General features: G+C 47.4%; 3 protein-coding genes across 3 annotated transcripts; all 3 read left to right on the top strand.

The window, feature by feature from the left end:
• Positions 1-4061: 4061 nt before the first annotated feature.
• LOC102906613 (retinol dehydrogenase 16-like) lies at positions 4062-10292 on the top strand. The gene is made up of 4 exons (XM_042263395.2): positions 4062-4876; positions 7731-7992; positions 9220-9383; positions 9840-10292. Exons 1-4 carry the CDS (start codon positions 4564-4566, stop codon positions 10055-10057), a joined length of 957 nt encoding a protein of 318 aa, XP_042119329.2. The 5' UTR covers positions 4062-4563; the 3' UTR covers positions 10058-10292.
• A 5918-nt stretch (positions 10293-16210) lies between these two features.
• Positions 16211-21757, top strand: LOC143266767 (retinol dehydrogenase 7-like). Its single transcript, XM_076554063.1, has 4 exons — positions 16211-17066; positions 19061-19316; positions 20653-20816; positions 21435-21757. The coding sequence occupies exons 1-4, from the start codon at positions 16754-16756 to the stop codon at positions 21650-21652; spliced, it is 951 nt and encodes a 316-aa protein (XP_076410178.1). The 5' UTR covers positions 16211-16753; the 3' UTR covers positions 21653-21757.
• Positions 21758-36609: 14852 nt separating this feature from the next.
• Sdr9c7 (short chain dehydrogenase/reductase family 9C member 7) lies at positions 36610-50824 on the top strand. Its single transcript, XM_006997323.4, has 4 exons — positions 36610-37331; positions 41039-41297; positions 41944-42107; positions 48570-50824. Exons 1-4 carry the CDS (start codon positions 36821-36823, stop codon positions 48785-48787), a joined length of 1152 nt encoding a protein of 383 aa, XP_006997385.2. The 5' UTR covers positions 36610-36820; the 3' UTR covers positions 48788-50824.
• The last annotated feature ends 19642 nt before the right edge of the window (positions 50825-70466 follow it).

The raw sequence follows: 70466 nt of genomic DNA, 5'->3' as shown, positions 1-70466 counted from the left end.
AAAGACCCCCGAAGGCAGTCTTCCCTCTGGAGAGACCCTCGCCCAGAGATCACACCGAGACCACAAGTCAGATGCAAACAGCAAGAGGCTTTATTCAGGAACACGGGTACCCGGGGCAACACAGCCCCTCAAGAGGCTCAAGAGACTGGCGCGCCCACGGGCTGGAGTGGAGGGTTTTTATAGGGTCTATAGGGTCGGGCAGCAGGAGCACGAGGAGGCCGGGTTCAAACTCAGGGCAGCTCATGGTTTACAGGGTTCTGATTGGACGATTCAAATGAGGCCGGGTTCAAACTCAGGGCAGCTCGTGGTTCCCCCCCCCCCAGCTTGACACGCCTGCTGTCTGGCTCCAAGTTGTTTTTCTGACCTTTAGTACCCTTTTCTGGGGCCAGGTGGCCAGCCGTAGACACCCCGCGCTTTTCAGACCTTACTCGAAATGGCGTTAGGCTAAGCTAGTATGCTGGGGTCTTTCACCACCATAATATATGGAGAGGGCCTAGGTCAGACCCACACAGACTCTCTGATTGTTGGTTCAGTCACTATGAGCTCTTATGAACCCAGATTAGTTTATTTCATGGGTTTTCTTGTGGTTTCCTTGATCCCTCTGGCTCTACAATCTTTCCTCCCCATTTTTTGCAGGATTCTTTGAGGTCAGCCTGAGGTTTGGCTGTTGGACTCTGCATCTGCTCCTATCAGTGGCTGGATGGAGCCTCTCTGATGATGATTGTATTATGCTCTGCCCCTGTCTACGATTACAGCAGAATATCATTAGGAATCATTTCACTCACTTGGTTTTTTGTTTGTTTGTTTATTTGTTTGTTTGTTTGTTTCCCCAGTCCTGTGTGGTTCTGTCCTAGCTAGCTCTTTGGGCTACTGAAAAGAAAAACTCAAAGGATTGCTCCTCTCAGATTATATGATAGTATACATAAGCAACCCCCAAAATTCTACTAGGGAACTCCTACCTGATAAACATCTTCAGGGAAGTGGCCAGATACAAGATTAACTCAAAAACAATAACAACAAACAAATAACAAAAACATCAGGCCTCCAATATACAAATGATAAATGAGCTTAGAAAAAAATCAGGGAAATGACACCCTTCACAATGGCCAGGGAAAATATAAAATACCTTAGGGTAACTCTAACCAAGCAAGAGAAAGACCTGTATGACAATCACTTTAAGCTTTTGAAGAAAGAAATTGGAGAAGATATCAGAAGATGGAAAGATCTCCCAAGCTCATGGATTGCTAGGGTTAACATAGTAAAAATGGCCATTTTACCAAGAGCAATCTACAGATTCAATGCAATCCTCATCAAAATTCCAACCTACTTCTTTTCATACCTGGAAAGAACAGTACTCAACTTCATACAGAAAAGCAAATAACAGCAACAACAAAACAAAACAAAAACCAACCCCCCGCCCCCCAACATCCCACAAGATAGCTAAAACAATCTATACAAAAAAGAACTTCTGGACATTCAGGCCCAGCGGCAGCCGGCAGAGACATACAGGCCCAGCGGCGGCCCACAGAGGCAGACAGACCCAGCGGCAGCTGACAGGGACATACAGGTCTGGCGGTGGACCGCAGAGAAGCTTTTGCAGGGCAAAAGACACAGTCAATAAGACAAAAAGAAAGCCAACAGAATGGGAAAAGATCTTCACCAACCCCACATCTGACAGAGGATTGATCTCCACAATATATAAAGAACTCAAGAAACTAGACATCAAAATACTGAACAGTTCGATTAAAAAATGGGCTAAAGAGCTAAACAGAGAATTCACAAAACAAGAACTACAAATGGCTGAAAGACATTTAAAGAAATGCTCAACATCCTTAATCATCAGAGAAATGCAAATCAAAACGACTCTGAGATACCACTTTACACCTGTCAGAATGGCTACGATCAAGAACACCAATGACAGCCAATGTTGGAGAGGATGTGGAGCAAAGGGAACACTCCTCCACTGTCGGTGGGAATGTAAACTTGTACAACCACTGTGGAAATCAGTATGGCAGTTTTTCAGAAAATTAGGAATCAAACTACCTCAAGACCCAGCCATCCCACTCTTGGGCATATACCCAAGGAATGCTGATTCATACCATAAAGATACATGCTCAGCTATGTTCATAGCAGCACTATTTGTAATAGCCAGAACCTGGAAACAACCTAGATGCCCGTCAATGGAAGAATGGATGAAAAAAATGTGGTACATATACACAATGGAGTACTACTCAGCAGAGAAAAACAATGAAAGCATGAAATTTGCAGGCAAATGGATGGAACTAGAAAAAAATCATCCTGAGTGAGGTAACCCAAACTCAGAAACACAGTCATGGTATGTACTCACTCATAAGTGGATTCTAGATATAAAATAAAGAACAATCAGACCACAACCCATAGAACCATAGAGGCTATATATATAGCATGGAGGTCCCTAGGACGACTGTGGCTTATAATAAATTTCGGTTTTACCCAATTATTGAAAAAAAAAAGCCAAAGGAATGGAAACACATGAACTATGAACCAAAGGCTGAGGGTCCCCCAGCTGGATCAGGCCCTCTGAATAGGTGAGCCAGTTGATTGGCTTGATCAGGTTGGGAGGCAACTAGGCAGTGGGACCAAGTCCTGTGCTCATTGCATGAGTTGGCTGTTTGAAACCTGGAGCTTATGCAGGGACACTTGGCTCAGTCTGGGAGGAAGGGACTGGACCTGCCTGGACTGAGTCTACCAGGTTGATCTCAGTCCTCGGGGGAGGATTTGGCCTGGAGGAGGTGGGAATGGGGGGTAGGCTGGGGGTAAGGGGAGGAGGGGGGATAATGGGGAACCCGTGGCTGATATGTAGAACTGAATGGTATTGTAAAATTAAAAAAAAAATAAACTTCTGGAGGTATCACCATCCCTGATTTCAAGCACTACTACAGAGATATAACCATAAAAACTGCATGCTGTTGGCATAAAAACAGATAGGCTGATCAGTGGAATTGAATCAAAGACCCAGCCATAAGTGCACACACTAATAGACACCTGGTTTTTTATAAAGAACCCAAAATATACAATGGGAAAAAGACAACTGTTAGACCCCAAAGTTTAGGCTCTCAAGTGGGCACCCCAAGAACCCAGACTCCGGTCCAGTTGATGTAACAGCAGGAGGTTTATTGTGGCTGTACAGTCGGGCAAACTCAGCTCCAGAGAGCAAGAGTCACGTCTATTGCAATCACATGGGTACTTTTAATGGAAAAACCCACAAAAGCAATAAGACTGTAATTCCCATACACTTTCATGGCCTGATCACAGGGTGATCACAGAGTGGGTACAGTCACGTCCACATGTACATTCTACCCAAAACCTCAAGGGGGGTATCAGGGCGGGAGTGGAGTTTACACAAAGGTCACAGTGGTCCTTCCTGGAACACTTGCAACTATCCCAGTCACAGTTGAGCGCATCTCTTAACAGAGATCTCGTTACGATCTCGTTACACTATTACATTGTGGCAGGGGTGGTTGAAAAATGGCTGAGTCAGGTTGCCCTTGGAACTGGTTTTCTTTTTAGTTCCTTATTCTCCTGGGGCTTGGGGGTGTAAGCCTGAAGGGTTAGGGTCTTTCACAACAACGACCTTCTACATAGTTTTCTTCAACCCCCACAGAACAGCCCATTACGTTCCCAGCTTGCAAGAGCCTTTCAGCTCAAACTCCAACATCCTTCCACAAGCCTCACAAACAGTGATGTGTGCAGGGCCATCAGAGTGAAGCCCCACCTCTGGTACCAAGTCTGATCCTAGTTTGCCTTCCTGCTGTGTGATGACACACTAAGGTGCTTGGAGAGAGGAAGGGTTTGTCTGGCTTTCATTACAGGACAGGAGCCCAGAGCAGGAACCTGGAGGAAATTGAAGCAGAGACCATGGAGGGATACAGCTTCCTGGATTGGTCTCCATGGGTGGTTCATCTGTCTTTCTCACACAACCCAGGACCACCTGCTCAGGGTGTCTCCACCCACAGAGGGTTGGCCCATCTCACATCAATTAAAAGTCAAGAAAAAGACCCACAGATGTGTGCACGTTGTGATGTAGGACTTGCTGACACAAGTGTGATCTTTGAGAGCAATAAGGCCGGTTTGATCCTTACACACTGGGCCAGAAAGTGGTGGAAGACATGGGTAAGGCAAACATGGTTTCATCTCTACTGGAAGGTGCCTGTTTTATTTTGACCTGGAATCAGAGAATTAGTTGAGCACAACTCTAGAGCCAGGAAGCAGATGCAAAGCTCCATACACTACTCTAGAGCTTGAGAGTAAGGCTTGTGGGAAATTATGGCATAAATTTTTGGCAGCAAAGAAAGAAAATGCCAAAGTCCATTATGTATCAGTTGAGCAAACAGGTGAAAGATCAGAGAAGTGAGGTATGAATAAAGATCAAACAGGCAGAGGACAGGGAACAAGGAGTGAACTCCCTGTTAGAAGCCTCTGTTCCTCCGTGTTTTCTGGAATCCTCAGTGTCTACTTTGTCCTCTGTGGATAGAGGCCAGGCTACTTTAGCACAGACTGTATGTGCCTGTCCTCTTCAAAGCCATGTGGCTCTACTTGGTGGTTCTCCTGGGCCTGTGGAAACTCCTGCGCTTGTTCAGGGAGAGGAAAGTGGTGAGCCATCTCCAAGACAAGCATGTCTTCATCACGGGCTGTGACTCCGGCTTTGGGAACCTGCTGGCCAGACAGCTGGACAGGAGAGGCATGAGGGTGCTGGCTGCATGTCTGACAGAAAATGGAGCTGAGGAGCTGAGGAGCAAGACATCAGACAGGCTGGAGACGGTGATCCTCGATGTCACCAAGACAGAGAGTGTTGTGGCAGCCACTCAATGGGTGAAGGAGCGTGTTGGCAACAGAGGTACCATTGAGATTCCTGTGTGTGTCTGTTGGTTTGTCTCTCTGTGTGAAGGGAATGCCTGTGTAGCCCTAAAAAGATTCCTCAAGAGGGTGGGGGTGGAATTGAAGTGACTACAGACTCTTCCCCTCTACAGCATGTCAGGACTTCCTCTTCCTCCTACATTTGGTCCTTCAAGTTCTCTTCTCTTGGTCAGCTGGTGTCCTGTGTCATTTCATGTCCACACTTCTGTCTGTCCTCTTCTGTCACTGTATGCAGAAAGGCTGCACTGTTGGCTGCTGAGTGCCAGGTTAGAGACAGTGAGGAGGTTGGGGCCCTAGCTCTGTGTGAAGCTGGCTGGGCATGGGTCAGATGCATCTCCACTCTCAGTACTGGACCCTGGTCTCAACTTCCACCTGGGATCCTTTATGGGGAGCCAAGGTGTTTGCCATGCTTAAGGGCAACACCCCACACTGGAGGAATGCCTTAGTTCAGTCAGATGTAGGAAGGGAATTCTCTCTCACACACTCACACACACCAGCCTCTGTTCTTTCTTCTCTCTCCCTTCCTCTCTCTCTCCACTGTTTGTGTTAGTATGAAAAGCTTAAGTTATTTAAAACATTGAAAATGTGGTTATTGTTCTAAATACTAGTGCATATCCAGCCACAGTTAACATACAATTTACTTTCCAGTGGATGAATACTAGTAACATTTTGATCTGAACCAAACAATATACATGTATTCTTTTCACTTTAAAAACAGTAAACAATTTTACCACTTGAAAAACATTTATTCAAATAATAATATTCAAAGAATTAAAGGAAATTGACCCTTAACCAAGCCCCACCCTTTTCACCATGCCTGGGAATTGGATATTGGAATAGTTGGTGCTGTGGTGTTTATTTGACGGGCAACGAATTTGTTTCTAGGTTTGGGCTATTACGAGTAGTGCTGCTATGAACATAGTTGAGCATGTATCTTTGTGGCCTTCAAACTAATCAGAAAGTGCCAGTTACTCCAGGTCATTTGTGCCTCTACTGTGCAGTAGATCTTACAGGCAGATCACAGGTATAGATCACAGAGTTTGTAGCTGGGTGATCCTGGTGATCACCTTTCCCTCTGGGAGTGCACAGAGTGTCTTCTGGCACCTTGATTGTGAATCAGTAGGGGTGAAGCTGTTAGTCGGACACCTGCTCAACCTCTCCCTGCTCGATGACATAAGTAACTATCATCTTCAGCAATGTGTCCTTACTATGAGCTTGTGAAGAACAATGAGTGGCCTTGGCAATAGCCTGTGATGGGGGTTGGGAGTGCGGCTCCATGGAGACCTTTTGACCAATGACTCAACGGGATGTAACCCATTACTGGCACTGGAGGTTATATTTGGTGGTATAAGACGTCAAAGATGGGGATTGTCTCCCCATCCTATGGTGACTCCATTTAAATTCCGCTCACATATGTGTGTATTTTAGGAAGCTTTTATAGAAGTAGATTTCTATGGCTTCTCAAAAGAAAAGACAAAAAAACTTGATAATAGAATATGAGTCTCCAGAGGGACAAGACATGCATTTGAGCCAAGGATCCATATGACTTACTGAACTTTTTTTTTTTGAATGAGCAAATGCCATGCTTAATGTCAATGAACCACTCTGCAATGCACTCTGCACAGAAATAGACACTGTGGATATGGTGTTTAGTTGTAAACCTTCCTGAGTGGGTACTTGGGGATCCAAGACATAAAGACCAAAGGGGATGAGGAAGGGGAGCCTGTACATGAGGTTCCAGAAAGGGCACCATTTTCTGGGGTTCGGGGTAGAGCCTCAGTGCTGTTGGTGGTCAGCAAGCATTGTCTCCTCCCTTTCCTGTCCCTGGGTTTTGCAAGCATCTGAGGAGAACTCCTCAATATTGATGCTAGACCTCGCAAGACCCACTTCATCAGAGCCATAAACATTGTACTGCTTTTGAAAATCTCCCCAATCAAGGCCACATTTGTTTGTTTCTCAACCTATTTTCACCTGGATATTAACTTTGTCTTTTCTTTCATTTCTACTTTGTATTTTCCCCTATTACCTCTCTCACTAATCCTTCCTCATAACTGTCTTCCTTTGCTATTTGAAAGACAAAGGCAGCAGTGTGTCTTAGTCAGTATTCTATTTCTGTGGAGGGACACCACGACCATGGCAGTTCTTATAAAGGAAAGAATTTCTTTGGGACTGGCTTACAGTTTAGAGGTTTAGTGCATTATGAGCATGGTGTGAAGCCTAGTGGCCCACAGGCAGACATGGTGCAGGAGAAGGAGCTGGGAGTTCCACATCCAGATCAGTACTGCATGTCTCCTTCCAGACAGCAGGAAGAGTGAGACTCTGGTCTGGCTTTGGCTTTTGAAATCCCATAGCCCAACCACCCCCAATGACACACTTCCTCTATCAAGGCCACACCCCCTAATCCCTCTCAAGAAGTGCTGTTTCCCAAAACCCAGACCTCCAAATCTATGAGCCTCAGGGTCACATTTATATTCAAACAAGTGAAAGAAAATAATATATCTTCAAGGATGGAAATAATTTGTAAAACACAATCATAGTTTCATGGTCTCCAGATAAACATGTCTTCACAACCCATTTTTATAACTAGCAAGAGAGAGTGACTGCTTCTTGCTTCCCAGGCAGGGATCTGGGCCATGAAGACCTAAAGGAGGGAGGTGTCCATGCTGTGAGCCTAGAGCCTCTGGGATGGGTCCCCAGCCCTGTGATGCCATGCTGGTCCTCATTGCATCTACTCTCCAGTACACATATGTCCAAGTGGTCTCACCTTGTTGAATGTGCATTTCACCCATAACTGTACCTGCGCTGTGTGACTCTCTTCTTCCCACTGTCCCCAGGACTCTGGGGTCTGGTCAACAATGCTGGCATATCCATCTCCTGGGGTCCCTGTGAGTGGCTGACCAAGCAGGACTATGCAAAGGTACTGGATGTGAACCTGTTGGGAATGATCGACGTGACCCTGAGCATGCTGCCCTTAGTGAGGAAGGCAAGGGGCCGTGTGGTCAACGTCTCCAGCATCATGGGCCGAGTGTCTTTCTCTGGTGGTGGTCCTTACACCATCTCCAAGTATGGTGTTGAGGCCTTCTCGGACTCCCTCAGGTATTGGACCGGGATGTGGTTACCTGAGGGAAGCGTTGGCATTTTTATGGGTTTTATTTGATCATGGCCTTTAGAATTCCATCATGGAGAGGACACTCTCTGGTTGGGGGCTGTCTCACATTCTCCTCATTCAATCATCCACTGGGAAGTACTTTTCCATGTCTCTAGCAGAGGGCAGGATAAGACCTGAGTGTAGTTCATCTTCTCCTGCCATGGAAGACAGAGGGCACTAAGGGATGTTACTGAGGTAGAATTGAGCCTTTGAGTATTTTGAGTGAAGAATTCAGACCCCTGAGCTCTATGATGATAAACATGTTTTTGAGTGGGGCTGAACATCTCATTCAAATTGAGATAGATATCAGGCCCCTGTAGAGTCCACAACCAACACATTCCACCAAACAGAAATGTTTTGACCTGAACTAAAGACTATGGCAACTTAGAGAGTGAGAAAGGAGACTAAGAAGACTGTGCCCTTCCCTTGGAGTGGCCATGGCTGCGTCAGCTGTGTGGACCATGGTAGTCCTCAGATTTGTCAGGGTCCTGTAGTAGGATTGGGCTGCAGCAGAGTAAAGGTTGAACATAGAAACCTGGAACATGTATGTGTCAGTGGATCCTCCCTGGGGAAAGGAAGATCAGATAGAAGGAGGATGGTCACCAGGTGGGTTGAGGTAGACTTGTGGAGAAACTGAGGACACTGGAGAGGAGGTATTTCATATTGTCAGCAGTAAAACCCTTCAAAGGGATTGAAACACTGGAGTGATTCGGGGCAGGTACATCCCTGCTGGAGGGAACAGAGAGGCTGTGAATGTGGGGAAGTGGCAGCAGGGTCTTGCTCTCTGAAGACACCTGCAGGAACAAAGTGAGAGATGTCCTAAGTGCTTCCTGGGACAGTGGGGTGGACTGAGACTTAGGAGTGGGGTGGAGGTGACTCGGGCAAGATGGTGACCCTTTGCATCTGCAGAACATGGAGAGAGGTCTTAATGGTGTCATGGAACAGAAGGCCTAGTTTTAGGTCAGGGAGCTACACACACCAAACTCTTAGTGTGACATTCCAAAGCACAGAGGCAATGCCCTCATCACAGTTTCATCCTCATTTGTTGCACAATCCAAATGCACAACTGTGACCTCTCCTCACCACAGGCTCGTGTTGGCATGTCACTCTACACTTATGGTGAATTCTTTCACAGAAAAATCATCTGAAGTTCTTGATGCCTGTCTGTCTTGCAGGAGGGAGCTCTCGTGTTTTGGGGTGAAAGTGGCTATTATAGAGCCTGGTTCCTTCAAGACTGCTATGAGCAGTAGTGACAGATTATTGTCAAATATAAAGATGGTGTGGGACCAGGCCAGCTCAGAGATCAAAGAGATCTATGGCGAGGACTTCCTGGCATCATGTAAGTGAGCTGTGAAGACCCAACAGAGTCTAGTCCTGAATCCTTAGTCTCCTGTTCATTTTGCCAGTACTAACCTATTGCTCTCATTCTTCAAAGAAATTAGACCCATTTTCTTGTGGTAGGTGTGTATATTGTCAGAAAAATCTTGACTTTGAGAACATGGTACTCTGTTCCATTGGAGCCTCTCATCATCATGAAGCTGTGAGTGAGGTCAGGGACAGGAGGAGGAGGAAGAATTAGACAGCCCTTTCCATGAGCTGACTGACAAACCAGTGGTGAATGTGCACAGTTCTTCCTTGAAGCTGGCTTCTGATCCCCCTGAGGACCTGGGACAGGATAGTGTTGGCATGGCTTCTGATGTGAGATCACGGGGTCTAGAGAAACTTTCCTCTATGTTGGTCTAGAGCAGAAGGGGTGGAGGTCAACACCAGCTGAATCACTTCTCATTCTGCACAGATCTCTCAATGCTAAAGTCATTGGACCAAAAGTGTAATGAGGACCTCTCCTTGGTGACGGACTGCATGGAGCACGCGCTGACTTCCTGTCACCCTCGCACTCGGTACTCAGCTGGTTGGGATGCCAAACTCTTCTACCTCCCCATGAGCTACCTGCCTACCTTTCTTGTGGATGCCATGGTCTACTGGATCTCCGTGAAGCCTGACAAAGCTCTGTGAAGCCTACATCTGTTTCTGTAGCTGGCGGTATGTGAGTGTAGTGTGAGGGAACAGATCCTCAGGAGAAGGAAGATTCCTGGGATCAGGACAAACTTGTCATTGGGAAGAACGTCCATAGGGGCCTGACTGTCCTTCAGTCTGTATGAATACAGTGGACATAGAGCCACAGGGGAAACTACTATGTTTAAACAAAGGTCGACATTATGGGTGAAAATACAAACTGATCTTCCATGTCTCAGCGTCATCCATTTTACTTACCTTATTTTTAAGGATTTGTTTCTTATTTATCTGTATGCATGTGTGTGTAATCCCTGAGTGTGGGAGTATTGGTGAAATTATTAAGGCCACTCCACGTAGTTAGAAGGAAGATTTATTTAGTGGGTAACTTACAAATGAAGGGATAGGTAGATTGCGGGGTCTGGGGAAGGTGTATGCAGTCCAGCAGTGTTCCCTGGAGCTGTGTTCAGTCAACCTCCACCGTCCAGAGTCCAGGGACAGAGAGGGAGCTGGCCAATCCTGATCTTGGGTCTCCAGGGTCCTCCCTTGTCCCTGCCTTGTAGGCATGACAATTGTCAAAGCCTCAATGGGGGTTGGAACTTCCAGATTAAAGCTGGAATGGCTACCCACTACACAGGAGTACCTCTCAGGTGCACCATGTAGCATGAGTTGGTTGAAGAAAGGCACTCCAAGATGAAATTTTAAGGCCTATGTAGCAGCAGGAAGGTCTAGGCTCTCTGATGGACTAAACCTTAAACAGCTGTACAAAGACATATTTAATGATAGTTACATAAAGTATTACCCTATACCAAGGTCTCTAATATAATTTACATGTCTTACTAAGGGAGAGCATCACATGCCCCCTTGACTCTAGTCCTTTATTATGTATCATTTGCAATACACAATAATACAAGAGCCTCAGGTGTGCCTGAGGAGTCTTGTGATCAAAGCCATGGGATGGCTGCAATGCCCCTTCAGCAAAAAATTCTACAAACATAGAAAAAAAAACACTTTTTTCACAAGGGTTCTTCAAGGTTAAAGTACTTCTAGAAAACAGCTGTTCATTCTAATGTCTACCCCAGATACAGTGACTCTGCTAAATTCCTACAAGTGCCCATGGAGTCCATATTATTGTATCCCCTGCAACAGGAGTTACAGGCAGTCAGTTACAGGCAATGCCTAACTGTGGACTGGGAACAAAATTTGGTTCCTCTAGATGAGAAGTTAGTGGTCTTCCAGCTGTCCCTGTGTCTAAACCGTTCATATTTGTAGTTAATCTTTAGGTCATTTGAATCTGGAACTCACCATGTCACACAGGTACATCATGACCTTCTGAATGACTCCCTTTGCTACAGCACATCTGGCTTAGGTCTGAGACCCAAAGGGGCTTTGAGGGTCAGTGAGGGAATGAAGAAAGGACAGACACACAGACACATTTACAGAAAACTGGCTTACAGTGTCCTGCATGTGCTCTGATGGAGCCTCAGCTACTTCCTCTGCACCCTGCCTCCTCAGCATGTCTGTTATGAACAGCAAGAAGAAGGGGCTAGCTATTCTCTGCAAGAGGACTGAAAGTCTCAGGCTGGAACCTCCAGGAAGATGCAGTTGCTTGTTATTGCTCACACTGATCCATCATCCATAAACACCTGAATGCGGACCTGAGGAAGAAACTTTGCTAATTCTGAACCTGACCCATAAATGGAAAGGCTTTGCCAATTTGCCTTGGGTCTGAGGTCTTCATCCCTGTCATGGAGGTGCCCAGGTCAACAGTACACACTCACTCAGGACCCACTCATGGCTTCCTCTCCTCTGAATTGCTTCAGCATCTCCAGTGCTGGGATTATGAAGGTGTGCCACCAAGCCATGCTGTTATTTTATATTTCATCAACACATACAAACACTATTATTACACATGATAATAAAATAGCATGTAAATGTTCAAACAATTCATCACAAAACTTACAGCATCAGAACAGTGAAAGAACAGGGTGTCCAAGATGTAAAGGAGCTAAGAGTCTCCCAGTGCTCCTGTATAGTTCATTCAGGTCAGCTCATGATCTACTTGCAAAGAGAACAAGACAGTGCATGGTGGGCCACACCTGCAATGTTAGCATTCTGCAAAGTTGAACCAGGAAGATGATTGTGAGTGGAAGACCAGCTTGATTCTAAAGTCTCCTTGATTTGCTCCCTTTGTACACCCCCATGAACACAGACACACACACAGACACACACACAGACACACACACACACACACACACACACACACACGCACACACGCACACGCACACGCACACGCACACATTTTAGAAAAATCAGTAGCATTTCTCAACTTTGTAGACTGTGAAGAACCTGATCAGGATGGTTGGACCCATCTCAGAAACTCTCCAGAGCACAGACAAGCATGAGAGAACAAGTTTCTGTCCCTCACGCTGGGCTCCATAGGGGAAGGGCCAGCACCAAGGATCCATGGCCTGTAAACAGGAGCATCATGTGCTTGAACACTGTGTAATTAGAAGGAAGTACCCACAATGTGGTCCAAGTCCAAGTTCCGCACCCTGGGAGGAGCCCACTTTCCTCCTCCTTCCAGATTTCTTTGTTGAGTGAAGACTGGAGTCTACTCAGGGGACCTGTGAGGGACCCTTCAGATCCTACCAAAAGCCATCTCGTTTATTCCCGTTGCTGAGAAACACACTATATATACCCCAAATTCATGTCTTACTCATTCCCTTTAGGAGGACTAACTTTATAAACCTCTAAATCATTTCTCCAACCCTAGATCCTCAGCCATTAGAACATGATATTCCTTCATTCCTGAGTTAAGTTATGAACAAGGGCTGCATGTGGGCAGGACTGGAAAAGGCTTCCACAGTGGGCCTGTTCCCACCCTTTGCATCACTGATTCTAGACTCCATCCCTCCCCTCCCTGCATGCAGAAGAAAGAGTGGGGTGGGTGGGGATGCCTGGCCTTCACTGGAGAAGTACTTCTCACCTGGCTGAGCTACACTCCCCTGGAGTCTTGATCCCAGTAGTTGGTTCAGCTCAGATTCTGCCTCAGCACTGCAGCCCAGAGATCAGACAGCTGGAGTGTTGAGACACTCACAAGTTCAGCCCTGGAATGGGACAAGGAGCCCCCTACCCAGGACACTGAAGAGGACCACTGGACACTGTCAGTTGGTCTGTGCAGGAATCTCAGTGGAGGGATGGATGGACTGGGGGAAGCTCCACAGGACAGGGAGGTGTCTCTGAGGATTTCTCTTCAGCCCTGTGACTCCAGGTGAGGGAGTCACACCCAGATTCCTATTCTCACTGACTTTATCTGGAAATCCAGGGACTGGTCTGGATCCTGCTGTGTTCTAGAAGCCCTTGTCAACAACAGGAGTGTGTGCTGCTGTCAGGGTGAGTAAGAAGGGTCAGCAGGTGTGGGGAGTGGGTTTTAACATGAATGGATGGGGCTAGGGAATTCACAGTTGAAGGGACATGTGTTCACTGGGGGAAAATGCACCTTCAGGCTCCCTTTGTTAAGGAAGTCCCAGTGTTCACTTTTTTTTTTCATTTCAAACTTTGTTGTATGGTTATATAAATATTAGAAGTTATTAGACAACTAAGTCAGCAGAATATAAAGACCAGAGAATCTGTAGGCAAGGTACTTTCATAACTGACCAAGGAGTGAACTCAATTAATAGGAAAACAATTTTTTTAATTGTATAAATCTACACATAAAATAAAACTGATCCTTTTAGCCATATTTAAATCAGGGCCCTATGGTTTTGAGGTACCCTTGGCTACTCAGAACTTTTAGGGTCCCTTGGTCCCTATTGCTCTGATTAGCAACTATTTCTGAAGCAGTAGAAAGATAAGATGCTGGAATAGGGATAGGGTGTGTTGAAGTTATTTTTCTACTGCTGCAATAAAACTCCATGAACAAGATAAATGACAAAAGGAAGCACCTAATTGGGTTTGGGTTCCAACGGGTCAATGGTGGCAGAGCAAAGGCTTGGAGGCAGGGAGCTGGAGCAACATGGGAGCTCACATCCCAAGGAAGCAGGGAACAGAGCTGAGGGAGTCTTTTGTAACCTCAAAGCCAGCTCCTGGTGACCCACCTCTTCCAACAAGACCACTCCCCACAATTATTCCCAAACATTCTTCAGTCCCAGGATCTAGCATTCAAATGTCTGTGTTTATTGAGGAGCAGGGTGAGGTGGGGGCGGGGCAGGAGCAGGTGAGGATGAGAAACAAGAGTGGGAGCAGCTACTTACCCACCTTGAAAGAAGAGTAACCCAGCTCCAGGTCCCAGTTCACTCCTGCTGATGAGCAAAGCTGTCCTTAGGTAGAGCTATAGTCTGTCCCACCGTCCTCCCCTCTCTGGTTGGGGCAGACACACACTTGAGCTCTTGTGTATAGGCTACCTGCTTCTATGGCATGACTTACCCTTTAGAGAATTGATGCCTGAAGGCATTTGGAAGCTGCTCGGAGCCATGAAACTTTGTCTTCCTCTCTCTCCCAACTCTTCTAGCTCCCTGCTCTTCTTGGTTCGTCTCCTGTGAGACATGGCGTCCTCTGCTTTGCTGTAGAGTCTTCAAGGGGCAGTTCCATGGGATCCAGACTCTAGCCCTGCATTAGGACCCTTGTGGGGAAACTCCTTAGTACACATGTAACACACGCTGGGCAGCGCCTATGGGGTGTGTTCTCTTACAGACCTCTGTGTCTGGATTAGTTTCAGGGAAACCTGTTGACTTTGTGGTCCTTGTTCCCATGAGATGTCACTGTTTTCAGACCCTTGGTGACTGAGGGGCCTTGATTCTATGTGTATGGCCACACAAGGAAGGCCTAAAACATGGAGGAGATAGGGCAAAATGATGGGCTCCCCCTGCTTTCTATAACTAGTGAGTCCTAGGGACTGAGGCTCAGACATGAGATGCTATGAGACCTCACAAAGAAAGGCAGACAGATGAAGTTTGTGTAGAGTATACACTGCTTTCAGGCACTTCTTGACATCAATCTGACCCTTGAAAGCGACAAGATTATTTTTGATTTATGCAAGTTGAGTTAAAAATTGGAGAAAATCATAAATAAGGAGGAATGTGTCTGTATTTTTGCTTGAAGGTACCTGGTGTATTTTGAGCTGGAATCCGAGATTCAGTCAGGCATTGTCCCTAGAGCCAGGGACCAGATGCAAAGCTCCAAGCATCTCTAGATATTTTGTGTAAGTAAAGTTTGGTGGGAAATTACACAAGAAATCCTGGTTCAGGTTAGTCTGGGTCGTTCATGGTGGTTACAACTCAAGATAACTACACGTATGTCCAGTTGAATCCATACAACCAGAGAAAGATGTCTATCCTCAGCAGTCTTCTTTTGCTGTGCTGAAACACCATGGCTGAACGCAACATGGGGAGGAAAGAGTTTATTTCACCTTCCTGTTGGCAGGCTGCATAAAGGGAGGCCAGGGCAGGAACCCCAGGCAGGAAACTAGAGCCATGAACTGTAGCAGAAAGCAGGGTTTGCTCCTCTTGGCTAACTCAGCCCACATTTTTATACTGCCCAGGACCACCTGCCCAGGGGTGACCCTGCCCATAGGGGATTGGACCTTCCTTTCTCAATTAACAATCAAGAAGATGCCACCCCAGACTTGCTTTATGGGCAATCCCACGGGAGCATTTTGTCAGTTGAGGGTCTTCGATTCTGGCTTATGTCCCTTGACAAAATAAAAACAAAGAAACGGGGGCTGGAGAGACGGCTTAGAGGTTGAGAGCACTGGCTGCCCTTCCAGAGGTCCTGAGTTCAATTCCCAGCACCCACATGGTGGCTCACAACCATCTGCAATGAGATCTGGCGCCCTCTTTTGGCCTGCAGGTGTACATGCAGGCAGAACACTGTATACACAATAAATAAATAAATCTTTTTAAAAAGATATAAAAAAAATAAAATAAAATAAAAACCAAGAATTGACAACAATAAAACTAACGAGGATGGCTTCTTGAGACGGTAAAAGTTGTTTCTTCCTCCACATCAGCTCTGGGAGTCATGTGTCTGGGGTCCCAGCCACCATTACCTTGTTTTCCTTTGAGGACAGCTTCCTGTTTGTAGCTGGCCCCTCCTCCTTCCCAGGCAGCTGCTGTACCAGGAAGTCACCAGCCGGCCCTGTCCTCTCTTTAGTGTCTCCTGGACAAGGAGAGCAGCTTTGTTTTCTGAGGAGAGATTCTGGCTGAGGAACCTGAGGAGTACACCTGAGCTCAGGGCAGGATCTTCACGTAAACATGTCCTTAGTCCAAGGGCAGGTTGGCCATAACACCTAACTGTGTTCACAAAGCCCTGGGTGGGTGTGGGGCACTGGAGTGTGTCTTCACAAGGGGAGCCTGGGACTTGACTGTAGTGAGCATGTGTGAGGAAACATTCGTGTGTTCCCACATGAGCAAAAGCGAAGGATCCTAAGAGAAAGGAGGTGTCTTGGTAACAATAAGCTGCGTTTGCTTTGGCAGCAAGTAAGGGCATGCCAAAGGGCACTGGATATCAGAAGACCGAAAGCAGTTCAAAGAGCAGAGGTCAGGCAGGAATTAAATATTCCAGAGAACCGTGATCAGAAAGGAAAGTGTGGCTTCCATGTTAGAAGCCTACAGTACTCCATGCCTAGTTCTCCTGTGTGAGTTGATGTCAGGCTCGTTTTGACTCAGTAACTTGCTCTCCACTTGTCTTCTGCAAGCCATGTGGCTCTACCTGGTAGTTCTCCTGGGCCTGTGGAAACTCCTGCGCTTGTTCAGGGAGAGGCAGGTGGTGAGCCATCTCCAAGACAAGCATGTCTTCATCACGGGCTGTGACTCGGGCTTTGGGAACCTGCTGGCCAGACAGCTGGACAGGAGAGGCATGAGGGTGCTGGCTGCATGTCTGACAGAAAGTGGAGCTGAGGAGCTGAGGAGCAAGACATCAGACAGGCTGGAGACGGTGATCCTCGATGTCACCAAGACAGAGAGTGTTGTGGCAGCCACTCAGTGGGTGAAGGAGCGTGTTGGGAACAGAGGTACCATTGAGATTCCTGTGTGTGTCTGTTGGTTTGTCTCTCTGTGTGAAGGGGTCTCCCCTTCATATTCCCTGGAAAGATTTCTGAAGGGGATTTGGGGGACTTGAAGTACCAGCAGCCTCCTGCCCTCCCCTGAACATCACCTGATGTTTCTCCAGCCCCTACCTGCTGTCTCCCAAGCTCTCTGGTCTTGGTAAGAAGGTGCCCTGGGGAGGGTTCACCTCATCACCTTCCTGTCTGTGCTCTGTCATCTTTTCTATGCAGAAAACCTAGACTGCTGGCTGCTGGGTGCCAGCTTAGAGCAGGGTCCCTTTCCGGAGGAGAGGATGGACTTGGCCCTGGGCTGTGTGCGCAGGGTGTCTGGGGCCGGGCTGGAGTGGATCTACTTGTCACCTGCCATCCTGTATGGAGGGAGACAAGATGGTTCCTGTGTGCAGAGCAGGCCATGACGAGCTTAGGGACTGACTTGGGAAACTACATACTAGGAAGGGGATTGGTTTTGTTTTGTTTTGTTTTTCCAGACAGCGTTTCTCTGTGCAGCCCTGGCTGTCCTGAAACTTGCTCTATAGACCAGGCTGGCCTTGAACTCACAGAGATCCCCGCTTCATCTGTCTCCCAAGCCCTAGGATTAAAGGCGTATGGCACCACTGCTGGCTGCTCTTCTTTTACTATACTAGTAGCAAGAAAAGAACAGTGCAAATTTAATTTGAATACTGGGGTCCTTGGCACATATTTTTTCTTTCTTTCTTACTTTCTATTATTATTATTATTATTATTATTATTATTATTATTATTATTATTTGTAAAAGGGTCTTGCTTACATGTGCCATCATACCCAGCTTGTTTCCTACATTTATGTTTTGCCATAAGCACTGTCTTGGCAAACTATTTATTTCAATTATCAGCATGCATGAATATGCTGAGATCCTAGAAATAAAATACCTGGATTAAACAATCACCTCCAGAAGGGCAACACATGGTTCTGAGCTGAGGAGGTGTCTGACTTATGGAGCCAGATCGAAACATGATATGTTTTTTTCCTTAAAATCAGCTAGTCCCCAGTTCTCTGTGCATGGAGGTTAGCGGTGCTGATGTGCTGTTTTATTGTACAGCTGATGATACATCTTGCAGAGTGGTTACTGAAGATCCATCACCCAGGGCCCACAAAGGATGCGTGAGGGTGGTCTGTGGGTGTGAAGAGGGGGCACTATTTTCTGGAGCAGATGGTGGAGCTCAGGCCCTGTTGTTTGCGGGAAGTTTTACCTCCTCTTTCAGGCTGGCGTGTGGCAAGAATCCCAGGAAAGTTGCTCAATATATTTTTAAGGCTTTCTGTTTATTCTTTGGTAATTTCATACATCAGTACAATGTATTTGTTTTATAATCCCACCCAACACCTCGCTCTTCCCTACAGTTCCTCCCTCTCCCTCCTTCCATATCCTCCTCCACAACTTAATGGCTTTTTAAAGTAGAAGACACCAAGTTTGATCAATTGTTCAATGTTGACGCTGGACCTGCCAGAACCGGCTTCCTTCCAAGCACACACGCAGCAGGTTTTCCCAAGCCTCCTCCAGCCAGGACTTGTCGTTCATGTTCCTCAAGTTCTTTGGGATCTCAGCTGTGCCCCTTGCCCTTTCTTCCCTGCCATCCCTGTCTTTTCCTCTCCCCCTCACCTGCCAGGTATTGTTAACCTATGAAACGCAAACACAGTTTCCATGTGGCCAGATGAACAGAGGCATCATGTGTCTTCAGAACCTGTTCTTGCTATTAGCAAATGTGAAGTGGCTGGTGACTGTCAAGAATCAAAAGAAGAGGAAGGTATCCATGCTGTGAGCCATGCCTTCCGGCATGGGTAACCCCAGCCCACAGGCACCATGGCGTTACTTGTATTCTGTTCTCCATCCAATGCCTGTCCAGATGGTCTTACAGACATTACAGTGTAATGTGAATTTTAGTCACAATTAGACCTGTGTAATGTGACTCTCTCTTCTTCCCAGGACTCTGGGGCCTGGTCAACAATGCTGGTATTGCTGTCTTTGCCTTCAATGAGTGGCTGAACAAAGAGGACTTTGCAAAGGTGCTGGATGTGAACCTGTTGGGCATGATCGATGTGACCCTGAACATGCTGCCCTTAGTGAGGAAGGCTAGAGGCCGTGTGGTCAACGTCTCCAGCGCTATGGGTCGAGTGTCTCTCTTTGGTGGTGGTTACAGCATCTCCAAGTATGGTGTAGAGGCCTTCTCGGACTCCCTCAGGTAATGAAGAGTTAGGGGGGCCCATGGGGAACCTCCAGCAGGGTGTTTTCTTGACCACAGCCTCTGAGAACCCCTCATGAAGAGTTTTTTCCTTCTTGTTTGGGGGACTCAATTACCTTCTCTCTGGAGTGGTGGTCATCTGTTGGGAAGTCCCTCTCCATACCCCCGGTAGATGACCAAGGCCTGGGTTCGTTTAGACTTGTCCTGCCCTGGAGGCCTGCCCTGTGTCTAAGTGCAGCAAAGTGTCTAAGGTTGTACTGGACTTGGCCAACAGTACAGATCCTCACCTCCTTTGATGCTCAGGTTGGGGATGTCCTGGAGGTGGGTTGAGCATCATATTCAATTCAACCGGTCCTTATCAAGCTCTTGTGGAGGTCCACAATTCTCATATTCTAGTATGACAATGAGGTTTTGACCCTGATGGACAAACAGCTCCACAACAACAACCACAACCCCGGCAACTGAGTGAAAGGGGAGAGTAAACGAAAGAGCTCGGCCAAGACTGAGAGATTTTTAGCGGTAGTGACCACATTAATCACCAGATTCGCAGAGGGCCCTGCAGCATGGGTCTGAGGTGAATACGACGCCTGGTCACATGGGCTTCCTGGGTAAGAAAATGTTATCAGGCCGGGCCCAGCGTGACGGTGAGCAGATCGCCTTCAGTGCTGTGCCATCCTGGAGCAAAGGGCAGGTCAGCCCTGGCAGTATGACTGGGCAGACCAGCACAAGGTGACTTTTCGAGAGTCTGAGGGCTCTAGACAGGTATATAAATATGTACATGTATACGTACACACACACACACACACACACACACACACACATACACACACAGAGGTCAACCAGCTGAAGCTGGTGCATCACTGTCGCTAAATGGGTTAGATTTCCTGCTAGCTGCAGGGCAAAAAGATCTCAAATTGGAGGACTACAACTGCTTACACAGAAGAGCGTCCTGAAAACGTCTGAAGGAGCCAGGGAGGAACTGGCCTGAGATTCCCCAAGCCAGTAGTGAGTGAAGACAGGGCCCAGGAATGAGGAAGAGCTGATGTAGGCAAGCCCAGTCAGCATTGTGTGTGCTCTATATGGACAAAAGTCCTACCTGGTGTCATAGGACAGAAATATCTGGATTTAAAGCAGTGAGCTGCATACACTAAATATCTAGAGTGATGTTCCAAAGCACAGAGACAATGTCCTTACCACACGTTTCATACCCACACATGCCAGTCCCCAGACTTCTGAATTCTTCTCACCACAGGCCCATGTTGGTATGTTGTATTGTCAAATGTATTATTTTCCTCAGAAGACCTCTGAAGTCCAACCTTGGCCTGCTGTCTTACAGGAGGGAGCTCTCCTATTTTGGGGTAAAGGTGGCCATTATTGAGCCTGGAGGCTTCAAGACTGCTCTGTCCAGTAACGACAGGGTCTCACCAGCTCTCAAGATGATATTTGACCAGGCCAGCTCGGAAGTCAAAGAGATCTATGGAGAGAATTTTTTGTCATCCTGTGAGTGATCTATAGGAACCAAAGAAAAGCCTTGTCCTAAATCCTGAGTCTCCTGTGCTTTCCGCCACTGGTACAACCTGACCCGGGCTATTTTTTTCTCAGAGTGGAGATGTTTAGTCTCCTTTCCTTGGGAGCCTATGGGATTCTGGTCACAGAAAGACGTTCTGGCTTCTAGAACATGGGGCTCTGTCCATCTGAGCCCTTCCTTATCTCACAGATGAAAATAAAGCCGGGGTGGGTGGCAGCGGCAGACTGCCACTTTCCATAAGCTTGGGTTTGTTTCCAGTGTTGGGAGAGACCGTCCAGCTACTCAGCCAGAGTTCTCTCAACAGCGACGCAGGTGGCTGAGTGTGCGTGGTTCTTCTTTTAAGCTGAAGTTGTAGTCTTTCCTGAGGAACTAGGGCAGGCTAGGCTTAGGCATGGCTTCTGGGTGTGGGAGGCGTGGCTTCTGGGTGTGGGAGGCGTGGCTTCTGGGTGGGAGGCGTGGCTTCTGGGTGTGGGAGGCGTGGCTTCTGAGTATGGGAGGTGTGGATTCTACAGAAAGTTTCCTCGGTTGGTCACAGGTTCCTCGCCTATGTGGAGTGTGTAGTCTACCAGAATAATTTCTCATTCTTACAGACCTGCCAACAGTGAACTCACTGATGGAGACGTGCTCAGCGGACCTTACTTTGGTGACGGACTGCATGGAACACGCGCTGACTTCCTGTCACCCTCGCACCCGGTACTCTGCTGGCTGGGATGCCAAGCTCTTCTACCTCCCCATGAGCTACCTCCCCACCTTCCTATCAGATGCCATAGTCTACTTGAACTCTGTAAAACCTGCCCAGGCCCTGTGAAATCTGCACTTGTTTGCAGAACTGGGGAAGTAAGGCGGATGGAGGGAGCCTATGGAACTAGCGTGCATTGTTTATCATATTCATTAAAAATAATTTCTGCTTTCATCATGCTCAAGACCAGTGAAGTCCAGAGGAAAGAGCCAAAGAATTCTGCCAGGGAATAGGGATACGCAGGGGATTGTTGAGCTAGGCAACTTCCCAGGGCTCTGAGCATCATGGCCTATTGTGAGAATCCATAGAACTGGGAGAGGTTGTGGACACCTAGGACATGCTTTGCCTCCAGCCCCTTTCCCCAGGAGATGCACGGGCCTGACTACTCACACCGTCATGTGATGTGGAAAGAACTCATTTCCCGATCACCGTTGTCCATGGTGTCAAGCCGGAGGGCCACCACCAGCACTCCGTGTCCTAACGCCACATCAGCAGGCCGCGGTTGGGAGATGGCAGTGCTGGTGGTGTGGAATCTGGCCAAGACAGAGAAGCCGGTTTTTTATTTGTCTTGAAGCTGTGGCTTCCTTTGGATTCCTTTCCTTTTAGGATAAATGTTGGCAAGGTTACTCGTGTCCTGTGGCTTGAACTAGAGCAGCAGTGAGGTGCGGACCACTGGGGGACAGAGTTAACTGAGGGGGCTGTCCTGGGGAGAGCCAGCACACTGTGGTCTCTGCATTGCTGAGCTCCTCGCGTCCCGGAGCGGAGCGACCCTTGCTTCCCTTTCGGGATTCTTTTAAGCCACCTGACTCACAGGATAAGGCAAAAGAAAGGACATCAAGGAGGTGTCTGGACCCAGGTCCTGCTATTTCTTCCTCTCTCACCTTTCCTCTCACATGTTCCTCTCAGGAGCACCTTCCCTGCAGACTCACTAAGGACCCATCGCAGTCCCCCCCCCCCCCCCCCCCGCAGACTCACTAACGACCCATCGCAGTTCCCCTCCCCCGCAGACTCACTAACGACCCATCGCACTCCACCCCTCCGCACCCGCCCCTGCAGACTCACTAACTACCCATCACAGTTCCACTCCTCCCACCTCTGCCCCCCGCCCCCCACACCCCTTTGGTGAACGGAGTCCTTGTTGTTTCTGGGTTCTGGTCTTTTATTTTCTGCTCAACATTGGCTGCTCAAGGTCATAGATGCTCTTGGGCTAGTCATGGCTGCCCAAGACCCGACTCTGTGTGTCAGGAGGTTTGTGACGATCCTTTCAAGAGAGGGATGAGCAGAGAAAACATTTGCAGGAAGTCCTGGGCTCAGTCCCAAACTGCCAATGGGAGGAGCCTCCCCAGACATCCCGGTGTCCTCCCTAGTTATAGAAATGGAGGCCATGGTGCCATTGGTGGACCCAGTTTCATTGAGCAATGACTCCTGTCTCGGGAGAAAACAGAAATTGACATCCCATGTTGCAGAGCTATTCATTCTGTTCACTTTTAACATTTTATTTGTTTTAGTTTTTGAAGCAGAATCTGGGCACATGGCCTTGTATCGATATACAAAAAAATCTATATCAATGTAAAATATTTGAGGCTAGTTGTTCAAAAATAGACTCAACAATCCACCCTTTTATCCCATCATTTTTATATTGTATCCCCCCTTTTTCCCTTCAGAAAGAGATCCCTGAATCTAATCTCCTTTATTTAGCTTTCTTTCTGACCAGGACCAATAACAACTTGTAACCAATCCCCCTAAACAATGACAAACATCTATAACCCACCAAATGACCAAAAACCACCCTCTCCACCTCTTGGGAATGTGCATGTTGTGTTCTCTATACTGCTTCCTGTTGTCTGGGGGTGCTGGCATCATTTAGGAGACCCTGAGAAAACTGGGATAAGTCCTGGGAGAGTTAGCTGTTGTCCAGTCTCACTGTGATGGAATAATGTAGGGATTATCTGAAGTCTGGCTGGAGTAGTCTGTGAGACTGGATCATCTCAACTGGCAGCCTTGAAGCTGTTCTGGATACAGAACTCTGAAGAAACTGCAGCAGATGCACTCTGAAAGGCTGGATCATCTGGTCCCCTTCCTCTGAAAATACACAAATTTTCAAAGGTAACATACATATCTGCATTAACACAAGTATGGACTGTGCATTGTACACAAGCCAGCCAAAGATTTTTTTTTTTATGTTTTAACAGGTAAAATATACGTCACCTGACGTATATTTTAGGTTCAATTCTTTATGTCTGTATCCAGGATTTTCAGGGGTCTTCCCCGATCAAATCTGTTGCTGGAGGGCTTCTCTCCAGGTCCCACCAAGCCCCACAGTCCCACAATCCATGTATAAAATAATCACTCAGACACTTATATTACTTATAAACTGTATGGCTGTGGCAGGCTTCTTGCTAACTGTTCTTATATCTTAAATTAACCCATTTTTATAAATCTATACCTTGCCACGTGGCTGGTGGCTTACCGGCATCTTTACATGCTGATTGTCCTGGCGGTAGAAGCAGTGTCTCTCCCCCTTCTTCCTGTTTTCCCAATTCTCCTCTCTCCTTGTCCCGCCTATACTTCCTGCCTGGTCACTGGCCATCAGTGTTTTATTTATATAGAGTGATATCCACAGCACAAATCTGATCTCTATCAACCTTGAATAAATCCACAGCCCTTTGTTTCCCCAGGAAACAAAACCTCTTCCCCAAAGCAATACATTTTTGAGTTCCCTATTAAAGGTAAGACATTCTTGAAGTTTTTAGGCCGGCTCACTTCAGCAGTCCCTTTCACAATCCATGTCTCCCAGCAGCTGTCATTTGCTTATCTGCAATCAAAAAATTCAAAGATAATACACTAACATACAGGATCCAGACTCTCTGTGTATTTCCCTTCTCTACGTGGCTTATCCTTTCTACATTATTTTATTTTCTCTTTAAAGATTTTTATCTTATTATTTATAAACTATTTTTTCCTATGACTGTCTATACCTATTTTCTTTTTTAAGCCTACGCACATTTTTTTAAGCACACTCTAACCCACGTAGAGTTTTTTTTTTTTCCACCCAGATCTGTCTTTGCTGAGCACCTGCAGCATTCTCCCATCAAATGGGACAAATCTTAAGCTGCTGTATCAGCTGCCATGGGGCTTAGCACATGGCATTGGCTCATGGTGCTGGTGGCTGGCTCCAGCCCACAGGCAGCAGCCAGCAGCTGTGTCTCTGTGTGCTACTGAGCACCAGCTCACCCGAGAGACTGCAGGACTAGGAAGCCACACCCAGCTCCTTGTCCAGAACTTGTCGTAGCTTTCTCAGGCCTTATGTGGCTATACATGGCTGGACACTGGGTGTCATATGTAGCAAATCTTTTTCTGTCCCACCCGCCAGCTCCCAAATAACTACATGGAGATTTATTATTAATTATGAAAGCTCAGCCTATAGCTTAGGCTTGTTTCTAACTAGCTCTTGTAACTTAAATTAACCCATTTCTATTCATCTATGTGCTGCCACGTGGCTCATAGCTTTTACCTCTTGTCCTGCATGTCTTGCTTCCTCTGTGCCCAGCTGATGACTCCCTCTTCTTCCCAGTGTTTTCTCTGCCCCCAACATCCTGCCTAGCTATTGCCCACTTAGCTTCCTATTAAACCAAGCACAGTGACTTATCTTCATACAGTATGAAGGAATATTCTGCAGCATGACCTAGGCTGAGCTTAACATTCTTACCCTCCTGCCTCTGCCTCTGGGTGGCCGGCATTACTGGTATACACCACTACACCCACCTTAGCTTGCTGTTATTTGTTAGGTCTTTAAACTTTCCTCTTCTTTTGTGTGTGTGTGTGTGTGTGTGTGTGTGTGTGTGTGTGTGTGTGTGTAGAGGGGGGGTCATATGTACATGTGTGTGCATGCATGTGAAGGCCAGAGGACAACCTTTGCTGTTGTTGCTCTGGTACCATTTACCTGTTTTTGGAGACAGTGCTTCTCATTAGATTAGCACACACCAGTGGAATAAGGTCCCTGGCTAGTCAGCCCGAGGTCCACCAGCCTCTACCTCGCCAGCATGAGATCCAAAGAGCAGGAACAACAGCACACTGAGCTTTTCTCCATGGGTTGTGGACATTGAAGTCAGGTTTTCATGCTTGGGCAGCAAGTAGTTTATTGACTTAGCCGTCCCCCTGCTTCTTCCTCCTCCTCTTCCTCCTCTTCAGCTGCTACAAAAAGCTACCTCGTTGATTCCCTTTGTGGTCGTGGTCCTCTGTGAGGTGAATACCTTATTAAGCCCAGCTTCTTGACCAGCAGTTCTCAACCTGTGGGTCATGACTCCTGTGGGTGTCAACCGACCCACAGGAGTCACCTAAGACCATTGGAAAACAGAGATATTTACATCACAATTCATAACAGTAGCAAAGTTGCAGTTATGAAGCAGCAATGAGAATAATTTTATGGTTGGTGGTCACCAAAACATGAGGAACTGTATTAAAGAGTTGCAGCATTAGGAAGGTTGACAACCACTGCTCTAGACCTCAGCCCTTAGAGCACAAATGTTCCTTCATTTCTGGATCCCCAGTTAAGACTGACCAAGGGCTGCATGTGGGCAGGACTGGAAAAGGCTTGCACAGTGGGCCTGTCCCCCACCCTTTGCATCACTGATTCTAGACTCCATCCCTCCCCTCCCTGCATGCAGAAGAAACAGTGGGGTGGGTGGGGATGCCTGGCCTTCACTGGAGAAGTGCTTCTCACCTGGCTGAGCTACACTCCTCTGGAGTCTTGATCCCAGTAGATGGTTCAGCTCAGGTTCTGCCTCAGCACTGCAGCCCAGAGATCAGACAGCTGGAGTGTTGAGACACTCACAAGTTCAGCCCTGGAATGGGACAAGGTGCCCCTACCCAGGACACTGAAGAGGACCACTGTGCACTGTCAGTTGGTCTGTGCAGGAATCTCAGGGGAGGGATGGATGGACTGGGGGAAGCTTCACAGGACAGGGAGGTGTCTCTGAGGATTTCTCTTCAGCCCTGTGGGTCCTGGTGAGGGAGTCACACCCAGACTCCATTCTCACTGACTTTATCTGGAAATCCAGGGACTGGTCTGGATCCTGCTGTGTTCTAGAAGCCCTTGTCAACAACAGGAGTGTGTGTTACTGTCAGGGTAAGAAGATCAGCAGGTGTGATGGCTAGTATTGTGTCAACTTGACACAAGCCAGAGTCATCAGGGAAAAGGGAGCCTCAGCTGAGGAAATGCCTCCTTAAAATCCAGCTGTAAGGCATTTCCTCATTTAGTGATCAATGGGGAAGGGCCCAGCCCATGGTGGGTGGTGCTACCCCTGGGCTGGTGGTCCTGGGTTCTATAAGAAAGCAGGCTGAAAACGAATGGAAACACATGAACTATGAACCAAAGGCTGAGGGGCCCCCAGCTGGATCAGGCCCTCTGAATAGGTGAGACAGTTGATTGGCTTGATCAGTTTGGGAGGCAACTAGGCAGTGGGACCGAGTCCTGTACTCATGGCATGAGTTGGCTGTTTGAAACCTGGAGCTTATGCAGGGACATTTGGCTCAGTCTGGGAGGAGGGGACTGGACCTGCCTGGACTGAGTCTACCAGGTTGATCGCAGTCCTGGGGGGGGGGGGGGGGGGATTTGCCCTGGAGGTGGTGGGAATGGGGGTTAGGCTGGGGGTAAGGGCAGGGGGTGGTATGGGGGAGAATAGGGGAACCCATGGCTGATATGTAGAACTGAATGGTATTGTAAAATAAAATAAAAGGAAAAAAAAAGAATCTTTAGAAAAAAGATCTTTTTTTTTTTTTTTTTTTTGGTTTTTCGAGACAGGGTTTCTCCGTGTAGCTTTGTGCCTTTTCCTGGAACTCACTTGGTAGCCCAGGCTGGCCTCGAACTCACAGAGATCCACCTGGCTCTGCCTCCCGAGTGCTGGGATTAAAGGCATGCGCCACCACCGCCCGGCTTAGAAAAAACATCTTTTATTGAACATGAAGAAGGAGACAGTAGGTGGTATTTAAAAGGGAGCTTTGCACAAAGATCTTAATGATAGAATTTCATGTTATAGTCATTTCTTGCAAACAAGATATGAAATGTTTGAAAGTTTACTGCTCAAAGACCAAAATAATAAGAAAAAGACCAAACACTAGAGAAAGAAACTGTGTACCTTCCCTTGAAGAATGTAGGAACTTTTTTCAGGGAGAGAGACAAATAAAACCTCTGAGAAAGAACATCAGAACACTGTTCAGCATTGTTGTATTACAAAGCAGTAAAGCCTCTTTGCTAGAAAAAGCTATCATTTAGTGATAATGCTTTTGTGTGTGGTTCTATTTTAAAGTCTTTGGCTTTGACGGCAGGGCAAAGTCCAAGACCCGTTTTATAATTAGAAGTGTTAATAACTGGTGAATGGATTTTTCCTCATATAGAATTTGAAAGTATATTTGTGAATATGTTCTCTACCACTTATACTTAAACAACATGTTTTTCACCAAAAAGAAAGAAAGAAAGAAAGAAAGAAAGAAAGAAAGAAAGAAAGAAAGAAAGAAAGAAAGAAAGAAAGAAAGAAAAGAAAGAAAAGAAAGAAAGCAGGCTGAGCAAGCCAGTAAGCAGCACCCCTCCATGGCCTCTGCATCAGCTCCTGCCTCCAGGTTCCTGCCCTGTTTGAGTTCCTGTCTTGATTTTCTTCAGTGATGAACAGCAATGTGGAAGTGTGAGCCAAATAAACCCTTTCCTCCCCAGCTTGCTTTATGGTCATAATGTTCTGTCACAGCGATAGAAACCCTGACTAGGACAGTAGGTGTGGGAGTCAGAAAGGACACTGAGTGGAGGGACCTAGGGACCTAATGAGTGAAAGAACACCGAGTCACTGAAGAAATGAAGTCTGCCACCTGTCCCAGCTTGAGAGCCCTTGGGTCTTCGGTTAGCTGGATGCGAGCAAGGATGAGAATTCACAGGTCCTATTGGCTGCTGAGAACTTTCTACCCTCTTTTCTGTCGCTGAAATAAAGCAATGAAGGAGGGTCTCCGCGACCTCTGCAGGAGCGGGAGCCTGAACAGGAGCAAGAGATAAAGCTGGAGGAGAAGCAAGGGCAAGAGAAGCAGCAGGAGGCTGTTGAGGAGCTGGAACAGGAGGAGGGGGGGCAGGAGGAGGAAAAGAAGGAGAAGCAGGAAGGAGAAGGAGAAGCAGGAGGTGGAGGAGAAGCAGGAGGTGGAGGAGAAGCAGGAGGAGGAGGAGAAGCAGGAGGAGGAGGAGAAGCAGGAAGGAGGAGAAGCAGGAGGAGGAGGAGAAGCAGGAGGTGGAGGAGAAGCAGGAAGGAGGAGAAGCAGGAGGAGGAGGAGAAGCAGGAGGAGGAGGAGAAGCAGGAGGTGGAGGAGAAGCAGGAAGGAGGAGAAGCAGGAGGTGGAGGAGAAGCAGGAAGAGGAGGAGCAGGAGGAGAGGGAACAGGAAGAGCAGGAGGAAGAGGAGCAGGAGGAGGAGAGGTGAGGCCCCACCTTGGGGACTGAAAACTCCAGCTCCAGGTGGAATCAGCTCCTTGCTGATACCCAGTGCTCAGCTCTGAACGGCAAAGGTGGGCTCTGTAGGCCACGCTTTCCCCTCCCTCTCATCGGGTCGAGCATCTGGTTGAGTCTGGGTTCTGCAGAAAACTTCCACGGAGTCCAACTCTTCTTTGAGCATCTTTTGAGCCATCAGAAATAACAAACGTGGACAGTTCAAAGCCGCCCGGAGCTACAGGACCCTGGCTTAGTCTGTTTTCTTCCCCCCCCCCCCAACTTCTTGTGTCTCTTCACCCCCCCCCCACCCAGACTGTTGTGGGAAGGGACATCCTGTACTCACCCTAGAGTGCTCCGCGGACAGTCACACGGGATCAGACTCTGGCTCCTTTTTGGGCGTCCTGGAGGATAAGTGTCTGTCCAGAATGCACACTAAACTGGTAACTTTGCAGTGGGCAGGGCTGAGGGACCTCCCTGTCTGACTGAGATCCAAGACAGCCTCCTATCTTTGCCTCCTTATGAAGTGGGGTCTTTGTGGGGCACAGGAGAGAAGCGGGCTGTTCCAGCACTGGTGCCCTGCATCAACTTGGTGCAGCTGTAGGAAAAGGTGCTGCAATCTTGGGGGGCAATAAAACCAGTTGGATCCCTGCAATCCAGATCAGGAAAAGGGTTGCATACAAAAATGACTTCATCAGCTCCTCACCATTCCATCACTGGGGTGAGGGTGGGAGTGTGGGGGGTGGGCTCATAGGGCCACACCCCTCCCTGAGGAGCCAAAGGTTATTGAGGGAGGGGAGTCCTATTCTGTGGTAATATATTGTGTACCCTGATCAACTTTACCTAAAGATCAGAGAACAGAACAAGCCACTAGATGAAACATAGAGGCCAGGCAGTGGTGACACACACCTTTAATCTTAACACTCGGGAGGCAGAGATCCATTTGGATCGCTGTAAATTCAAAGGCACCCTGGATTACATGAGATTGACTAGTCTAAGAGAGAAACAGAGCCAGACAGTGGTGGCGCACACCTTTAATCCCAATACTTGGGAGTCACACACCTTTAATTCCAGCACCTGAGATCTCATGCCTTTGCTTGGGAAGCACACACACCTTTAATCCCAGGAAATGATGAGGAGACAGGAACTGGAAGCCTTTTCAGGGGCCGAGGAGTCCTAGAGGTTAAGACGTGGCAGTGGCGTGTTCCTTTGTCTCTCTGATCTTTCAGCATTTACCCCAATATCTGGCCCTGTTTTTTGTTGTTGTTTTTTTTTTTTAATTAAAAGACCAATTATTAATTTGTGTTACACTATTTATTCCTTGGTGGTATAAGTTGCCCTTGTTCAGGTAAATGGCTCCCTACCATGCTCATGCAGGCAACCCTAAGTGGTTCATTCAGGGGACACAAGAACACACATACAGGAAAGGAAAACAGGCCAGGGCCTTGTTAGAAGACAATGGGGTTCAGTGGGAAGGGGAAGGAGATAATAGGGAGAAGGAGGATCAGAGTATGTATTTTATATATACAGATAGGTATGTATAGACACACATATAATTGTAAAAAATATATAAATTTTTTAAAGTGACTTCATTATAGCTGGCAGTCACCTTGTTTATTTTAAACTGGTATCAAAGAGTCAAACAGGTCCCAGAAGCCAGGGAACTGCAGAGAGGGAACCCTGGGTGAATTATACATGCTCACACGGGCACCGCCGTGACAAGGACCTCAGACCCCAGGCAAATTGGCAAAGCCTTTCCCTATCCGGGTCAGGCTCAGAACTGGCAAAGCCTGAGGTTGGGTGTTTTTGGAGGATGGATCAGTGTGAGCAAAACTCGCCACTGCAGCTTCCTGGAGGTCCCAGCCTGAGACGGCTCCCTCAGTCCTCCTGCAGACTCGCCAGCCCCTTCCCCTTTGCTGCTCCTGACAGACATGCTGAGGAGGCAGGTCGCAGCGGAAGGAGCTGAGGCTGCATCAGAGCACATGCAGGCCACTGGATGCCAGCTTTTCTGTACATGCGTCTGTGTGTCTGTCCTTTCTACATCCCCTCACTGACCCTAGTCAGGTTCAAGATGCCAAGGCACTCAGGTCATGGCAGGGAACAGTTCCCCAAATTCCATTTAATGTTTTAGTTTTCTGGGAATCTACGTAAGAAAATCTGACTAGGGTTATTCAAGGTTATTGGTGATAGTTACAACTCAAGATGGCTGTAGTTATGCCAGACTTAATCTCCACAGCAGGGCCGAGGATATCTTGAGAAAGTAGAAGTCTTTCTATTCTTCTCTTCCTCCGCTAGTTCTGGAAGTTTCCAGTTCCCACTCCCCTCCCTTTCTCCTTTCTCTCTGCTCATGAAGTCAGACTTCCTGTTTGGAGACCCTGCTTCCTCTTGCCATATAGTTCTTCTTGGAGGTGGCCAAAGCCTTCCTGCGCTCTCCTGGCCCTCTCCTGCGGTTGTAGGGAAATCCGACTTAGATTTCTGAGTAAGAATTCTAAGCCTGATGAGAAAAACCGCAGCTTCATGGAGGATTTTTCTCTGTAACGGGGGAGGGGAACTGTTGACGGAACCCAGGGAGTCAGCAAAAACTCTACCAGAGAGCTGTATCTGCAGATTTCAAAACACAAAAACACTGTTATGAAACAAGGTCCTGCTGTCCTAACCAGGCTGGCCTTGACCCTGTGGTGCTCCTGGGTTCACCTCTAAAGTGACTCAGGTTACAGATGTGCCCAACACAGGTGGCTGTAAATGTGTTTTGATGCCAAGTCCAGGGTATTAATAGCAACGACCTATGTTCAGAAAGTCCCTGGTTCAAGGATGCTTGCTAGCCTCTGAGACATTCATTCATACGTTATCTGAGCCTGGACCTTGGCTAGGGTGGAGCGTGCATTATGAAATATGTATAGATTTTCACATGGGAACAGGAGGTGAGAGAAATCTAGACCAGTGAGATTTTTTGCTGAATACTGAGTTGTGGTTTCTTTCGGGGCAGGACAGGAAATATCCAGGGATATTTGTCTATCAGAATAGCAAAGCAATTCAAAGAGCTGAGGAGGGACCGGAATAAAATGCACCAGAAAGTCAATAATCAGGGAGGAAACTGAGGACTCCATGCCAAAAGCCTGCGGGCTGCCCTGCCTACCACAGCCCCTGATGTTCCCACCCCTTCAAGTCTGAACAGAGGCCAGAGTTCAGTGTCTGTTCTCTGCACAGCCCTCCGGCTGTATCTAGTGACCGGAGTGGGCCTGTGGAATTCATGCAGAGCGAGGCAGGTGGTGCCTTCATCACAGGCTGTGACTCCCCCTCTGGGATCCTGCTGGCCAGACAGCCGGACATACAAAGCATGACGGTGCTAGCTGAATAACTGTTGGAAAAGGAAGCTGAGTAGCCCGGGAACAAGACATCAGACATGTTGGAGACCATGACCCTGGAAATCAACCAACCAGAGAGCATTGCTGTAGTCTCTAAAGGATGAAGGAACACGTGTAGGGAGTTGACAAAGGTAAGACCCAGATTCCTGTCTGGGTCTTGTCTCTGTGTCGAGGGTGTTAACAACATTCTGACTTGCCCCCTTGACATCCTGCCCGCCCTGCATCCTGACACAGAAGCCTCTTAAGGAAAAACTCTGCCCCTTTCTCTCTCTCTCTCTCTCTCTCTCTCCCATGAGATGTGCACCCCTCAATGTCTCTCTCTCTCTCTCCCTCCCTCCCTCTCTCCCTCCCTCCCTCTTTCCTATCATCTCTTCATCTATTATAATAAGTCATTTCTATGTGGATGTAGCAACTGGGTTGTGAATGTCCACCTGCCACCCCACCGCCATGCCTGCATGGAGTGGGTCACCTGCCAGCCCGCCACTGCATCTGCCCAGCATGCCAGCATGTTTTCCTGCAATCACCGGATACCCCCGGGGTCCCTTTATAATATATCATAACAAAGGGGACATCTCCTTTGTGCTCAAGGGCAAGATTCCTCAAAAGTCTGGGAGGCTTGGGGGGAAAAAAGACAGAAAAAAAAAAACAACTACAAGCTTCCTTTTCTCTCATCCACATGCCATCATGAGCCTAGGAGGTGAGAGGCTGGGCAGGTGGGCACAGTTTGTGGCCCAGCTGAGAGCCGGTATGAGTTTCCTGCAGAGGGAAAGAACTGAGGAGTGAGGAACCAGGAACTCTTACAAACTTCCCTCCTGATTTAGAACTGAAAATGGAAGTGGAGAGATTGCACCAAAGATCCATTTGTTCTGAACAGATTTCAAAGTCCATGACAGTGTTCTGACAAAGAGTTGGGTAACAAATTGCACAGAAAATGTACTAACCACTCCTGCCGTCCATAAATGACACACTCACGTGGCTGGGACTCCAGGGCTGCTCCTCTCCTCACGAGCTATACATCTACCTTTCTGGTGGATTCCATGGAATCCCCTAAGGTACTTACTATGAAGCCAAGATCAGAGAACGTGGTAGAGCCGAGTGGGTTTCTGGTGATAGGTCATGGGGTGGGGGACAGACAAGTAAAGGGAACATTTCAGGACCCCAGGATCATGCAGGCTCTCCACCTCCTCATGTCTGCCCCAGGTTTTTTCCTGAGACATTAATCAGGATTCTGGGGAAGAGCAAACTATGTTTTTCAGCTGAGGAATTGTGTGTATGTGCATAGCAAGGCTCTGAAGCCCCATAGCTCACCTGCCCCTGAGCACTTTGCTTTGGGGGGTGGGGCATGAGCACGAGCAGGGGAACTGGTCTCAGTTTGACCTGTTCTGTCTCCTGCCTACCTCCTTAGGGTAAGTTTTGTTGTGGCCAGTCCCTGCCCTCCCACAGGATAGAAATGACCTGGAGGAAATGAGGCCTTTTTTTCTTCCAAAGACTTCTGTGGGTACTGAGTGGGCTTGAGAGGGGACATAGCAGCCTGAACTCTTGGGCCTCAAATGCCAACTAGGTGAGGAGAGCTGGCATTGGGAGGCACTCTCAGCCTTGTATGTGGCCCTACAGCCGTCAGCCTACATTTTTTTTCTTTTTCTAATTTGAGTCCAGGCCACCACTGCCTTAGCCAGAATCAGTAAAGAGGCCTGGAAGGTGACTGGATCCAGTATAGGCCTGCTCCAGGTCAGTTCTGAACTGCTCTTCTCTGGGGCCAGACACCTCAGCCTTACCTGTGTCCCCAAGAACTGGGATGCTTGTTGCCCCTCAGTCTGCTCATCCCTTGAGGGACATTGACATCTCCTGGGCATGACTTCCTTGATCACTCATCCAGGAGGCCAACGCAGACTGGGGGATGCTTGCCAAGCCTGTACAGGGTGTGCCATGGCCTCGAGGAAAGCATGAAGCACATAAGTTTGTCGTCCACCACTGCCCACCGCCATCGCCCATGGGTCTGCCCTTCAGAGATGGGCTAATGGCCTGACCCCCCCACCCCCATATCTTTGGTACGGAATGACCCAGCCTTGTTGTGTGAGGCCTAAAGTTATGCTGGAAGTTTGAATTACTGTGCTTAAGAGATCTATAAAACAAAAATGTCTGTAAGCCCTGCTTGCCCAAGGACAGACAACTCCCTGGAATGCTGGGGGCTGCTGTTCACGTAAGAGAACAAGCCACGTGTTTTCACTCCTGTAAACGAGGCTGGCTGCCCCATCTGCACAGGATGTGCTTGATCACATGCAGGCAGGAGATACCTCAGGATGGATGCTTGCCCCCCTGATGGGACGAAGACAGGAAGTGGGTAGCCTTGTGCACCTAACATAATTGGCAGTCATTCTAAGGGAATCCCAGGTTTGGACCTGGCCAGCGTCTATACCAGTATTTAATAAAGCTTGCCTTCAAATCTGGCTCAGAAATTACGGTAGTGGTCTTATTCTTGCCAGGCGGGATTTACAGTTGGTGGGACACCCTCTTTACCTGTGTAGCTGGCCAGCATCGGTAAATGCACAAAGATGCGCCCATTGCTCCCCTCTCCAAGGAGCTTTTGTACCTGATTTCTGTATAGACCCTCTAAACAGGGAGGAGGTCAGCTCGCGGCCAGTCTCATCCTGGTGATCCCGGATGTTGAGCCAAGAGGGCACCCAGCATCGCCTGGTCGCTGCAGTTTATGCAATGCTGGGTGTGGTCCCTCAAGACTCACACCCAGCTTGCTTCCTTCTCTCGTCTGCTTTATCAGTGTCCCTCCTAACTTTCTGCGAGCTCTCTATTGCCTGGAATAGCTCTCTCTCTCTGCAAGTTCTGCCGCTGACATTTTCCAAGTCTTAACCCTGCCCTCCCCGCAAATCATCTCCCTTGGACTCGGACCAAGCCCCTCCCACATTTCCAGTGGGCTTGTTGTGGTCCAGCCTCATCTTGTCTGGCTGCCTGTCATTCTCGGAGAGCCTCTAGGGGGAGCGATCAACTCCCTAACTTCCCGGTCGCCGCCCTCCAGGAGGGGCTATCAACTCCCTAACTTCCCATTGCCGCCCTCCAGGGGGAGCTATCAACCCCCTAACTCTCCCGACGCTGCCCTTCAGGGAAGCTATCAACTCCCTAACTTCCTGTCGCTGCCCTCCAGGGGGGCTATCAACTCCCTAACTTCCTGTCGCTGCCCTCCAGGGAGAGCAATCAACTCCCTAACTTCCCGACGCTGCCCTCCAGGGGGGCGATCAACTCCCTAACTTCCCTGACGCCTCCTGACTTCTCACACCATCTGCTCCTCTTTCCGTCCTTGGCCTAATACCTGCTAATCATTTTGATTGACTTCTGCCCTCCTTCCCTTCTGTAGATCTAATTAGCCACAGGGTCAAATGGCTTCCGTCTCTTCATCCATCCACCTAGAATGCACCGGGTCCTGGGGACAGAAGGGAAAAGCCCTTCCCTAAGAGTCCTCAGTGTTGGACTGAGTGGCCTGGCCGCTAGGGGCTAGGGTGGGTGGACTACTGGGTTGGTTTCCAGCATGCATGCATGTTCCTTGCTGGTAACTGGACTATCACCCGCCCCGACACCACCACCACCACGGTTCTGGCAGATTTTCATGTTTGTCTGAGACAGGGTCCCAAGCAGCCCAGATTGGCCTCTGGCTAGCTATGAAGCTGAGGATGACCTTTGAACTCCTGATCCTCCCACTTCTACCTCCCAAGTGCAGAAGATGACAAACGTGTGCCACCACACCCAGCTGTTCAGAGTCTTCCTACTTTTTTAGAAGTTGAAACTCCTATCTCCAGCCTCCCCTACGGAGCGGGAGCCGCCTCTGGAGTCAGCGCAGCGGAGTCACGCCCAGGCTGGGAAAATCCTGAGGTTTTTATCATCTCTCCTGATGGAGACTCACTTACCATCTCCAAACTAGATGGTCACCGTGGCACCCGGGAGAGGCAGGAAGGGTGTCACAACTTGGCAGGTTCAGGCTAGGCCAGCCAGGGCTATTAGTGAGACCTTGTCACAAAACTAAACTAAACTAAATTAATTAAAGATATCAAAGAGCTGATGCCCTGGAGTTCGTTTCTCCTGGGACTTGGCAGGCTCAATTCAACTTTTGTTTGCTTTGTATTAATGACTCTGTCTTTTTTTTTTCCTTGTCAGATAATAAAAATTAAATTTGTTGACATGCCTGAATGCATGGTAGAGGGTTTTGATCCCTAGGTAAAACAGTGTGGGATTTCCTTAAGGGAGCCCAGATCAGAGCCCAGCCCTCCTCTGCCCCCTCCCATGCCCCTTCCCAGAATGCACTTGAACTCACACGACTCTGAATTTCCCAGTTTTGGGCTCCCTTCCCTGAAAGGTCAAGGAGAGAGATGGAAGCAGTCACCAGGCCAGTCATTCTGTCAGAGGTGACATGCTGCAGGTTGGACCTGAATTTCTTGCATCTAATTGCCATGCTGATGCATCCACCTATAAAATTACAGAGCGGCTCATCCAGGGGCCCTGTATCTGTTGCAAGTCCGAGAAGCTCTCCCTCCCTGTGGGCTCCGGCAGCTGCCTGCTGGGCTCTGAGGACCAGCTTCTCCTACCATTTCCTGGGCCCATCCCTTGGACAACAGCTCCAATGGCGGCCCTCACAGACTTCGCTTTCATGTACCGCTGGTTCAAAAACTGCAACCTGGTTCGAAACCTCTCGGAGAAGTATGTCTTCATCACGGGCTGTGACTCTGGCTTTGGGAACCTGTTGGCCAGACAGCTGGTTGATCGGGGCATGAGAGTGCTGGCTGCTTGCCTCACTGAGGAGGGGGCCCAGAAACTCCAGCAGGACACCTCCTACCAGCTGCAGACCATCCTCCTGGATGTCACCAAGACTGAGAGCATCAAAGCGGCAGCCCAGTGGGTGAGGGACCAAGTGGGCGAGCAAGGTGGGGTGAACTGCATTCTTCAACATTCTCTCTCTCTCTCTCTCTCTCTCTCTCTCTCTCTCTCTCTCTCTCTCTCTCTCTCTCTCTCTCTCTTCTCTCCCCCCCCCCCCCCGCCCGGGATCCTGACATGCAGATGGAGTTGGAGATTTAAAATAGGAACAGGCCAAGAGGCTCTGGTGCAGTTAAAAGTGGAATCATTGCATGGTTTGGCCAGCAGACATGAGAAAGCAACATTTTCTCCTGAGGACGTTTTCTCCCTCAGAGGTTCAGGCCAGAGGCAGCAGCTAGAATGTTCTGAATGTTCAAACCTCCAAAGACAGAGGTGGTTTCTGGAGACTTCAGGAGTCCCAGTATTGGCTCCCATGGAAGTGCGGTCATGTTTCTTGGAGGGCTGAGGCTAGGAGCCATAACGAAGGGGCAAGCGGTGGAAATCTTAGTGAGGCGGGCCGTCTCTTCTGTACACCACCACTGAGGCTGCTGCCTCCAACAGGGGGTTGCTCCCATTGGAAAAGGAGCCTGTGTTGGAGGCTGTTCCACGAATACACTGGGACTTGCCTGGGGAGCTTGTAGCATGCAGGGCGTGGACACAGGATTGTTTGGTTACTGGAACAGAGACTGCAGGGAAGTATTTGGTTCCGAAGAATTGCTGGGCCTCTGCCCAGGTGGGGTCAACAACTCTAGCATTTAGCCCTGTCCAGTACATAATGCGTTTCAGTTTTTTTAAAAAATATACCATTATTATTATTGGTGTGTGTATGTGTGTGTGTGTGCACTTGTGTGGTGTGTGTGTGTGTATGTGTGTGTGTGCTTGTGTATGTGTGTGTGCTTGTGTGTGTATGTGTGTGTGTGCTTGTGTATGTGTGTGTGCTTGTGTGTGTGTGTGCTTGTGTATGTGTGTGTGCTTGTGTGTGTGTATGTGTGTGTGTGTGTGTGTGTGTGCGTGTGCGTGTGCGTGTGCGTGTGCGTGTGCGTGTGCGTGTGCGTGTGCGTGTGCGTGTGCGTGTGTGTGTGTGTGTGTGTGTGTGTGTATACGGTGCATGAAGAGGCCAGAGGAGAGCATTGGCTCTGTGGATCTGGAATTACAGAAAAAGAAAACAGAGTAGGAAAAATGTATGTGGAAGTCAGAGGATAACTTTTGGAAGTCAGTTCTCTCCCCCAGGTGAGCTCTGGGTGTTAAACTCAGTCATCAGGCTTGTGCTGCAGACACCCTTATCTGCTGAGCCAGGCTACTGGCCCTTTCTTTCTTTATCATCTGTTTTCTCTGCTGGAATAAAGCCTCCTGAGAGTGGTCTATGTCTCTTTTTCCCATTCCATGTCCTTAGTACCTAGGACACCCAGGAAGGTGCCCAATAAATATTTGTTGAATGAGTTAATTAATGAATAATTCAGCAAGGGTGAGCCTCTTCTACCACGCTGTCTCAGCCTGTTCCCTGAATTCAGCCTCCAGCCATTTGTGATCATGACTCACTGGGTGTATCAGTCTCCTATGGTTGCTGTAACAAATCCATGCAAATGTGGTGGGTTAAACAACAGGCATTTATTACCCCATAATTCTGGAGGAAGTAAGTCCAAAATGGTTCTCACTAGTCAAGGTCTCGGCAGAGCCACACTCATTTTGAGGGCTCTGGGGCGGAACTCACTTGCAGGAGTTTCCACCTTTGGAGGCTGCCGACACTATTCTGAGATCCTTATGCTCATGGCCCACTCCCTCTTCCAGTGAGCTCGGGCCATGTCCTCTTTATGCTTTTTCGTTTCTCTGGTTCTCTGGCTCCTGCATTCTTCCTCCACTTAGGTCGTATGGGCTTACCTGGTGAACTTGGGGCAATGTCCCCAGCTTAAGGTCAATTGATTAACTGCCTTCCTTCCACCTATAGTCTTAACTCTCCCTTTCCCACACCACCTAACAAACTCTCAGGTTCCTGTGATGGTGACATCTTTGGGGGACTATTATTCTGCAGGTGCCACTGGGCAACATTTTTCACAAAAGAAGCGCTAGGGATTAGGCGAAGTGATGCATCCCGGACCTCAACAAACCGAGGCAGGAGGAGAGATGGCCTCCTGTAGGCACAGACTTAGAGCTGTTTGCCCTACTCTATTCTCTAATTATTCTTTTTTTTAATTATTTATTTTTATTTCGTTTGCATTGGTGTTTTGCCTGCATGTGCGTCTATGTGATGGTGTCAGATCTTGGAGTCACAGACAGTTCTTAGCTGCCACATGGGTGCTGTGAATTGAACCCAGGTCTTTAGGAAGAACAGTCAGAGCTCTTAACTGCTGAGCCATCTCTCGAGCCCCCTCTAATTATTCCTTGTAGGAAAGCCAAGAAAAAATACACCCTGTTTCTTCAGTGCTCTATCAGAGGCATCGGTGGTCCGTGGCCCTCTCTAGAGCAGAGACCACTCGAGTGTTAGGATCCTTGGGTCTCGGGGGCCTCATTTTCTCCTCTGTAAGAGAGAGTTCCCTTAGCTGGGAAGGCCCTAAGTCCTACCAGCCAGCTGTCCTCCTTCTGCCTCTCTAATTTGAAGAAAGGATAAGATGGGGAGAGGCATGGCTTAGGTGGGGACTCCAGAGCCAGGGGAAAGATGGGTCGTAATTGTTGCTTGCATCCAGCCCTGCCCTCAGGAGAGAGAGTGCACTGTGGTACTCCAGAGTGTCTTGAGGCTCTGTCAATCAAAATGGAACTCTACCAGGGAAAAGACTGGAGGGATCGGGGGTCGGGGCACATGGGATCCCTGGTGGAGGGAGCAGCTTGTACTGTTTCTATGATCACCTCCCCTGCTGGTATTTCACTCAAAAGCTCAATTCATAAAACAAACAGAAGGAATGCTTTCTCCCACAGCCCCCAGCCCTAGCAAGCTTGTGGGGACTGTCCTGGTGTTGTTTGATGAGGAGCCCGAGGCCCAGGGAGGGAAGGGACTTGTCCAAGGCTGGAATCAGAGCCAGACCTGGAACCCGGGCTTCTTAGACCCTGAGGCGCTGTAGAACTGGATAACCCCACTGATTTTCACCAGCCCTACTTTCCTAATTTGAAGAGAAGCCTTATCCCATTTCCATGAGTATCATATTTAAATGTTCTTATGCATTTATCTATAAATACTCTAAGCACGCTTTTCTTTCTAGAGGCTTAAGATCCCCAACTTACTCATTTTATGTCTCCTTTGCTTAAGTAACAGGCACAGAGCAGAAACCTGAATGAATGAATGAATGAATGAATGAATGAATGACATTTGCTACATGAATGAATGAATGAATGAATGGGCTGATCTGGTAACTGTGAACTGAAACTTTTTCTACTTGGAAGAGTAGAGACAAGGATGGATGATGATGGGTGGAGAATTCAAGCACCCATCTGCTTGTATGAAAACCATATCTCTTAGCCCGTATCTCATGGCTTCAGAGCCACGGGTTAGCGCACAGCCTTGGTTACAGCTGGTACAGAGCCCGGCTCAGTTGGCAGACCACAGGAATCGGGGAGGGGAAAGGGTTCCATTGGGAACTGCAAGCATCTGGCCTTCAGCTTGCTGTAGTTCTCATGGCTGTCCCAAGCCACACACCATCCTTGAGTGTATCTGCCCACTGCCCCTAGGTGTTGTCCCCCTGCTCTGCCATCCTCAGCTATCGGTAGTGGCCCCTGGAACTCTCCCAGAGAAGTTGCTGATCCCTGCCTGCATGGTTCTCTCTACCTCTCTCTCTCTCTCTCACCCTAGGCCTCTGGGCCCTAGTGAACAATGCTGGTGTGGCCCTGCCCAGTGGTCCCAATGAGTGGCTGACCAAAGAAGACTTTGTGAAAGTCATCAATGTGAACCTGGTGGGACTGATTGAAGTCACCCTGAACATGCTGCCTATGATCAAGAAGGCCCGGGGCAGGGTGGTCAACATGTCCAGTTCTGGTGGTCGTGTGGCCGTCATCGGCGGTGGTTACTGTGTCTCCAAGTTTGGAGTCGAAGCCTTCTCTGATAGCATCAGGTGACTGGGTCCTGGTACCAAGCCAGTGGGGGGTCTTGGGGCTTTAACGAGGTAACAGAGGTCTGAGCATGTCAGTGTGGGGGCGGGGTAGTTCTGGGGAGAAGAATCTAACTCAGGACCAAGAAAAGAAGCGAGGAGGAGGGGACCCTGCAGAATAAGGATAGAAGGCATCAGGTGGATCTTCCCTTGGGTGGACCCAGAGTGAGGGAAACCCCATTGTGGGGGAAGAGTCAGGGGGAGGCTGGAGGGGCGAGAGAGAGTGTGCATAGAGGGAGTCCTGGGGCAGAGGTGCCTCTGGAAGCCCCTCAGAGAATGCCAGTCTTTTTACAGATCCCCTTATACCTTTTGTCACATGGGCGATGGGCGTAGGGCTGAGTGGAAAGAACCTGGGAGGAGGCAAGACCTTGACCTAGATTCTCCACCGAGTTCCTGTTGGCTTTGCCTAATGCAAATTGCCCCAGACTACTGGATCAGTTTGGGAAAGGAATGAGGTCCTAAGGAAAGCTTATTTGCATGAAGGCAGTGTTGAAATTAGCCCAATGACGGCATGAACACCTCCGGGTTTCAGGAGAGACAGGTCCCTCCGAAGGTGTCTCTGGTGCCTGTCGTCATGAGGCTAGACCAAATGCAACTCTTCATCTCACAGGCGAGAGCTTCACTTCTTTGGGGTGAAGGTCAGCATAATTGAGCCAGGGAACTACCGGACGTCCATCCTGGGCCAGGAAGCGCTGCCATCTCGGATGAAGAAGCTGTGGGACCGGCTGCCTCAGGAGACCCGGGACAGCTACGGAGAGGAGTATTTCCAAGCCTGTGAGTCTCCAGGAGGAAGCGGGCTCTCTGGGGAGGAGCTGGAGGTTTGGGGGGTCCCTGGATGGATTTCAGTTTACAGATAGTGGGATGGAGCCCCAGAGATCACACACACAGTCAGTAGCAGCAAAGCTGGAGTTTGAGATTAGAGCCACCGCTGCGGGGAAGGTAGGGGCGTGTGGAGAGAGGCTCTCTGCTCTGACACGTTTCCAAACATCAGGTGCAGGTAGATCTGAGAAGACCATAGCAAAGTGACAGAGAGCGTGGGTGCAGGATACAGACCGCCTGCTTCAAGTCCAGGCTCTGCCACTGGTGGGCCTGGACACTGCTTGGTTTTTTGTTTGTTTGTTTGTTTTGGTTTGGGGGTTTGTTTTTTGTTTTTGTTTTGTTTTGTTTTAAGTTTTCGTTGTTGTTTTCTTTTTAAATGTTTTGTTGTTGTATTCCTGAGGCAGGCTCTCTGGTAGCTAAGGCTGTCTTAAAACTTAATATGTAGCTCAAGATGACCTTGAACTCTGGATCCTCCTGCTTCTGTTTCCCAAATGTTGTAATCACAGGACTATACATACCACCACGCCCAGCTTGACTTAGGCCTCAGTTTTTCATCTGTACACGGAGCTTAAAGATAGTGCATAGGTCTTTGGGGGACACTTAAGATCCAAACTACAGCAACGTAAGTCAGTCAAATCCACGGCAGGAGTAGGAGCTTACGCTCAGTGGCATGGATTTTTGTTTGTTTTTTCCTTTCTTTTATTTTACATACCTATCACAGTTTGCCCTCCTTCCTCTCCCCCTGCTCTCTCCCCCACCTCCCTTCTAACCCCCACCCACCCACCCCTCCTTCCTCTCCATTCAGATGGGGTAAGGTCTCCCCTGGGAGTCCACAAAGCATGGCCTATCAAGTTGGGCAGGATCAAGCTCCTCCCCCTCCATCAAGGCTGAACAAGGCATCCCACCATAGGGAACAGGTTCCAAAAAGCCAGCTCATGCATCAGGGACAGGTCCTGGTAGGGGCCCCACAAAAGACCAAGCTACACAACTGTCTCCCAAATGCCGAGGGTCCAGGTGGGTCCCGTGCCAACTCCCTAGCTGTCCCTCCAGAGTCCATGAGCTCCCACAAGCTCCGGGCAGCCATCTCTGTGGGTTTCCCCATCGTCATGATCTTGATGTCCCCTGGCATGGTTTCCTGGACATTATATGTCAGCATTGATTCAAGTCAAGGCAGAAAAACCGAGAAAGCTGTCTTCACTTGGAACACCTTCCACTGGGAGACCATGGAACATCAGACACTGCGGTGGACAGAATAGCACAATTGTTGTACTGCTGTACTTGCTACCTGTAGCTGAAGGCACTGTAGGGAGACAATTATCACACACGTTTAGTGACGACTGTGGTTCTTTGAGGAGAAATAAGGCCATAAAAGAAGGACAAGCGTGCGAGTTGGAGCCTGAATTCCCGTTCTGGCATAAAAGAGCTTTCCCTGGGGTAACTTGAGGAATAAGAGCTGGGTGCTGGTGGGTAGGGGAGATTTAAAGAAACCAGCAGGTGGGGAGCAGTGGGGAGTAGCTGAGGGGTCGTCAGACAGAGTGATCTGCCTTGTGCTCTGACGTTCTCTCTGGGGCTGCAGACTTCCAGGAAATGGAAGAGGTGAGAAGTTGCTGGGCGCCTGGAATGTTTTAGACCCGCTGATGCTGTGTGGGGAGAGGGAGGTGCAGGATGAGGACTGGGTTTAATGTGGGTGAACCCGGTGGGTGAAGGACTCTTTCACCTGCTGACTAGGGGAAGGATTGCTAGGAAACGTACCTTAAAGGAACACTTTGTTGTGGATATAACAATGTCCTGTGGGGAGGAAAGAATGCCCTTGGGTGGAATATCAGTTAGGACTCTGGGGCACAAGTAAAAGAAAATTCAATCCAAATCGTTTAAGAAGAAAGGAATTTCTTTTTTTTTTTTTTTTTTTTTTTTTTTTTTTTGGTTTTTCGAGACAGGGTTTCTCTGCGTAGCTTTTGCGCCTTTCCTGGAGCTCACTTGGTAGCCCAGGCTGGCCTCGAACTCACAGAGATCCACCTGGCTCTGCCTCCCGAGTGCTGGGATTAAAGGCGTACGCCACCACCGCCCGGCCAAGGAATTTCTTATATGACTAAAAAATTGAGCATCAGTGGTCTCCGGGCCCAATCTGACCCAGCTGCGGAATGTTACCGTTAGGGTCTGGCTCTTCTCTCATCTCTGGTTATTTTATATCAGTTTATGCCCACCGCTTATCTCTCCGGAGAGTAAGCTTCTAAGCAGAGCGAAGGGTCCTGTCCAGCGCTTCCCCTGAGAGTTAAATAATTCATCCTAACCTGGAGGCCCCATCATCAGAATGAGCTCAACCTTAACCTTTCACATGCTCAGAGGAACGTAAGGTTCTGATTGGCTCAGACTGGGTCATGTGCCCACGGATCCCACAACGGGAGATCTGCAGCTGTCGGAAGTAAGATGGTAGAGGGAATGAATGATGTAATCCTCTGTGTGATTCTTAAGCAAAGGATGTGCCAAATTATTTACGGGCCTACTCTGAGGCTGGGGTGAAATGTAGATTTAGTCAGTCTCCAGGAACTTCACAAGGGCCGTTTCCTAAGTGACTACTACAGTTTCCCGTGGGTCTTTGAGGGAAGATGTAGGTAGAGAGGCAAACTTTCCTGAGCGGGGCGGGGTGGAGGTAGTATGGCTCTACTGAAGTACAGTGAGAGGTAGACTGATAAATACTCTAGGCTAATTTACCTATATTCCGCACCGTGATTTTCCAAGCACAGGTGATAAGTGCTTTTAGATAAACGTCTCCCAGGTGGTTAATTTTCACCTCTGCAGAGGAGATCTGAAAGCAACTATATCACACCCAGAGCATCATGCTGTAATGGGTAGGCACTGAAAGCCAAGCCCCTCCAGAGTGGTTACCAGTGGTTACCACAGAGACCCAGTTCTTCTGGAACCGATGGCTCACGGATGAATCCTTTAGTTTTGCTGGATGAAAAGGAGTTCACCAACAGGGATGAGATCCTAGTTATTTCCCACAGAAACATGAGCAATACTTGGAGATCTGGGCACCTGGATGTGGGGCAGATTCCAGGGCATGATTCCATAGCTCTCAAAAATGAAGGTGTATTCAGCTAAGTATAGTTCTCCCATCGATTTTTAGGAGACCCGAACAAAACGGGTATAGAATGGGCCTGGCACACTTTGGGTGGAGTTCTTACCCCCAGCCTGGCAGCAGTGTGAACAGGTTGGAGGCAGGCGGCCTCTAGAGATACCCACACTGAGGAATGCGGGTCTTGTCCTAAGGCGCAAGTTCAAAACCGCTGGAGGCTGAAGTGGCAGGTCCTGGTAGTGTGGGGCAGGGACGAGCTCTGACACAGACTGAAGGAGTATTTGGGAGTGACAATACAGTGCCACATGACACAAACTCTCGCCAATGGCTCTGGCTAGCCCAGCAGGTCCCTGACTTTGCACCCCAGGAGTGGGCTCAGGATTGCTTGACATTACTTTGAACTCTATCTGGAGCAGAACCATTTTAAAGTGGTTCAGGGTCACCGGAACAGGCATGCGAACAGAGAGCAATGTTCTGGTGCCGATGGGTCTCAGCATAAACTGCAGCCAAACGGGCTGAGGACGAGCTGAGGAGGGACAGACTATTAAGTGGGAGGCCGTCAAAGATGTTAGCCATCCCCGTCTTAGTGGCAAAGTCAAGAATGAAAACTCTTCCTCAAGAGCCCAATTCCAAACTCTGTGCTCTTCCTCACTGTCTGGGGGAGTAAAGGGCTGTGTGGGAACTCTCTCTTTCCATTCCATGTGAAATCCGAGCTAACAAATATTTAAGAAAACAATGTAAGGACATACCACCTCTTGTGGCTGGACACCTCACTGCGGGGGGGGGGGGGGGGGGGGGTGTAGGGGGGTGGGAGGGGGGGTCTCTGCTCCCTTTCAAGGCCCAGCGCCCCAACTGTGCTTCTCTTGGCTTGACTCCATCTCCTCAGCTTGCACAGGTTCTATGTCCTGAGGAAGTGTGCAAAACCCTGAGCACACTCTCACACTCACCTTCCTGCTGGTGGGACTCACAACAGGTACAACATTGGAGATGTCCTAGAACTCCATCACTAAAAAGACAGCCTGCTTTAAGTGAGTGTGGCTCTTTGGGAGGCCCCAGTATGTAGCTGAAATTTTCTACAGTTTTCTCTTCAGGAAGCTCCTTAGAGGCTGCCACAAGGACTCTCCAATGCCATTGTTCAGTCCCCATCAACTAGCTACAAGCACCCTAAACCTGAGATAATGGATGACTTAGGGATGCCTAGAGCAGGACAAAGTCAGGACAACTTTGTTACTCTGTTTCCCAGCTTTGAAGCCCTGAGAGGAAAGTCTGATCCTCAAGCTCACTTCCTCTGGAGTCCTTATTACACTCTCTCAAGTTTGAATCCCACCCCCTATTCCGAACACCTACCCCTGTCCCAGAATCCAGGAGGAGGGGCATGGTGAGGTGCCGGAGGCCTGTCTGCTGTTGATGTCATGGGCGCCAACCGGCTTGAACTACTCAGACACCCACCTGCGTCTCCACACCTGTTTGTAGAATTACCAATTTTTAATTTGCTTTTTATTTTATGTGCATGAGTGTTTTGCCATGGGTATCGGGTCCCCTGAAACTGGAGTTACAGACAGTGATGAGCTGCCATGTGGGTGCTGGGAATTGAACCTGGGTCCTCTGGAAGAGCAGCCAGCGCTCTTAACCACTGAACCATCTCTCCAGCCCCAGAATTACTAATTTTCAATTCCCCAGATACTTTAGGAAGCATGGAAACTCACAGAAGAAAATTAACACCATGCAGTCACTAGACATCCCCCGAGCCAATGGTTTCACTGACTTTCAATTTTCACAGTGTGTGACTGTGACCTTTCCCTCTGTCCTCCACACCATCTACTCTGCTATCCACCACTATCATGGCTTGGATTGAAAATGTCTTCCAAAGGCTTGTGTGTTAAAGGCCGGGTCCCCAAGACAGCAATATTCAGAAGTGGGGGCGTTACAGAGTGATTGGATCATAAGGTTCTGATGCTATCCACAGGTCAACCCAGCTGGGCTATAGCTCAATGGTAGAGTACTTTCCTAGTGTGTCTGGGACTCTGTGCTCCATCCCCAGGACCACACACACACACACACACACACACACACACACTTATATATACATACATACACACATAGATATACACACATACATACACACATACACATACATACATATATACATACACATACATACACGCACATACATATATACATACATACATATACACATACATATATACATACATACACACATACATATATATGTACATACACACATACATATATACATACACACATACACATACATACATATATACACACATACATATATACATACATACACACACGCATACATATATACATACATACATACACACACACATACATACATACACACATACATACACACACATACATATATACATGCACACATACATACATACATCAGGAAAGATGGGGGAGACAGGTGTGAAGGCTCACACTTATAATTCCAGGACAACTAAGGTAGGAGGATTGCCGTGAGTTTGAGGTCGTCCTGGGCTATAGAGTGATTTCCAGGCCAGTTTAGGTTACCAAATGAGACTTTGTCTTCCAAACAGAAACAAACAAAGAAACAAAAGATTAATCCACAGATGGTTCATACTTGCCGGGGTGTGGGGGATGATGCAGACTTACCTGGCCCTCCTTGGAAAAGTGGGTGTGTCCTTAGGGGCATGCCTTTGGGGGCTACCTTTTGTCCCTGTCCCCTCTGTCCCTCCTTCCCTCTCCTCCCTCCCTTGCTCCTTCTTGGACACCATGAGGAGAGCAGCTTCTCAGGCCACCGCCGCCGCCGCCACCGCCGCCGCCGCCGCCACCACCGCCACCACCACCATTCCCCATCCCCTATCCCACCCCCTAATTCCCCCCATCCCACCCCCACCCCCGATGCTTGGCAGGACCAAGTGGCCGTGGATCGTGACCTCTGCCACCATGAGCCAAATGAGTCTTCCCTTTAGGTGACGCAGAAACAGAATGGTGGCAGTCCTCTGTGCTCTTCTCTTGGGGCCGTGTCCTCACCCCCATTTTCAGAAAACCAAAGCCTGTGTTCCAGGTCAGACAGCCGCGAAGTGGTTTGTTGTTAAAGCACCGGGCAAGCTCTTTTTGTGGGTCATCTAATCAGACAGTGAGACTGCCGGACACCACTCCAGTGTTTAGAAAGAGAAATAAGATGTTATAATGATCCTGTAAATGGGTGTTTAGGTGAGGGACGCTGAATCAGACTTCTGACAGACAGGGAGCTTGGATGGAATTCGGGGTGGGGGAGTTGTTTTTTTTTTTTTTAAGACTAATAGAGGTTTTTTTCTATTTTTCTTTCACCCCGATGTCCCAAACAGATACTGAAAAGCTGGATAACTTGATGCAGCGGGCATATACGAACATCAGCAACGTCACCAACAGCATGGAGCATGCCATTGTCTCCAGGAGCCCCCGAATCCGCTACAACCCTGGCCTGGATGTCAAGCTTCTCTATATCCCCCTGGCTAAGTTGCCTGCCTCTGTGACAGATTTCATCCTGAGCCGATACTTGCCGAGGCCAGCAGACAGTGTTTGAGCTGGGGAGCCGAAGGGGTGGCCACTGGGGTTCAGAGGAGGGACAAAAGACTGTGGCATCACAAGAGGCATTGTTATATCTTGTGGGCATCTGACCCCCACTGCTGGTTTATGTCTCCCCGCTTCTGCTGGGGCCTCCAGAAACCTGATGTAGCCCTGGCTGATTTAGAGAGTTCCAATGTAGGCCCCAAGACACCTCTCATCAAGGCAGGTACAAGCGGTCCTGGCCCTGGAAAAGTCAAGGAGAAAAAAAAATGTGGCTTCTGTTGAATGACAAGCTGTGGCCACCTCTACAAAACACCACCGGATATTCTAGCCCACGGGAGAATCTCGGCCCCCTCCCCACAGATCTCTGCGCAAGCACTGATTTGTGCATATTCCGAAATGTGTAATACAGAAGCCAGAACTGCCAGAGCATATCCAGAGAATGCTTTAAGTCATTTACTTTTCTTTGTGTTTCTCTATCTGTAGATGACTGGGATCCATATAACACTCACATCTTTAGTCACCGTTGATTAATGTTTCAAGTATTTATTAAGTGCATACCTACCAGGCACTGAGGTTCTGGGGGTACAGGAGGATGATGAAATCATGATCTTGGGTTTTTTATTGTTTATTTTGTGTTTTATAGCTAGAAACAGAGATAGGACAGTGGTAGGAGGGACAGAAATCAGAAAATGAAAATTTGAAGGACCCTCGAGTTACAACGTAATAGTTCCCAAACTTGGACTCTATCATATTTACTCACTTAATTAAAATGCATATGGTTGGGGCTGGAGAGATGGCTCAGAGGTTAAGGGCACTGGATGCTCTTCCAGAGGTCCTGAGTTCAATTCCCAGCAACCACATGGTGGCTCACAACCATCTGTAATGAGACCTAGTGCCCTCTTCTGGCCTGCAGACATACATGCAGACAGAACACTGTAGCTGTACACATGATAAATAAATAAATCTTTAAAAAAAAAAAAAAAAAAATGCATATGGAGGCTGGAGAGACGGCTCGGAGCCTGGCAGCACTTGTTGCTCCGAGGATCCTGGTTAGATCCCCAGTATCCATACAGTGTCTCACAACCATCCATAATTCCAGTTCCAGGGGACCCGATGCCCTCTTCCGATCTCCACAGGTACCAAGCATGCACATAGTGTACATACAGACAGGCAGACAAAACACCACTACACATAAAATAAGATAAATAAATCTAATATATATAAAACAAATATATTACATATATTATATATATGTGTGTGTGTGTGTGTGTGTGTGTGTGGAAGCTGGGCATGGTGTCTCATGCCTGTAATCCCAATGCTTAGGGGGGCTGAGACAGCAGGATTTTTGTGAATTCAAGGGCAGACTGGATTACAAAATAAGACACTGTCTCAAGAAACAAATTAACCCCAGGAAACAAAAACAAACAAACAAAAAAAAAACATACGAATGTCAGCGTTAGACAATCTGATTCAACTGACCCAAGACGGAGGCTGGAACTGTGAACTGGTACCAAGGACCTAGATGAGTCGATGTACCTGAGAGCCACCGAGAGTCCCACAGGAGAATCAGCTAATATGCTCAGAGTGGGAAGTAATTTACCCGAAGACCCCCAGCTCAGTAGCCAAACAAACAAAACACAAGTATTCCTTTTTCTAGGTATAGGAGCGTAATTGTAACATCTTCAAATGTATCATGGAACTGGATAATACATATTTTTTAAAAACAGCCATGAACTTCTGGGTTATATGTGCTTTTGCTGAAAAGAAAAAAAAATTTTTTGAGATAGTGAGTATCAAACCCAGAGCTTGTGCATTCTAGGCAAGCACTCTACCACTGAGCTACATCCCCACCCCCAGATGTTCAGTTAGGACTTTACCAAGTAGTTCAGGCTGGCCGTGAACTTGCTGTCACTTTTAATATTCCCTCAAACTCGTGATTCTCCTGCCTCTGCTCCCTGTGTGACTACAGACATGTGCCACCAGTCCTAACCATAACAATGATTAAATAAACAAATAAAAATGTTAAAGATCTTGATGACTGTTTATGCAATAAAACTCAAATATGATTCTTTAAAGTCAAAATGTCTGTGTTTCGTCAACATCTGGCTGAGGCTGGAAATAAAGGTGACTTGAGTTATTTCTTCAAATTCCTCTCAAATCAGTTGTCACGGATTCTAGGAATTAGCATTCCTGTCCCTGGGAAGGGAGGGGACACATTACACAGTCCACGACAGTCTGTTACTTCTGTTCTGGTTCTGTTAGAACTGAGGAAGCGGCAGCAGAAAGCCCACCCCCCTTGGCTTCCGTGATGAAGAGTGAGGGCAGGACCCAGCTCCCACGAGCTTGGCTCTGCGCTCATGGCTTTGGCCGCTCCACCACAGAGGCAGGAATACCGATGAAGTGCTGTGGGATGGTCTGTATGTCAAATTACTCTGATTGGTCAATAAATAAAACACTGGCCACTGGCTAGGCAGGAAGTATAGGCGGGACTAACAGAGAGGAGAAAAGAAAGAACAGGAAGGTGAAGAGAGTCACTGCCAGCCGCCACCATGACATGCTGCATGGTGAAGATGCCGGTAAGACACAAGCCACGTGGCAAGGTATAGATTTATAGAAATGGATTAATTTAAGCTATAAGAACAGTTAGCAAGAAGCCTGCCATGGCCATACAGTTTGTAAGCAATATAAGTCTCTGTGTTTACTTGGTTGGGTCTGAGCGGCTGTGGGACTGGCGGGTGACAAAGATTTGTCCTGACTATGGGCAAGGCAGGAAAAGTCTAGCTACAGATGATAGGAACTCTTTCCTTCTCCACTCCTAACTCACAGAGGAAACAGCTTGCTTTCCATTCCAGATGCGGAAAGGTGTTTTCTCGGAGCCAGCATCGAGGCTTCTTATAGAATCTCTGTTGTGGAATATCATTTTAACTAGGCGAAGATGTGTTACATTTGTTTCTCTGCCTTTGTTTAATTACGTAAAGATGTGTTGCATCTGTGTCACCTTGCCTGCCTCAGGCACCTGATTGATCTAATAAAAAGCTGAACTGCCAATAGCTAGGCAGGAGAGGGATAGCGGGCAGAGATCAGGGAGAATGAGGGAGGAAGAGAGGGACTCACCTGGGGCCAGAAGCCAGGCGGCCACCAGCCAGACACAAGAAGCAGTAAAAGTAAGACATACAGAAGGCAAGAAAGACAGACAGAAAGAAGGTAAAAAGCCCCTAGGCAAAGGATAGACAAAGAGAAACAGGTTAAGTTATAAGAGCTAGCAAGAAACGAGTGTAAGATAAGGCCAACCATTCATAACTAATTAAAAGTCACCATGTCATGATTTGGGAACTGGTTGGTGGCCTGAAAGAAAAAATCTGCTATAAATCCCACTGACTCAAAGTGGCTTAGGCTTGTCCATCCCTGAACCCATCACCAATCAGGGTGTAAATTGACATAAACTGTGTAGATTAACCATGGACTAGGGAGATACTGGGGAGTTGGTCACAGTGCTTACTGGCCTGGAGAGTTAAAAAGGCAAACCTCTATGCTACCGAGAGGGCTGAACAAACGTAAAAAAATAAATTCTCTTCACCAAAGACAGAAACTTTAGACAAACCCGGTGGTGCATATCCATAATCCCAGCACTGGGAAGGTAGAGGCCAGAGGATCAGGGGTTTAAAGTCTCTCTCTGTTACATACTGTGTTTGAGGCCGGTTGGATCCCATGAGACCTGTCACAAATGACGAGGTTGTGAGTGACGATATTCTGAGATGTTCATGCATGCTTCCCCAGGCTCCTTGCTCTATTTCCCCTTGGCCCCACACAAGTAGGTACCAAAAGTGAAACTTGACCTAGGACAAGATGTTTGACGAGACACACAAATTTCCTTCCTCAGCTCTTACCTCCCCAACTCTGAGGTTGTTAGAGAAATTATGGACTTTGGAGAATGAAGTACAAAGTCATGTGACTTCTGGACAGGTCCAGGGTCACCATGAAGCTGTCCCTTCTGCAAAGACACAAGGAGTCACTGGCTGTCGAGAGAAGAGAGTCAAGTTTAAGGTTTCTGGGGCAGTTTCTGGAAGCACTTTGGGAACGGGCAAGACTGAAGTGAACAACTGCTATGCTGGGTGTGTGTTCATTAGATGAGAGCCTGGAAATGTCAGAAAACATTCATGTGTCCTACTCTACAGAGCAGGAACGCTGTAAGTCACCTAGCAAAGGGTATTTGCGCTGCCACAGAAGACATTTATTTGAGTAACCTGTGTAGACAGAAGATTTCATTTTAGAAGCTGGCAGTAATACAGCTCAGTGTAGAGCACTTCCCTAGCATGCAAGAAACCCTGGGTTCAACCTCAAGCATTTCAGCAAGGAAAAACAGTTCGGTGTCTTGATCAGAGAGTTATCCCTCTGTGGGAATCAGAGGAAGCCCCGGGAGAATGTCAGAGCCATGGATGAAGTCACAAATGAGTGTGTATTCCTGACAGGGACCAATGCCTCATAACCATGGGACTTGGCAAGACCTTCCTTTGGTCGTGTGTGCGTGGACGTTGGTGATTTGTGCAAAAACTAGTGGCCACAGCTTCCTGCTGCCCGGTCTGCTCCCCTACAAAGACCTCCCACTCAGACCAGCTAACTCTTCCCTATGATGTAAGAGTTAACTGGGTTGCGACCGGTGTAACCGTATGGTAGCCGCTCCCCCAGAGAGACCATATCCTGCCCAACCCCAGCTTTTCTGCACATGGGTCTGTCTGTGCTCTTTCTTCATTCCCTGGCCCCAGACAGGTTCCCAGGACCAAGCAGGGCTGGACAAGGTACCCATCCACCGCATAGGAGTTGAAGTATGTTTTGAGCTTGTGAACTGTGACTCTTACCTACTCCAATGTTATATTTTACTTCATCCTATGTTAGGACTGTGGTCTTTTTTTTTTTTTTTTTGTAGCTATTTTCCTGGTTTTGAATTGCCTTTCTTTTTCTTGAGGTTTAGTATGATTTTTATTAGTTGTTAAGTCAGAATACACAGTAGCAGGCATTTTCCTTTTCTTTCTTTCTTTTTTTAAACCATTATTTCTTTAAAATCAACTTTAAAACTTTTTTTTAGGCCAGGTATAGTAGCCCAGCCTTCATGCCTTTAATCCCAGCACTTTGGAAACAGAGGCAGGTGGATCTCTGTGAATTCAAGGCTAGCCTTGTTTATATAGCGAATTCCAGGACAGACAGAGAGACATAGTGAGACCCTGTCTCAGAAAAAAAATAATGTTTTTATTTAGTCTTTGAGATTTTCATACAATGCATTTTATCATATTTATCTCCCTCCCCCAGTTCCTCCCAAATCCTCCTCCTCCACCTCCCTACCCAACTTCATAGTCTCTCTTAAAACCAAACAAAAATGCCAGGCGGTGGTGCTGCACATCTTTAATCCCAGCAAGACACCTTAAAATAATTTTCTACAACAACTATATATATATAATTAAATATTATAAATATATATTAAGACACATTTACAGGCTTGGAGAGATGGCTCAGAGGTTAAGAATACCATCTATACTCTTCCAGAGGTTCTGAGTTCAATTCCCAGCAACCACATGATGGCTCACAGCCATTTGTAATGAGATCTGGCCTGCAGGCATACATGCAGACAGAACACTGTATGCATAATAAATAGATGTGGGGTGTTTACCCACCACCCCCACAGTTCCCCAGAGTTTTCTTGAGTGTGAGCAGCAGGAAATATTAGATAGAAGGATTTATTGCAGAGAATATTGCGGAGATAAACAGACAGAAAATAAAGGATAGCCTCGAGAGGGCTTGGAACCTATTCCAACGGGGCCCCGACTGTCTCTGCCCCAGGGTTTTGATAGAGACGCCAAGGGGTGGAGCAAAAGACCTCCTCCCCCAGCACAGCCAAGTGCAGACCATCTCAGACACCTGCACTCAGGCCCGTGGTCCTGATCATCCTCTATGCGGACCTGCTGGGTAAAGCCACGAGGAACCCAAGAATGGGCTCCCACAAATAGATAGATAGATTAGATAGATAGATAGATAGATAGATAGATAGATAGATAGATAGATAGACACATACATACATACATACATACAAAGATACATTTACAGCAGTAGAGTTCCATGTGACTTTTTCAAAAGCCTCTTAATGTTAGTTATCCAATCCTCCTACTCATTTTTATTAAATTTGTTATTTGACATTTTCATATTTGTATAAAATGCATTCTGATTACTCTCACCTGTTAACCTTGCTCCTCCCTACAAAGCCTTCCCCTGTTCCTGTCTTTTTTGTTTGCTTGTTTTGCTTTGCTTGTCTCTCTGTGTAGCCCTGGCTGTCCTGGAACTCACTCTGTAGACCAGGCTGGCCTCGAACTCACAGAGATCCGCCTGCCTCTGTCTCCCGAGTGCTGGGATTAAAGGTGTACACCGCCGCCACCACCCAGATTTGCTGTCTTTTTGTTTTTAACATAATTTTTATTTTCTGTTCACTGGTGTTTTGACTGCATGTGTCTGTGAGAGGTTGTCAGAAGCCCTGGAACTGGAGTCACAGACAGCACTGGACAGACAAGACACACATTGACTTTGTTTAATCTCTGTAATAAGTACCAGATGTCCCCCAACCTCAAGAGAAAGTGGGAAGAAAAATAAGAGCCCAGGTGCCAGAAAGCGGCTGCTCTTGCCTGGCGGCCTTTTTGAGGCAATTCTACACAAGGATAGTGAACCCACTGTTCTGCGCTTAATCAAACACCGATAGGCTGCAATTAGCAAAGAAAATGTTCCTTCGGGAATTTCTGGTGTGATGCAGAAGATGAAAATGAGTTGTAAGTAAATGATCTCAGAACTGAGACCTCCACTGACAACCTGTCAGAGGACTTTGAACACGCAGAGAGATGGCAGTGTCTCTGAGAGCTCGTCTCTCTAATTTTGCTGGAAAAGGAAAGATCTGATTTTTAAAATCTTTATTTTTTAATTTTTATTTATTGAGCATATTTGCGCACGCGCACGCGCACACACACACACACACACACACACACACACACACACACGTCGTGCTGGGGCATGCTTGGGAGTCAGAAGAGAACTTACAGGAGTCAATTTTCCTCTTCCACCATGTGGGTCCCAGAAGTTACAGTCAGATCCTTAGGCTTGGTGGCAAATGCATTTTCCCACCAGGCCATCTCGCTGCTGGAGGAGTCCTGCGTGGCTCTCTAGCATGTTGGGTGGTGAGGCAGGTGCTGGATGAGCCACTTCTGAGACACAGATGGTTTAATGGTGACATGTGACTCAGGTTTGGAAACCTGCTGGACAGAGAGCTGAACATGTACGGCTTGTAGCGGCTGGCTGTGAGACGGTGACCTCGGATGCCCCCAGAACAGACTGTGAGCCCCACTGTAGCTGTCCAGTGGGTGAACAGCTGAGAGAACTACATGACTTTGGTTTGTTTTCTCCTAAGCTGGATGCCCTTTTATTCCAAACAACACCCCCCACCAAGAAGATAGCACAAACATTCCTAATAAGAGGCATCAAGAGAGTAATTTGGTCCCCACCCCGTCCGTACTCAGTGTTGAACCCTGAGCTGGACAAGTTCCCTATCATTGAGCTACAACCTCTGCCCATGAGTTTTGCTCCTACTTTATGCAAAGAAACATTGCTTTTAGATCCAAGAGGACATCTAATTCCAGTTAGTCATTCTCTTTGGGATGTAACCACAAGTATGCGCTTAATGTAAGGACAAAGTATTCAGCACTATGTGCTCTTTTTACAGCACATCACAATTTAATCAAGTTCCTTTATATACAACACCCACATCCTATGGAAAGAAACCTGATTTCATGCTAGATCGTTTTAGCATCCTGTTGTTTATTTTACGAGACAGAATCCCACTCTGTAGCTCAAGCTAGACTGGAACTCACTGTGTAGCCCAGGCTGACCTCACCCCTTTGGCAAACCCCGTAAGTACTGTGATTATAGGCGTGAGTTGCTACGCCCAGTTAATTTGAACGTCTTTGGATGGGTCTTACCTCCTCATTCCAGGTCTTTGCTCATAGCTCTGACACATGCTGTTGCAATGATGTATGAAAGTTGAAATCCGATCCTACATTAAAATTCTGTGTGCTCTTGGACAAGTTATTAATTCCTCATGAGTCAGTGCCTTTCCCAATGAAGTGGGAATAACGTCGTCTCCACAGAGGCTACAGTAGACATATAGAAAACACATACAGACATATAACACAGAGAAAAGCTTTGAAAAAGAAGAGATCAAGTTGAGGTTGGGGAGACAGCTCAGTTTGGCAAGTGTGTAGACCTGAGTTCAGGTTTTATGGAGGCAAAATCCAAAAATCTGAACACACTGACATGCATCTGTGACCCTCAACACAGGGGTGAACAGAAGCAGGCAGATCTCCAGGACTCCCTAGAGATTTAGTGAGTGCCCAAGTCTAGTCAATCAGTGAGTGGCCAGGCTCAGTGAGAGACTATCTCAAATGAGCAATCAAGGAAGACCCTGGACCTTTGGACTATACATGCGTGTGCACAACACACACACACACACACACACAGAGAGAGAGAGAGAGAGAGAGAGAGAGAGAGAGAGAGAGAGAGAGAATCCTTTCTTCTGTGCAAAAGGGGTCTCAGTACATGTGGAGAGAAAACTGTCTCATCACACACACACACACACACACACACACACACACCAGTTTCCATATCCATCCTAAAGTCATCGAGCACCTGGTCCTCCGCCCACTGGCAGCATCCAGCGCGTGAGATGGAGAATTAGAAGAGGAAGAAAGCTGTGAGCCGTGGCGGTGGCCCCAGACTTTCTTCACAGGAGGCCGCTGTGAGAGGCAAGGATTACATGGCTAAACTCTTGCCTTAGAACTGCTTTGGCAGAGCAAGCCACGTTTGCCTTTCAAAGGCTACTTTAAGATGACAGTCCCAGAGTAAGACTTCCTGGATTTAAGTCTCTCTCTGCCATCTAGTCACAGTGACCTTGAGCAAAATATTAACTGCTCTGTGTTTCGTTTTTCTCACAAGCCAAACAAGGGTAATAACAGTATCAATTTCACAGGGTCATTATAAAGATTAAAAGAGTTAATAATGAGCAAAGTACATAGAACAGGGTATAGCCTGCGGTAATTCTACACCATGATGATATGCGGTTATAACTCTCACTGTTAGGTGTTGTTTATTGGCTCAGGGTGGCTGAGAAGGCACTGGCGGGGGTTATGGATGGATGGACAGATCCTCCCAAAAGTGACACATCAACCCCACCACTGACTTGATTGTCACACTGTGCCTCTTACTTCTGCCCAGCCTAGACTCCAAAATTCATCTCTCCTCAACATTAAATCATTTCTGTTCTACGTCCACTCACTCAACGCAGCCTGTCTATTCGCTGGGGGAAGGATGGGAGAATTGGAGTTCCTGAGCATGAACAGTTCCTTCAAGGAGTTTTGCTCTGATAAGAAACGGAGAAAGAAAAGTGGAGTCGAGAGACTCTGTACAGTGTGGGTCTGAGGAGCTCATGCTGCTGGTGAAGTGCATGCTTCCCCAGCATGAGGACCCAAGTTCAAGCTCCAGAACCCATCATTTAAAAAAGCTGGGTGAACCAGACATGGTGGCGCACACCTTTAATCCCAGCACTCAGGAGGCAGAGGCATATGGATCTCTGTGAGTTCAAGGCCAGCCTGGTCTACAAAGTGAGTGCCAGGACAGCCAGGGCTATATAGACTCATGCTTACTGATAACCCCAGTGCTGGGAAGGTGGTGGCAGGTGGATGGGTCCCTGAGTCTGGCTGGCCAGCCTACTTGATGAGTTCTGGGCCAATAAGAGACATTGTTCCAAAAACAAGGTGGGCGGCTCCCAAGGAACAACCCAAAGTTGTCCTCTGGCCTCCACTCATGTGTACCTACACACACAAAGATCCAGGCATGCACGAGAGAGAGGAGAGAGAGAGAGAGAGAGAGAGAGAGAGAGAGAGAGAGAGAGAGAGAGAGAGAGAGAGAGAGAGAGTCACAGAGAGAGACACAGAGAGAGACACACAGAGACAGAGAGAGAAACAGACAGAGAGAGAGAGAGAGAGACAGACAGACAGACAGACAGACAGACAGACCATTTGTTGTAAAGATGGGAGAGACTTTTGAGTAGGAAGAAATGTCACAAGTGTGGACTTAGGCTCCTGTTCACCCCTTAACCTCCTTCTGAGACTGATTGCCTCTTCACAGTAACACCAGACAGCAGATTTGGTCTTTATCCATTTTCTGTTGCTAATAACACAAAACTCTAGCTGAGTTTTTTGTTTGTTTGTTTTTGTTTGTTTATTGTTTTTTTGTCAGTGTGTTTTGAACTAGAGTTATTTAGGAAGATGGACCTTAATTGAGAAAAAATACCAAATTGCCTATAAGCAAGTATGTAGGGCATTTTCTTGATTAATGACTGGTGTGGGAGGGCCCAGCCCACTGTGGGTAGTGCCACCTCCAGGGCAGGTGGTCCTGGGGTGTGTAAAAGAGCAAACTGAGTAAGCCGTTTAGCAACATCCTCCCACGGCTCCTACTTCAATCCCTGCCTCCAGGTTCCTGCCTTGAGTTCCTGCCCTGACTTCCCTCAGGGAGAGACCTACCCGGCAGTGGAAGCTGAAATAACACCTTCCCTCCTCAGTTCCTTTTGGTCATGCTGTCTTATCACAGCAAGAGAAACCCTCCTTAAGACCATCAAAGACTGGATAAGATCCAGAGAAAGAGGTTTGTGTTGGTTCACAGCTCCAACCCAAGGTCAAAGGGTAGCGTTGATGATGGCCTCCTCGGAGTCCTGGGGTGGTGCTGGGCATGCCCAGGCAAGAGACTAACCAAGCCCACTTCCCAGGTAGCCCATTCAATCCTTAATCCATTCACCCATTAGTCACTGGATGGACCAATCCATTCAAATGAGCAAGAGCCCTAGTTACCAAGGTTCCCTGTCTGACCTCTTAATGACATTCACCGTGAGCTTCAGGGTCAGACAAACCACGGTAGTTTCCAGCTCACACCTCACAGCTTTATCATCATACAGGAGTCCAAACTTGCCCCCATGAGAACCAAGTTCAAAAAAGTTCTTGTTAGGTGTCAAAACCTGAAGCCACTGATTCTGATCAATACACAGTGGTTCAGGGCTCCAGGACTAGTCTAGCCTGGGAGGGAGACCGGTTGCTGATTAATCTCTTCAGGTTAGGAGCAGAGGGGATCTCCAAAATGATAGCATCTTTCACATAGACTATGTGGTAAGAGAGTTTCCCAGAAAGACAAACAGGGTGCAAATGTTGTTTCAGACCAACAGTGTAAAGCGAGGGGTTCCCGGGCTGCATGTCACGGCACCAAAACTACCAGTGGACAACACAAATGACAACTTTTTTTCCTTCACCTGAAAATGTGCCATTTTCTGACTATTAATTTGCCAGAGACCTGATGCCTTGTGTCTTTTCGATCTGCCATTCTACGGTCCAAGATGGCACCGGCCAGCCGGAATGAGGAAAGGGAGGGCAGGTTTCTGCTCCCTGAGGGCATGGCACGTTTTGCACAACTCACTTGTTCACACAAGCACTGGCTGGAACTCAGACACACCTTGAGAAAGGCTAAAACTGGTGTGCATTCTAGGCAGCCATGTCCTCAACCAGAAGTGCCATTATTACAGGGAAGAGGGTTCCTGTGTGTTATGGTCCAGGTGACAGTCTCTGCCCCACAGAGTAAGTCAGGCCTTTGGGTGAGCTGGCAGCCAAAGTACTTCTTCCTTCACAGGTAAGTCCTTGGTGGTCTTTTAGTTCCTTTCTTATTTATTTATTTATTTATTTATTTTTGGTTTTTCGAAACAGGGTTTCTTTGTGTAGCTTTGTGCCTTTCCTGGAACTCACTTTGTAGACCAGGCTGGCCTTGAACTCACAGAGATCTGCCTGCCTCTGCCTCCGAGTGCTGGGATTAAAGGCATGCACCACCACCACCCGGCTATTTTTATTTTTTATAGTAGTTTTGTTGAGGTATAATTTTTGCATCATCAAATTCTCTCAGTGTTCAATGCAAGCGATTAGTTTGATGATTTTAATTAAACTTATGCAGTGGTATAACTATATGTTCTATAGATCACACAACTCGGCAATAAAGTATTTGTTCCATCTAAAATATTCTCTTGTACCAACTAAATAAACTGTGGGAAATTCCTCCTGTCTCAGGGAGCTTCCATGACTAGAAATTGCATATGAACAAAATCACATGGTAGGTAGTCCTTTATGTCTAGCTTTTTACTTAGAATAAATAGTGCCTGGAGATTTAGCCATCTTCTTTCATATTTTAAAGGTCTTCTCTTAGTTGCTGAGCTGTGTCCCGTAGCATGGCAATACCACATCATGCTTACCTTTTTAGCAGCACGGGCATCCACTAGTTTCTAGTTTAGAGTTTCTATAAATGGTGTTACTGGAAGCATGAAAAGCCAGCTTTGAGCCTGGTGTGGGGGTACACAGCTGTAATCCTAGCACTTGGAAAGTGGAGGCAGGAGGATCAGGACTCCAAGGCCAGCCTTAGCGACATCGAAAGTTTAAGGCCAGCCTGGGCTACGTGAGAGCTCATCTCAAAGAACAATAGATGTTATGTTTGTATGAACACAGCTTTCGTTCCTCTCAAGTAGGTACCCGGGAGTTGTACAACTGGGTCGTGGAGTGTCCCTAACTTCTTAAAACTTTCCAAATTTTCCAAAGCAGCTGCTGTAGTTTGCATTCCCACTAGCAGTGTATGCTTGTTCTAACTTCTCCACGTGCTCACCAGCACTGAACACTGCCAGTCTTTCGGGCTACAGTCACACCCGTAGGAGTGGCATCTTCGGATGGTTGTAATTTGCATTTCCCTGCTAAGAAACAATATGAATATGTAACAAGCTGCAAAATCCCACTGAAGCACCTGCTTTGATTTCAGCTAACAAATTATTATGTATCGTATTTTCATTTCCATTCTAGTGGGGTGTGTGTGTGTGTGTGTGTGTGTGTGTGTGTGTGTGAGAGAGAGAGAGAGAGAGAGAGAGAGAGAGAGAGAGAGAGAGAGAGAGAGATGTAGGCGTGTGTCTGTGAGCATGCAAAGGCCAGAGGAGAGTATCACTTTATTCCTTTGAGGCAATGTGTCTCTTTGCACCTGGAACTCACATTTTTCAGCCAGGCTGCCCGCCAGCCGTCCCATCGACCTCCCGCAGCACTGGGGTTTCAGACACACACAAGGCTGCAGCCAGCTTGTTACCCGGGTGTGGGGATTCACACTCAGGTCCTCGCAGCTGTGAGGTAAGTTCTCTTATCCACTGAGCCATCTCTCCAGACTCATTTTCTAATTTCTAACGTGGCTCTTTTTGATCCAAGGACTGCTTAGGTAGGTATTAACTTCCAAATACTCGAGAGTTTTCAAATTTCTTGTTGGTGGATATGGAATGTTAATTTAATTTCTCTGTGATTGTAGGGCAATCTCGGTACAATGTTAATCTTTTAAAAATTGAGATTTATAGCTGGGCGTGCTGGAGCACATCATTAATCCCAGCACTTGGGAGGCAAAATCAGCCTGGTCTACAGAGTGAGTTCCAGGACAGCCAGAGCTACACAGAGAAACCGTGTCTTGAAAAAAAAAAAAAAAAAAAAAACACACACACACACAAAAAAAAATGAGATTTATTTTAGTACCTCATGTATCAGCTATTCAAGAAAATATTCTATATATGCTTGAAAAGAAAACGCATTCTTACATTGTTAGGTAGGGAGTTCTAGCAGTATCTGTTAGGTCAAGCTGGTTAATGTTCAAGTCTCCTATAGCCTTTACATTTTCTAATAGTTCTGTTAAAACTCCAGAGGGAATATTGAAATCTCCAACTGTAATAGCTGAATTATCTCTTTTCCTTGTAATTCTGTTCATTTTACTTTATATACCCCAGGTTTCTAGCATTAGAGGCATATCCATTATACTTTTTTCATTCCTGAATACTGTTATCAATATAAAATGTACCTCTTTGTTGCTAGTATTATTTATTTTCATAAGATTCATTAATATAGCCATTGAAACTCTCTGAGAATATCTCTCTCTCTCTCTGACACACACAAATTTATTTTTTTTTATTTTTTAAAATTTATTTATTTATTTATTTATTTATTGTATTATCAGCTTGATACAGTGCAAATTTCTTTTACAGGGTCACACTGTGTAGCGCAGACCTGCCTGGAACTTGTAGACCAACCTGACCTCAAATTCACAGAGATCTCCCTGCCTCTGTATGTGTTTTAAACGCTTTGCTTTCAATATGTTTCTATGTTTCAATCTGAAATGTCTCTCTTGCAGGCTATACAAGTGGGTCCTGATTTCATGTCCACTTTCACCGTCCTCTGCCTTTTGATCAGATGTTCAGTACGTCTATGCCAACGGAATTGTGTGCTAGGCTTTATGTTTTCTATTTTGATATTTGTTTCCTACACGTCTTACGTAATTTTTGTTCTTCTGTTCCTCATTTACCACCACCGCTTACGTTTTGAATTTTTATATATTTTAATTGGTGTTTAAAATTTTAGTTCACCATTTTAAATTATTTTTCTTTATGTGCTTGAGTGTTTTGCCTGCATGTATGTCTGTGTATGAAGTGTGTGCCTGGTGCTTGCAGAGGCCAGAAGAGGGCTCCAGATCCCAGTGAAATGGAGTTACAGTTATGAGAGATGCCTTGTGGGTGCTGAGAATTGAACCCGGGTCCTCTGGAAAAGCAGCCCGCGCTCTTAACCACTGAGCCATCTCTCCAGCCCCCTGGTACACTAATTTAATTCTATTGACTTTAAAAAGTTTTCCTTTAAAAATAAATTTTAATAAAATCTTTGTAAGCGTTTTATTTTTTATTTTCTGTCTCACCATGCAAGCCTGGTGCCCACAGAGTTCAGAGGAAGGCATCAGATCCCCTGGAACTGTAGTTATATGTGGTTATGAGCCACCATGTGGGGACAAGGAACAAAACCTGTGTTTTCTACAAGAGCAGTAAGTAAGTGCTCTCGGCCACTGGGCCGCCTCTCCAGCCCCTTAGGACATTGTTTTCTAAAGGTCCTCAGCTAAGGATGGTATTGCTTCCCTGACTTCCTCTAGAAGACATTTGGACACACTGGAGACATTTTCAGTTACAGTTCAGGGTAGAATTCAGAGAATCCAGTCAAGTCTCTGGTCATTCCTGCCTTGACTTTCAGCAGGGCTCTGACAGGTCTTCCTTTCATGTGTCTAGTGGTCCAGGGAGGCTGCTGTGGAGGCCTTCTGTGCATCTCACTTCTGAACCTCACTGGCCTGCAGTTTGCCCCATCTAAGGCCACAGGCTCAGACTAGGGGTCACCCAATTCATGTCCCATCAATGCTGCCTTTTTAACAGCTAACGCCTTGGCGTGTTTTCATTTCTGCCCGAAATGGAGCCTGCCCCTTGGCAAAGCGTCCATTTCTCTCATGAGCTCTGTCCCCTGCCACATGTTGCCTGATCAGCTGGAGGGGTCCAGGATGCTGCAGATCCCTGCTGCTCTCATGTGAAGATCCAGCAGGTTTACACAAAGACAGGATTGTCAACTTGTTTACCTTTGACTCATGTCAACAGCCCCCCTAAAGCACTGTGTTCGATGGAGCCCCCCAATCTCATGCTTGTTTTTGAAAGAGAGCATTTGCCAGCTTCTTCCCTCCACAGACGTCCCCTACCACTGAGGTAAAGTCACAAAACCTGCCCACTTCAGGACATCATCCTCACCCTTGAAAAAGCTGAACAGCGTCATTAAGAAGTTTGGAACTGAATTTCTCTTTAAAAAAAAAAAATAAATAAATAAAAATAAAATAAAAAACTAAAATCAGCGGCTGGAGAGATGGCTCAGCACTTAAGAGCACTGGCTGCTCTTCCAGAGGTCCTGAGTTCAATTCCCAGCAACCACATGGTGGCTCTGTAATGGGATCTGATGCCCTCTTCTGGTGTGCATGAAGACAGAGCATCTATGAACATAAAATACATAAATAAATAAATCTTTAAAAAAAAAAAAAACAACTAAAAGTGATTTTAGAGAAATCTTAAATTTTTTTATTTAGTTTTGTTTCTTTGGGGACATAGTCTCACTATGGTACCCAGCCTGTAAAAAACTCAAGGTCTCAATTGCAAGGTCCCCCTGCCTCAGCCTCCCGAATGCTGGCGATTATAGATATTACCAAGCATAGCTTTTAGAAGTTCTTGGGTCGCTATCGGCTGATCAGGATATCTTTGACCTTCATTCAGAACTGACTCTGAGCCCCAAACAAGGCTATGACACAGGCCGCTTCTGCCTCTAGGGAGCTGGCTTCCCAAGTCTAGCGCTGTGATAGCTCTTCCCAGTAGGCTAAACTCCAGGAATTTCTCACGCCCTCTGCCGCACCCAGCACGCCTGGGTGCACACGCAGGTATACTAGCGAGTTGCTTGCTCAAGCAATCCAACGCTGGCGTCTGTGAGACCAGTGACCCACATCCGAGGTTCCCCGGTAAAGGTTCTAGACGGGGCTGCTGAAAATATTCTCCACGGCAAAAATGAGTCTTCATTCAGCTGACTTGGGTGGCGCCAGCTGCTGGGAGCCAGCAGCCTGCTGGGGCTGGGGACGTGCTGAACCTGCCCTAGATCTCCCACTGGAGAAACTTCCAATACCAAGGAAGGATACCGTTGAGTGACCACTTACTCAGACGGCAAATGCCGTGGAGCAAAGAGAACGGGCAGTTACAGAGCTGGTGCGCAGCAGGGACGGGCGGTCCGGACTCGGGGGATCCAAGGCAACGAATGAGTCAGCACTGACCGGAAAGCTGGCAGATGGCACTGCACATCTATCTAAGGCTGTTCAAGCCAGGGGGGTTTAACCCAACCTCTCATCTACTCGCTCTATTATAGGTCAGAGCCTTCCCTCGGCTTTCTTACCTCACCCTCTAGGAAGTTCGACGTGTGATGCTCTAGAAACAATGACTCTTTTCGTTGTTTTGTTTTGTGTAGCCCAAGCTGGCCTCAAACTCACTAGGTAACTGAGGAGGACCTTGAACTCCTGACGCCCTTGTCTCTACTCTGGATGACAGGCCTCTGCCGCCACCCCTGGCTCATTTTCAGATTTGTTAAAACCAGGTGGGTTTTAGAAAGCTGAGCATGTGGTGACACCAGAAATTCCTTACCTAATGATGGAGGAAACCCTGAGATTCCTGGCAGCTTCTGAGTGTGACATGTAAAACCAGTTGGCTGGGTTTCTCTAGACAGGCATCATGCACCTTATGGGACTGGATTATATGGGACTCCTAACTTCCAATCCCTGGTCAACTATTGAGTAACTGGGTCAAATTCTGTCTAGGTTTCACGTCTTCGTTAATGGTGGTGATGAGGACAGTAAGTCAGCCTGTAGCTCATCTTTTTCCTCTAGTATGATAAAAGGAATCTTTTTTTTTTTAATTCAAAACCAAGTGGAAGTGATTCTTGAGTGGGAAGTACCACAGAGAGCAGAGATCCTTGCTAAAATTAATGGGATTCTATGAAACATGCCAGAGGAGCCCATGCCGGCCTCAAGCTCACTAAATAGTTGAGGGGGATCTTGAATGAATGCTCTTTCTAGCCTGTGTGTCCCAGGGACTGTGGGGTCTGCCGGAGTCCAGCTCCGACCTGCTCCCACCTTACAAAGGGTTCTTGGGTGGAGAAGAGAGAAATGAGGAAATATTAGATAGAAAGATAGAAAGAGACGATAAGAAAGACAGAGACACAGGATAACTTTGGGAGGGCCCTGGGTCAATAACCAGCCGCCCAGAGCTTTATTCAAAAGAGCTTTTTACAATATGCTAAAGGAAGAGGTAAAAGACCTCCCCCTTGCAAGATTAAAGCACACCATACAGCCAAGTGTAGACCCTTCCAAACACCTGGTAAACATGCCCCTGGCCAAATCACCTCCTTATGCAGCCCTGCTAGGTAAAGCAAGCTCAGATTCTCTGACCCTGAGCAAGATCTCACTAGAGAGCCTCTGTGGGCCACCACAAGGGGCTGGAGTCACAGACATGTGCCACCATGCCTTGTGCTTGGGCGGAGTTTAGGAATACAGCTGGAGTCTCGGGGCTCTCTCCACCATCTCTCTCAGGCTTACTGTCCTCTCCCATAGGTCTCTTTCACCCGTGTGGTTAAAGAAAGCATTGTGTACACGTGAACAATCCACTCACAAACACTACTGACTGAAGGCAATCAGATCTGTCTTAGGGACGGACAGCAAGGGGCACTCATTGGCTGTTGGGTATCCCCACACTTGTTCCTTCCTCTACAGAACCATGTTCTGGCTCTCTCTCTCTCTCTCTCTCTCTCTCTCTCTCTCTCTCTCTCTCTCTCTCTCTCTCAGTTTCTTTGTTTTATCTTATATGTTTGGCTGTTTTACCTGCACATAAGTCTGTGTGCCATGTGTGTGCCTAGGACCCATGGAGGTCAGAAGAGTGCCTCCGATTTCCTGGGACTGGAGTTACTGACAGTTGTGAGCTACCACGTGGATGCTGGTACTCAAACCCGGGGCTTCTAGAAGAGCAGCCAGTGCTATTAAGCGCTGAGCCATCTCTCCAGCCTCAGGTCTCAATAGAGAGCTATTAAAATAGCTTCCTAATGAGTAGGGTTATTTTATGTGGTTTAATTTTTTTGTGTCAGCTGCCAAATGACTTTAAACACTGCAAGGGTGGAAAGAGGTGACACCTGTCTGCCTATTCTAAGAGTTATAGCTGACATATATCCTTATAATGAAAGACAGGTTAACAATAGACATCAACAAACATGACCACGGAGCCGGCAGACTGAAGACCCAAAGACTTACAAGGTGAGCTCTATTTCCACACCTGGGTTCAGTGAAGCACAGGTGTGTGTGTGTGTGTGTGTGTGTGTGTGTGTGTGTGTGTGTGTGTGTGTGTGTGTGTGCCACTGAAGACAGACTGAGGGGCGGGGGATGGGGTCCTGCAGGGCACATCTGTTCAGATTCTTCTTGGCCCCTTGTAGCATCTTATCCTTGGGGGTAGGGTAGGAAGAACCCTCTGGAGTGCAAGGCTTCATCTCTTTTCTATCAACTCTAGGGATTTTTTTTATGGCTGGCCTGGGGGAAAAGGAGGTTCTGGTTTCTAGGACTGGCTTGGAGAAGAGGCTTTGTGGTTTCTGTGGTGACTCACCGTGGGAAAGAAGGAGGGAGGAGGCGAGAGGGTAGGAGAGGGTAGGGGGGACTTTTGCTTCTGAGGCCTTCACTCTGGGGTGTCGTTTTCTGAGCATCAGCATTTTCTGCTCTGAAATCTATCCCTGCTCCCCACCACTGAACCAAATTCCCTGAAACAGGCCTGTGCGGTCACCCACTCTATAGCTGCCTATCTCGTTTCAGGGCACTGGGTGCAGATGGCTCCCCTCACGGGAACCTCCGTAGGACTCAAGCAATCAGACCTTCGATAAGAGTTGTTCCTATAGAAACAAAAGAAAACAAGGAGTCCCGACAAACTGTGGACTCAGTTTTTCAGTCTCTGGACTGCCAATGGAGAAGGGTACTATTTGGGTTCCAGCATGTTCATCTATAATCTGTTTTGTGTTTGAAGGATGATTTCAGTGCCGTTCCTGGGTGGTCCATACAGCCACAGGCATGAAGGACAGCAAAGCTCATGGTTATTTCTTTTTCTTTCTTTTTGTTTTTGTTTGTTTTCCTTTTGGTTTTACGAGACAGGGTTTCTCTGTGAAACAGCCCTGGCTGTCCTGGGACTCACTCTATAGACCAGGCTGGCCTTGAACTCAGAGATCTGCCTGCCTCTGCCTCTCAAGTGCTGGGATCAAAGGTGTGCACCACCACTGCTGGGCTCTCATGGTTATTTCTTATAACTCTTCATCTGGCCACCAATCAGCTTGCAGGACTTTAAAACTCGACAGTTTTGATGTAAGTGATTTCAAACTGGAAGAGGAGGAAAAATCACTAGTGTTAGTTTGGAGAGTCACAGCTGGACACAGAGCAAAGGACAATAACTGGGGTCTGAACCCGGAATGGTGGCACACCCCTTTAATCCAGAACTTAGGAGGCAGATGGGTCTCTGAGTTCGAGGCCAGCCTGGTCTACAGAGTGAGAGCTCCAGTCCGGACAGAACTTCACAGGGAGACCCTGGTCTCAAAAAGAGAGTCGGGGAAGGGGTCTAGTCCACACGGCAGGTAGATACAACACTCCAAAACCAATGAGGCAGTCTAAGAACAGATGCATGTACGTTTATTTTTAAATAATTTTCCTTTCTCTAGTCACCCCATTTGCTGAGATTATGACAGAAAGACTGACTGATCCACAAAACACATTCAGACTTAGTCTGATCTGTGGAAGTAGTGACTGATCTCACGGCTGCTTAAGCTCATACTGTGTGAGAACCAAATGGGTTCTGAGCCACAATGATGGAAGAGCAGGAAGCTGCAGGGCACACGTGCAGTGCGGTGACAATTTATGACAATCATGTACTGTACATGACAAAAAGCTGTGAGAAATAATCTTTTAAGTTTTCACAACGAAGAATGATTGAAGAGATAAATGTATTTAACCTGATTTAAACATGCACAATGTAATCAATGCATCAAGCACAACATAATATCCCGTTAATATATTCCATTTTTATGCTTTTATGGATCAGTTAAAAATAAAAAGTATACTGGGAATGGTGTTGTAAGCCTGTAACCCCAGCACTTGGGAAAGAAAGGCATGCAGATCTCTGCGAGTTCAAAACCAGCTTGGTCTAGATAGTGAGCTCCAGGACAGCCAGAGCTACATAGAGAGATACTGTCTCAAAGAACATACCCCAGCAAAAAAATAAATAAAAAGCTCTCAGCAGTTGAGAGCACTGGCTGCTCTTCCAGAGGACCCAGGTTCAATTCTCACATGGCAGCTCATGTAACTCCAGTTCCCGGGGATCTGACACCAATGCACATAAAATAACGTTTTAAAAAAAAAAGTATTAGGGACTGAGGGGACTACTTGGTCAGTAAAGTGCCTGCCATGAAAGCGTGGGGACCAGAGTTTGGATCCCTAGCATTCACATAAAAGCTGGGGGAGGTGGCCTGAGGAAGGGACAGAGACAAGTGGACCCTCTAGCCACCTGGTGAGCTCTGGTTTCAGTGAGAGACCCTTTCTCAAAAAAATAAAGGAGAAAGTGACTGAGGATGACATCTGATGTGGCCCTGTGGCCTCCGCATAAATGTGCACACATATGCGTATGTACACACACACATACACACAAATACATAGACCACACACACAATCAACTAACTAATTAAAATAGTAACAGGCTACTTAGCAAATCTTTGACTCAAAGCACCAAAATAAATTAATAAATAAATGTGCACTGTTTCATTTGTACTGAAATGTGATTTTATTTGTATGTTAATAAATAAAATTGCCTGGGGGTCAGAGCTAATAGCAAGCCATAGCAGAAGCCGGGCAGTGGTGGCACACACCTTTAGTCCCAATCACATGACAGACAGATCTCTGTGTGTTCAAGGATACAGCCAGCATGGAGACACTCACCTTTAATCTTAATACCAACCATAGAGGTCTGTATAGACAGGCAGTGACGAGGAGGTCATATGGTTGAGTTTACAACCAATAAGAAAGCAGAACAGAAAGTCAATAAAAAGACAGATGCACAGGAAGTAGGCCTCTTTCTCAGGGGTAAGAAAGGGTTTTTAGTATCAGTTCTT

The sequence above is a fragment of the Peromyscus maniculatus genome, chromosome 18, assembly GCF_049852395.1.
Source record: "Peromyscus maniculatus bairdii isolate BWxNUB_F1_BW_parent chromosome 18, HU_Pman_BW_mat_3.1, whole genome shotgun sequence".
In the NCBI taxonomy this organism is placed as follows: Eukaryota; Metazoa; Chordata; class Mammalia; order Rodentia; family Cricetidae; genus Peromyscus; species Peromyscus maniculatus.
The sequence above is the reverse complement of the archived record's forward strand: the minus strand, read 5'-3'. Positions and strand labels throughout refer to the sequence as shown.

What these genes read in the sequence shown, in the direction of transcription:
- LOC102906613 (XM_042263395.2), top strand. Translation starts at nt 4,564, where the DNA reads ATGTGGCTCTACTTGGTGGTTCTCCTGGGCCTGTGGAAACTCCTGCGC. An exon ending in GCCTTCTCGGACTCCCTCAG is followed by an intron (nt 7,993 to 9,219) that starts GTATTGGACCGG and finishes TCTGTCTTGCAG; the next exon opens with GAGGGAGCTCTCGTGTTTTG. An exon ending in CGAGGACTTCCTGGCATCAT is followed by an intron (nt 9,384 to 9,839) that starts GTAAGTGAGCTG and finishes CATTCTGCACAG; the next exon opens with ATCTCTCAATGCTAAAGTCA.
- LOC143266767 (XM_076554063.1), top strand. Translation starts at nt 16,754, where the DNA reads ATGTGGCTCTACCTGGTAGTTCTCCTGGGCCTGTGGAAACTCCTGCGC. An exon ending in GGAGCGTGTTGGGAACAGAG is followed by an intron (nt 17,067 to 19,060) that starts GTACCATTGAGA and finishes TCTTCTTCCCAG; the next exon opens with GACTCTGGGGCCTGGTCAAC. An exon ending in GCCTTCTCGGACTCCCTCAG is followed by an intron (nt 19,317 to 20,652) that starts GTAATGAAGAGT and finishes GCTGTCTTACAG; the next exon opens with GAGGGAGCTCTCCTATTTTG.
- Sdr9c7 (XM_006997323.4), top strand. Translation starts at nt 36,821, where the DNA reads ATGCTGCAGGTTGGACCTGAATTTCTTGCATCTAATTGCCATGCTGAT. An exon ending in GCCTTCTCTGATAGCATCAG is followed by an intron (nt 41,298 to 41,943) that starts GTGACTGGGTCC and finishes TTCATCTCACAG; the next exon opens with GCGAGAGCTTCACTTCTTTG. An exon ending in AGAGGAGTATTTCCAAGCCT is followed by an intron (nt 42,108 to 48,569) that starts GTGAGTCTCCAG and finishes TGTCCCAAACAG; the next exon opens with ATACTGAAAAGCTGGATAAC.